Source organism: Balaenoptera acutorostrata, chromosome 15 (assembly GCF_949987535.1).
Source record: "Balaenoptera acutorostrata chromosome 15, mBalAcu1.1, whole genome shotgun sequence".
NCBI lineage: Eukaryota > Metazoa > Chordata > Mammalia > Artiodactyla > Balaenopteridae > Balaenoptera > Balaenoptera acutorostrata.
The window spans coordinates 62,502,754-62,574,269 of NC_080078.1; the positions used below are offsets into that span (position 1 = coordinate 62,502,754).

The 71,516-nt window shown below is 43.4% G+C and overlaps 3 protein-coding genes across 8 annotated transcripts; 2 read left to right on the top strand and 1 right to left on the bottom strand.

The window, feature by feature from the left end:
* Positions 1-4,770: 4,770 nt before the first annotated feature.
* Positions 4,771-22,646, top strand: DEFB123 (defensin beta 123). The gene is made up of 2 exons (XM_028169269.2): positions 4,771-4,891; positions 22,501-22,646. The coding sequence occupies exons 1-2, from the start codon at positions 4,834-4,836 to the stop codon at positions 22,644-22,646; spliced, it is 204 nt and encodes a 67-aa protein (XP_028025070.1). The 5' UTR covers positions 4,771-4,833.
* Positions 22,647-40,252: 17,606 nt separating this feature from the next.
* Positions 40,253-43,144, bottom strand: DEFB124 (defensin beta 124). Its single transcript, XM_028169272.2, has 2 exons — positions 43,087-43,144; positions 40,253-40,407 (listed from the first exon to the last, which is right to left on the bottom strand). The coding sequence occupies exons 1-2, from the start codon at positions 43,142-43,144 to the stop codon at positions 40,253-40,255; spliced, it is 213 nt and encodes a 70-aa protein (XP_028025073.1).
* A 2,610-nt stretch (positions 43,145-45,754) lies between these two features.
* On the top strand, positions 45,755-54,100 carry REM1 (RRAD and GEM like GTPase 1). Of its 6 annotated transcripts, XM_007193328.2 has the most exons (6): positions 45,770-45,863; positions 46,391-46,515; positions 46,932-47,298; positions 48,348-48,436; positions 52,031-52,232; positions 53,505-54,100. In XM_007193328.2, the coding sequence occupies exons 1-6, from the start codon at positions 45,785-45,787 to the stop codon at positions 53,774-53,776; spliced, it is 1,134 nt and encodes a 377-aa protein (XP_007193390.2). In that variant the 5' UTR covers positions 45,770-45,784; the 3' UTR covers positions 53,777-54,100. The 6 variants fall into 6 exon arrangements, with proteins under 6 accessions (XP_007193387.2, XP_007193389.2, XP_007193390.2 ...); XM_007193325.2 differs by lacking the exon at positions 46,391-46,515 and having other exon boundaries at positions 45,755-45,863; positions 46,712-47,298; XM_007193327.2 differs by lacking the exon at positions 46,391-46,515 and having other exon boundaries at positions 45,764-45,863; positions 46,741-47,298.
* Positions 54,101-71,516: the final 17,416 nt, after the last annotated feature.

Genomic DNA, 71,516 nt, shown 5'->3' on the forward strand with positions numbered 1-71,516 from the left:
CACCCTGAAAACTCCAAAAGTTGTCCTGATAGCCTTAAGCTCTTCTCCAATCTCTTTTGACTCATAATGTTTCTAACTTGACATCTCCACTTGAAAGTCTAACATGCATAAGTTGCTTTTAAAATATAATTGAAAGTTTTTTGAAATGCCTGCCATCAAGAGAAGAAATTTCCATCTCCTTGAACCTGGACATATATATAGTTCTGCAAAAGTGATGCTTCCAAGACTCAGTTATAAAAGGCCATAAAACCTACTGCCAGTTTGCTGGAGCACTTACTCTTGGACCCCTGAGGTCCCATGTAGGACTTCAAGGAAGCCCAATCATATGGAATGATCACATAGATGCTTTGGTTGACATTCCCAGGTGAGCCTAGCCTTCAGGTGCCAGACATTAGTGGAAAAGCTTAGAGTCTTTCCAGATGAAGCCCCAGGCATTGTTATTAGATGCTGTTTTCTCTACATTTTGGGATTAATTAAGTGATTATGATATGTGATAGTGTAATGATCATTAACAATTAATGAGAAGTTACTCTTTTTCAAGTATTGTCCTAAGAACTTTATGTATTTAATCGTTTAATCTTTTTAACAATTCAGTGAGCTAGATAACATTAAGATCTCTTTTTATCTGTGAAAACCTTAAGTCCATAGAGGTTAAGTTATTTATACAATATCAGAAAGCTTACAATTTGAAGGTCAGGGACTCAACCTAAGTCTATCGGACTTAAAAGTTCATGATCCTGGACTAGTATACAGTAGGGGCTCGATAAGTTCAAACTAGAGTGACATGAGTGGAACAAAGGAGCCAATCACAAGAAAATCAGGAAGAATATTTCAGCTGAAGGGAATAGCAAGCACAAACAGGTTTAGTGTGTTCAATGGAAAGAATAAAGGCCAGCATGGCTGAAGAGTAGGGAGTGAGTGGGAATTTGTATGAGAAAAAGCCAGAGAGGTACACAGCAACTGGATCAGGTAAGCCAGCGAGAAGAGTTTGAATTTTATCCTAAATTACAAAGGATAGTCATCAGATGAACCAACATTATCTAATTTATATTTTTAAATGATGATTCTGATCAGTGGAGAATGGAATGTCCAAAGGCAAGGTTAGAAGCCCTGCCTGAACATGAGAGTGAAGGAGAGGTGGTTCCCTAAAGGAAAATCAAGGGGCAGTCACTAGAAGAAAGGCAAATCACTGCTGAGCATGCAGATGGCCACTACCCAGTCCCGGAAGTGAAGTTGCTGGATTGCAGGGCATGCATATTTTAAGGATTTTGGTATTGGCAAACACGCTCCTGAAAAAGTTGCACCAGTTTGCATTTTCATGATCAAGATATTACTCTTTCCCTATATCGTAGAAAATTCTGGAATTGTTAATAAAATAGAATTCTTGCCAATTTGGAGAAATGATACATCACTGTCATTTGAATTTGTTTTTCTTCAATTCCTGGTTAGATTGGGAAGTTGGTCCTCCTGACTCACCGCGGACAGGCTATGATGTCAGAGGTGTGCCTAGGGGAACACACGTGGTAGAGCCTTCCCCTCCTCCCTTGTCCTCTGTGACTAAGATGCTCATTGTGGTTACACCTATTTTGGGGTCCTCAGGAGGCTAACAAAGGCTTCAAAACCAGAGCTAAAGTAGTACATTGACTATGCAAGAAGCAGGCCCAGAGGCAGACTGTGGTTTTTGCAAGAGCCACACTCTTACATGCCTTATTTATTTATTTACTTTGGTTTCACCGGGTTTTTGTTTTTGTTTTTGTTTTTTTTGCCATCTACTGATACTTTTTATTCTATTTTACTTTGTTTTTTAAAGGCTGATTTAACCCCCTAAATTGACTTCATGATCCACATTAATGGGTGGTAACCTAGTATGAAAAACACTTTAGGCAGGGTGCCTAAAAAGTACTTTAGGCACTGTTCTCTGAAACAAGTTGTAATAATAAAACCAATGATATGCTTTGGAAAGATAAAAGTAAGCAGCAGCAAAAACAGTTAGCAAAAAGGAGACCAGGTGGGAGAATGCAACAATAATACAAGAGAGTGAATGGAAATGTAGAGAACATTTCAGAAGCTTTTGTTTAAGACAGAATATTATGAACTTACTGACTGGATACGCAGGGAAAGGGAGCGGGCAGAAACAGAGATAATGCTGTGGTTTCCAGCTCAAGTGGCTGAGCAGATGAAGTGCCTTTTAAAGGAATGAGGAAGTCAGGAGAGGAGGCAAGTACAGTTGACCCTTAAACAATGGGGGTGGGGATGGGAGTTAGGGGCCCAACCGCTCCACAGAGTTGAGAATGGGGGGATAACTTTACAGTCGGCACCCACAGTTCCACAACCGCAGATTCAAACAACCACGGATCGTGTAGTACTTGTACTATGTATTTATTTGAAAAACAGGCATGTAAGAGGACCTCTGCAATTCAAACCTGTATTTGGGAGTTGGGGTCAAGGGAAAAGACCTCTGACCTAACACTTTCAGAGACTTGGAGACTGATGAAGGCAACCCAGACTACCCTCAGGTGCAAACCCAATTACCTTGCCCTGTTTGGGTGTTTAAAACATAGATTCCTGCATTCTCTTACTTTTTATGTCATTTCAGGATCTAGAGAAGTATACATGATGATTCCCTACTGCCGATCTGCCCCAAATACCTGATTGAAGAGACTGAGGCCCAGAAAAAAAAGTGATTCTCCCAAGATGACACAGAAAGTTAGTCACAAAGTCAGGACTGTATATTTTCAGCTCTACCTCCCCCACCCTCCACACCAAAATCCTATATATATCCAGGCTTTTTTTTTAAATGTTTATTTTATTTATTTATTTACTTTGGCTTCACCGGGTCTTCGTTGAGGCATGTGGCATCTTTTAGTTGTGGTATGCGGGCTCATAGTTGCAGCACACCAACTCTTAGTTGCGGCATGTGGGATCTAGTTCCCCGAGCAGGGATCAAACCTGGGGCCCCTGCACTGGGATCACAGAGTCTTACCCACTGGACCACCAGGAAAGTCCCCTCTCCAGACATTTTAGACGGTAGAGTCTCTTCTCTCAGGGAGGAAAGAATCCAACAGATACATTTCTGCCCCATTCCCTAGCCACCAGAATAGAAAATTGCATTTTGCAATTTTTTTACAGCTTTGTTGAGTAGACAGAAAACTGCATATATTGAATGTATACAATTCAATGAGTTTGAACATATGCATTTGGTGATGTTTTTGTAGCACAGCCTGACGGGTACTCAGACAGCCCAAGCTAGGATGAAATTACATTTTACAATTCCTTTCCCTGTATGGAATTGAGTTAAGCTTTGCCACAAACTCTTTTCTTTTTCTTTTTTTTTTTTTTTTTGCAAGAGATTGGGGAGGTGAACAGGAAGCAGCATCCTTGTGCTCTGAAGGTTGTCATTGGTTAGATAGAGGTGGTGAGGGGTGTCTGCAGGTTTCAGTCTATCCTTGCTGTTCTCTGCTGCGTGTCTGCTCTCCTTCCCAACTGTCAGCCCTGTTGACCAAGGGACCAGGGCCCAGACCCTCCACTAAACACTTCTCTATGAACTCAAACAGGCAGTAGTTTTGAAGAGCAAACAATCTTTCACGGACTTCTACACCAGCTCCTTCAGTGACCCCACTACCACCCAGAAAGATCTTTACTTCCCCAGCTCCTCCCACAATTGAATAGAATCTCATCCTTATAATAAATTCCTTATTCCATAATGCTGATAGCAGTTCTGCTGCTTCCCTGATTGAGCCTTAATTAACATATGTTTGAAAAAATGAGCCTCCTTAACGGAAGTGAACAACAGTCATGGATTTCTAGGCCTTAGGCACTGAGTCCCTTCCTAGCTACTGTCTCCTCTTCACCGTAAAGCTTTTAGAAAGAGTTGTTTACACTTCTCTCTTTCACTTACCTTTCAGTCTTCAACCTCCTCAACCTGTTTTCTGCCCTTGCAGAAATGGTTTTCAATGTTATTTTGTAAGCCTTATACATGCTTTTATACCCTTGACCTCTGTATCAAATAGGGTCCAATCAGGAAACGGAAGCCACATAGGATATTTAATATAGGGAATTGGTTACACTGTTGTCAGAAGGCAGAAACAGCAAAAAGAGGACCCTAAGGAAACAGATATTAGTAACCACAGAATGCAGCTGCCACCCTCAGGCTGCAGGAATTGAGGGAAGAGAACGGATTTTCAAAACCTAAGAGTTCAGAGGAGGGACCCCCCAATAGCTGGTTCTTGGACCTCCGAGGAAGGGGCACAGCCTGGCGCCCAGAGGGCCTGACCCCATGGGTAGCCCTCAGATGACAGCGGGCTGCGGCTGCTAGTACTTCTGAGACAGCACAGCCACGCTGGTCAGGGGAGCTTCATCTCTTACTACTATTCTCCTGCCGGTTTTAGCCCCAGTTACATCATATTTCTCATATTCAACACCAACAGAAGCCTTTGTACGGACTTTCCTGTGCCTGGAACAGCATTTAGGCTCATCTGCCTGGCGTTTTGGTATTTATTCCTCAAAGCGCGCTTCAGTGCCATCTTCTCGGCGAAGTTTTTCCGGACCTTCCGGACTCCGTGTACTTGGCGCCCCCTTGTGGTCCCTTGGTTGGAGGTCGGACCTTGTTGCTTGACCTAAATGAAGAAAAGAAAGCGTGCCAGCTCAGGGCGTGCGGCTGCACTCTGTGGGGCTCAGGGGGCGCGGGGGCTGTACCCACGGGCGGCTGAGGGCACGTGCGGGTGACACCTGTTCCGGTTGGACCAAGGGAACGGGAGCCAGAGAGGCCAGAGCTCTCCCCCGTTAGCTTTGCCATTGCATCGGACTTGCAGCTTCACTTGGCCACTTCCAGCCATGAAGCTCCTTTTGCTGACTCTGGCCGCACTGCTGCTCTTGTTCCAGCTCACTCCAGGTAACCTGGACCTCTTCAGGGGAGGGGGAGGGTGTGGGGAGTGTGGAGAGTGAGACCTGGTCACGGAATCCCACGGGCGGGGGGGATGAAATAGCATTTACCACCCAGAGTGCCGTGAGCTGTGATAGAGGGGATCTAGGGTCCTGGGGTGCACATGGGAGGGACCAGCCCAGGCTGAGAGCCAAGAGAGTCCTCCCGGAGGGATACTCTTGAGTCCTGTAAAGTGGTTAGAAATTAGAAGGGGAAGGAGAAGAGGTGGAAGTAGGAAGGGTGTCCTGGGCAGAAATCCTCTAATGCAAAGGTCCGGATGTGGGAGAGAGCACCGTGCCTTCAGGAAGCTGGCACAGAATGGAGGGGTGGGTTAAGGGTGTGGCAAGGGGTAAGGCTGAGGAAGCACTCAAGGTCCGGGTCTTGATGAGCCTTGAATGCCAGGTGGGGGAGCCATGGGAAGGCGGAAGCAGAGGAGGGCCATGGTCAGACTTGCCCATTCCACCAACTCTAGCATACCTATCTGGCCCCTCTTGCTCACCTGGCAGAAATTTCTACCCAGCCAAGGCTTTCAGCTCACCTGTCCACAGGGTTGGAAGGTGTGTATTTCCTCACCTCAGCCCTTGTATCTGCCTGTGGCAAATGCCTGAAACACCACTCAGCTGGGGATAGAGAGGAAAGCCTTAGAACCCAGGTTAGAAACTGCTCAACCATTTTCTAACTCTGTGACCTCCAGCAAGCAGCTTAGCGGCTCAGAATTGCAATTTCCTCATTTCTCCATCTGCTGCAACAAAGGCGTGTGTATAGTAATATGAGTTTGAGGGAACAACATTGAACACACTAAAATTTTGGTATGCAAAAAAAAAGTGTAACTTCTTCATTTTATATAACTCATCTAAGTTTTCCCAGGAGCTTCCATCCAGCTGATGGGACAGTTTGGGGGGAGGGGTGGTGGAGGGCACTTAGGGACTGTGCCTAAACTCAGCAGTTAAATAAATATTCATCAGTCCTGGTTTAAAACAGCTTCAAGTTAATTCAGTCTCTTTTGAATAAATATTCAGTCTTTGAGCATTTCTCCTTCTGCTCCCCGTCTCCTTCCCAGGATAGCACCTGGGTTTAGGAGAAGGTAACTTGATATGTCATGATTTAATTTATTGGTTCATTTAGTAAACATGATTGAATGGATTTCATGTTCTAGGCACTCTGATAGGTGCAGGAGGTAGCACAGTGAACATATCAGAACAAAACAGGTAAGCAAAGTCTTCAGCCTCTCGGAGTTTACATTCTACTGAGAGAAACAGAAAAAAAATTTTTTTTAATTAATTAATTTATTTATTTATTTATTTTTGGCTGTGTTGGGTCTTCGTTTCTGTGCGAGGGCTTTCTCTAGTTGCGGCAAGCGGGGGCCACTCTTCATCGCAGTGCGCGGGCCTCTCACTGTCGCGGCCTCTCTTGTTGCGGAGCACAGGCTCCAGACGCGCAGGCTCAGTCGTTGTGGCTCACGGGCCTAGTTGCTCCGCGGCATGTGGGATCTTCCCAGACCAGGGCTCGAACCCGTGTCCCCTGCATTAGCAGGCAGATTCTCAACCACTGCGCCACCAGGGAAGCCCAGAAAAAAAATTTTAAATAACTGAAACATACAAAATGTCAGGTGGTGAGTATAATGAGCAGAATAGGTGGGAAAGGGGAGAGCAAGTACCAGGGGGATGTGGATTTGCTGTTTTAAGGGGTGCTCATGGAATGGGTCACTGTGACCTGAGGGAGAATAAGGGGTGATCCATGTGGATTTGTGGAGAAGAACATTCAAGCTGGAGGGAACATGAAGTGCAAAGATCCTGGGGCAGGAGCATGAGGAGGTAGGGCTCAGTGCTGGACCTTCACTGACTTCTAGCACTATGTCCCTCATGGTGTGTGATCCCGTGACTGATGAAACCTCTTGGTCCTGTCGAGAGCCCCACTGACTCAGCCCTTCATCTCAGCCAAATCTTCCATCTTATCCCTAGGTTTAGGCTGTTCACACACAGCCCCTCCCACTGCCTTCTGCATAGGGATCTACTCCTGACAGGTCTCTCAGGCTCGCAGCTCATCACTGGTTTTCCTATCTTCACTAGAGACACAAGGGAACTTGGGGACCTTCTGGGTCTATTTTATGCCACAGGAGAGGAGAGGGAGAAGCTAAGACGCTTCCCTCAGCCATTTCTTTTTTTTTTTTTTTTTTTTTTTTGGCTGTGTTGGGTCTTCGTTTCTGTGCAAGGGCTTTCTCTAGTTGCAGTAAGTGGGGAAGTAGAGATAAGTAATGTGAGAAGGGCAGGGACAAGAGAATCTCTTGCTACAAACACCCAGATTGGTCTGGAGAAACTGCCAGAGAAGAGGGCATTTACTTTTTGCCCTCAGACTGTAGCCCAGGAAAATTGCTAACAGCATCGGCACAGCACATTATGGTGCCACCTGGAGGGGGATTTAGAAATGGCTGAGGGGGGCTTCCCTGGTGGCGCAGTGGTTGAGAATCTGCCTGCCAATGCAGGGGACACGGGTTCGAGCCCTGGCCTGGGAAGATCCCACATGCTGCGGAGCAACTAAGCCCGTGAGCCACAACTACTGAGCCTGCGCGTCTGGAGCCTGTGCTCCGCAACAAGAGAGGCCGCGATAGTGAGAGGCCCACGCACCACGATGAAGAGTGGCCCCCGTTTGCCACAACTAGAGAAAGCCCTCGCACAGAAACGAAGACCCAACACAGCCAAAAATAAATAAATAAATTTTAAAAAAAAACTCTACCTATGCCCCATCACAACTGTCTCTTTCACCAAATTAGTACTATCCTGACTTTTATAGCGATCAACTATTTGTGCACCTTTATAGTTTCATTGCTAGGGCTGCATCCCTAGAAACCCTATTTTTGCCATGCCCGCTTTTAAAATCTAACATTTCTTAAGATTTTTAGTTTTTTAATTTACTGGTTATATCTTCATCCCTTTCTTGTCTCTATAATTTATCTGTTGGGTCATTTGACCCATAGTTTCCCACAGTACAGATTTTGCTAATTGCATATTCAAAGTGAATTCAACGTGTTCCTCGGACCTCTGTATTTCCTGCAAATTGGTGACTGGATCCAGAGGTTTGATCAGGCTCAAGTTCTACGCTTTTTGGCAAAACGTTGGGGGATGGTATTTACCTTTTTCATCAGAAGGTAAATAATATGTTTGTTATCTCTCTTTTAGTGACAAATTAATGCTCAAAGCCAAGATGCATTAATTCTTTGCCTATTGCAAAATGGTGATATTCTATTATGTGATTTTTACTAGTTAGCTGGAATACTAATATAATAAAGACACTCCTCACCATCTACTATTTGGTTACTCAGCAGTACAGTTCATATAAGAAAGACAGAATAAATGCTTGGTGATTTTTCTTTACATATGAATCTGCAAGATAATGATTTCTTTTCCTGTCATCCACCAAATGTAACAAAATAGTTTTTAATATCATCATAAACTCATAGATTTAAATATATTTGATGACTTTTCATTCATTGCAGTCTTTTTTTTCAACTTATTTATTTTATTTTATTTATTTTATTTTTGGCTGCTTTGGGTCTTCGTTGCTGCACGCGGGATTTTTCTAGTTGCGGCGAGCAGGGGCCACTCTGTTGTGGTTCGTGGGCTTCTCATTGCGGTGGCTTCTCTTGTTGCGGAGCACGGGCTCTAAGCACGTGGGCTTCAGTAGTTGTGGCATGCAGCCTCAGTAGTTGTGGTGCACGGGCTTATTTGTCTTCCCAGACCAGGGATCGAACCGTGTCCCCTGCATTGGCAGGCAGATTCTTAACCACTGCGCCACCAGGGAAGTCCCCACTGCAGTCTTTATTCTTACTGAAACTCAGCCAGTGGAAGCCTAAGTCTTATTTTACATATCCCTGTTAGTCTTTGATAGTTTCCTTGGGATAAAGTCCATCTTATAAACACCACGAGGGACACACCTGCAGTCTGACAAAGTTAAACATATTAACTTACTGAAACAAAGGAAAATACACACCAAAGGAACTGTGGAACATCTCACCAAATGAAGGAACAAATAGGGTTACTATAGGATTAAGGAGAATAGCAGAGTTTTAGATAAAATGTAAATGAAGCAGAGTTTGATAGACTTCAAGGGCCACAGGATGGTGTGTAAAGAGGTTAACATCTGTTCTAGGTCCCATTTCCATGGAAAGTACAAAATTAAGAGAAATGTGGAATTTTATATCCCCAAACTCTTTCTCTGACACTCTGTCCCTGGCTCTGAAATAAAGGTTGCTCTTCTGTATGAAAAGACTCGATTCCTCAGGGAAAAATGTAACGTTCCAGCCTTGCTGATATGATTTCAAATACAAAGTTTCTGATAGGTGTGATTTGAGAAAACAGGGTTTCTTAGCACTTCGTCCTTTTATTAATTTACAAAAGCAGTTTCACTGGTACACAACTGGTTATCTGGTGTGACAAGATATTCTGGGCTCATCTTGTACAACTCCTGCACCAGACCTTGAATTAGCCTTTTCTTCAAAAAGCCCTAATTTTTTAAGTAGGAAAATGGTATTTAAAAACTGTGATCTAGATGCTAGAGACATTAATGCTACTAAATTAGCCCTTCTTTCTACATCTTTTCAGAGCACATGAGAAAATCAACACATTGAATATATATGAAATACTTAATGAATTCATGTTGATAATTCCTATTCAAAGTGAGGACTTCAGGATTTGTACTAAAATATTCCATATTACTTCTGTATGTTCTTTCTTCTGCACGAATATTCTCAGATATACTGTGTACTTCTTCGGCATTTTCAAGTCATCTTTTATTTGAAGAAGGTTTTCTTGAATTACAGTTTGTAGTATTTTTTCTGACATCTTGCTCTGATTTTCTTTCTCAAGGCCTCACCTTGTCTCTGTTGAATCTCCTTTCCCTATCCTCAGTATTTGTCACCTTCTATCGATTTTTTTCACCTTCTATCGATTTTTTTCCTTATCATTTCTTTTTCACCAGTTTTATTGTTATCATTTACATAAGATTAAATGTCCACATTTTTTAAAATTTATTTATTTAATTTATTTATTTTTGGCTGCACGCGCGCTTTTTCTAGTTGCAGCGAGCGGGGGCCACTCTGTTGTGGTGCTTGGGCTTCTCATTGTGGTGGCCTCTCTTGTTGGAGCTTGGGCTCTAGGCACACGGGCTTCAGTAGTTGTGGCTCGCGGGCTCTAGAGCTCAGGCTCGGTAGTTGTGGTACACGGGCTTAGTTGCTCTGCGGCATGTGGGATCTTCCCGGACCAGGGCTTGAACCTGTGTCCCCTGCATTGGCAGGCGGATTCTTAACCACTGTGCTACCAGGGAAGCCCTAAATGTCCACATTTTAATTATACAACATGAGTTTCAACAAATGTATACATCCATGTAACCACTACCACAGTTGTAGTATAATACACTTCCATTACCCTAAAAAGATCTCTCATGCCCCTTTGCAGTCACCTCCCCAGTCCCCCAGACACCAGCTATGACTAATCTACATTGTGTCACTTTAGTTTGGCCTTTTAGAATTAAACAACAGGAAGGCTTTTGTGCCTGGATTCTTTAACTTAGCATAATGCTTTTGCAATTCATCCATGTTGTTCATGTATCGATATCTTGTTACCCTGTGTTTCTGAGTAGTATTCCATTGTATGAATACATACCACAATTTGTTTATCAATTAACTAGCTGTTAGATATTTGAGCAGTTTCCAGTTTTTAGCTATTATAAATAGAGCTACTATGAATGGTCCAGTGAAGTCTTCATTTCTCTAGAGTAAATACCTAAGGGTGGAGTTGCTGGGTTGTATGATAAGGCTATGATAAACTTTATAAAAAACTGCAAACTGTTTTCCAAAGTGGCTATACTATTTTGCATTCCCATTAGCAATAAGAGATTTACAGTTGCTTCACATCATTGTCAACGCATGGTATTTTCTGTCTTTTAATTTGAGCCATTCTAGTGGGTATGTAGTTTTAACTGTTGTTTTACTGATGGCTAAAATACTTAATGACTAATCATATGAAACACATTTTGATGTGCTTATTCGCCATGTATATGTCTTCGTTGGTGTAGTGCCCGCTTTTAATCAGGTTTTTTTGTTGAGTTGTGTGTTCTACATATTCTAGGTAAACATTTTTAAAAAGATGTATGCTTTGTAAGTATTTTCTTCCAGTCTGTAAATTGCCTTTTGATTTACTTAACAGTGTCTTTTGAAAGGTAAGAACTTTTAGTTTTGAAGAAGTCCAATGTGTTCATTTTTTCTTTTGTGGCTCATGTTTTTGTATCTTATCTAAAAAAAAATCTTGCTTGACACAAGGTCAGAAACATTTTCTCCTATGGTTTCTTCCAGGTGTTCTATTGTTTTAGCTCTTACATTTTAGGTCCATGATTCATTTTGTGTACAGTGTGGGGTAAGGGTTGAGGTTCATTTATTTACACATGGATGTGCGGCATCATTTAATGAAAAGAATTTCCTTTTCCACCTTTGAATTACCTTGGCACCTTTGTTGAAAATCAGTTGACCATATAGGTTGGGATTAGTTTATGGACTCTCTCTGCCATTCCACTGATCTACATGTCTATTCTTATGCCAATACCACATTGTCTTGGTTACTATGACTTTGCAGTAAACCTTGAAATCAGGTACTGTGAGTCTTCCAACTTTGTTCTTTTCCAGATTGTTTTATCTGTTTTAGGTCAATTGCATTTTCATATAAATTTTAGAATCAGCTTTTCAATTCTACAAAATAGCCTGCTGGAAATATTCTTGGGACTGCATTGATCAATTTAAGGAGAATTGAGATCTTATCAAAATTAAGTCTTTGAATCCATGAACATGGTATCTCTCTCCATTTCTTTATGTCTTCCTTTCTTTCTCTGAAATATTTTGTGGTTTTTATATTTTACATATTGTAGTAGGCTGAATAATGACTCCCCAGAGATGTCCAAGTCCTAATCCCCAGAACCCATGAACATGTTACCTTATATGGTAAAAGCGATTTTGCAGGTGTCTTGAGATGGGGAGATTATCTTGGGTTTTCTGGGTGGACTCAATGTAATCACAAGAGACCTAATAAGAGGGCAGCAGGAGATCAGATTGTGGAGGAAAAGATAAGAAAATGGAAGCAAGGGGTTGTAGTAATGTAAGGAAGGGGTTACAAGCAAAGAAATACAGGTAGTCATTAGAAGGTGAAAAGGGGAAGAAAATAGCTTCTGCCCTAAGAGTCTCCAGAAGGAACCAGCCCTGCTGGCACCTTGACTTTAGCCCAGTGAAACAATAAATTAGTGTTGTTTTAAGACACTAAGTTTGTGGTAATTTTGTTACAGCAGCAATACGATATGAAACTAATACACATATATTTTGTTAAATTCATCACTGTTATGTATTTTTAAGCTGTTGTAAATGATGTTTTTAAAAGTTCAGTTGTTTGTTGCTAGTATATTGAAATACAGTTTTTTTTATTGAAGTAGAGTTGATTTACAATGTTGTGCCAATCTCTGCTTTACAGCAAAGTGACTCAGTTATACACATACAGACATTCTCTTTTTTATATTCTTTCCCATTATTGTTTATCACAAGATATTGAATATAGTTCCCAGTGCTATATTGTAGGACCTTGTTGTTTATCCATCCTGTATATAATAGTTTGCATCTACTAATCCCACACTCCCAGTCCATCCCTCCCCCACCACCCCCTCCCTTGGCAACCACAAGTCTGTTCTCTATGTCTATGAGTCTGTTTCTGTTTTGTAGATAGGTTCATTTGTGCCATATTTTAGATTCCACATATAAGTGATACCATATGATATTTGTCTTTCTCTTTCTGACTTACTTCACTTAGTATGATAATCTCTAGTTGTATCCATGTTGATGCAAATGGTGTTATTTCATTCTTTTTTATAGCTGAGTAGTATTCCACTATATATACGTACCACATTTTCTTTATCCATTAATCTGTCGATGGACATTTAGGTTGTTTCCATGTTTTGGCTATTGTGAATAGTGCTGCTATGAACATAGGGGTGCATGTATCTTTTTGAATTATAGTTTTGTCCAGGTATATGCCCAATAAAAAAAAATGGGCAGAAGACCTTAACAGACATTTCTCCAAAGAAGACATACAGATGGCCAGTAGGCACATGAAAAGATGCTCAACATCACTAATTATTAGAGAAATGCAAATCAAAACTCTAACGAGGTATCACCTCAAACTGGTCAGAATGACCATCATTAAAAAGTCTAGAAATAATAAATACTAGAGAGGGTGTGGAGAAAAGGGAACACTCCTACACTGTTGGTGGGAATGTAAGTTGGTGCAGCCACTATGGAGAACAGTATGGAGGTTCCTCAGAAAACTAAAAATAGAATTACCATATGATCCAGAAATACAATTGATTTTTATATATTAATCTCATATCCTGCAACCTTGCTAAACTCACTTATTAGGTTTCATAGCTTTTGGGGGGATTTTATACATAGATGATCATGTCGTCTTTAAACAGTAACAGTTTTACTTCTCCCTTTAAAATCTGTTTGTCTTTCATCAATAAGTATGATAGTATCTGCAGGATTTTCACAGATGTCCGTAATCAGGTTGAGGAAATTTTCTTCTATTCCTAGTCAGTTTAGAGTTTTTCTTTTATCATTAATGAATGATGAATTCTGTCAAATGCTTTTTCTGCATCTATTGAAATGGTCATATGATTGGGTGGGGTGCTGTGGTGAATTATATTGATTGATTTTTCAAATGTTGAATTGACCTTTACATTCTTGGAATGATTCACACTTGTTATGATGTATTATCCTTTTTATACATTTCTGGATTCAGTTTATATTTTGTTAAGGATTCTCACGTCTAGTTTATGTGGGATGTTAGTCTGTAAGGATTTTTACATCTAAGTTTATAAGGGATATTAGTCTGTAGTTTTATTTTCTTGGAATGTCTTTGGTTTGGGTGTCAAGGTAATGCTGGAAGACTTTGAAAAGAATTGATATTATTTCTTTCTTAAATACTTGGTAGAATTCCCCAGTGAAGCCATCTGAGCCTAGAGTTTTCTTTGTGGAAGGTACTTATATACATATTCAATTTCTTTCAAAAATTAAGAGGTTTTAAAGTTATCTATTTCTTCATATACGAGCTTCAGTAGTTTGTGTTTTTCAAGTAATTTGTCTATTTTATGTAAGTTGTTCAATTTATAGTCATAAAATTTTTTAAATTATGTCTTTATTATCATTGTAATATCTATAGAATCTATAGTGAGGTCCTCCTTTCTTTCTTTTTTTTTTCTTGGGGTGGGGGGTGGAGTGCTGTGCTGCAGGGCTTGTGGGATCTTATTTCCCTGACCAGGATCAAACCCGGGCCCTCAGCAGAGGAAGTGCAGAGTCCTAACCACTGGACCGCCAGGGAATTCCTCTGTTTTTCATTCTTGATAATAAAAATTTATGTCTTCTCCTTTGTTTTCTTCCTGGTCAGCCTGCCTGGCTAGAAATTTAGCAATTTTTTAAAATATTTTCAAAGAACCAGCTTTTGGTTTTATCTATTATTTTTCTATTTCTTATTTTATTTACTGTTGCTCCGATCGTAATGATTTTTTTCTTCCACTTACTTTAGCTTTAATTTGCTCTTATTTTTCTCACTTCTTAAGATATAAGCATTGATCATTGATTTAAGACCATTCTATCTAAAATACGCTTCTTAAAGTATAAATCTCCCTCTAATTACTACTTTATCTTGGTTCCACAAATATTTTTATGTATTGTACTTTTAATTTTAGTCAATTCAAACTTCTCGAATTTCTCTTCTGATTTCTCTTTCAACCATTAGCTATTTACCAGTACATTGTTCAATTTCCTAGTATTTAGGGATTTTCCAGGTGCATATCTATTATTGATTTTTAGTTTAACTCTATTGTGGACAGACATACACCTTTGTAAGACTTCAATCCTTCCATTTTTATTGAGATCCTGTATTACCCAGAATATGGTATATCTTGGTGAATATTCTGTGAGCACTTGGAGTGTTCTGTAAATATCTATTAAGTCAAGTTAGTTGATATATTCTATATCTTCTATTAACTTGTTCTATCAATTGTTGAGAGAGGAATGTTGAAATCTGAAATTATAATTGTGAATTTGTCTATTTCTCCTTTCAGTTCTTTTAGCTTTTTGTTTCATGTACTTTCAAGCTCTGTTTTTTGGTGTATTTGATTTAGGATTAATATGTCTTTTTGATAAATTGAGACTGTCATCATGAAATGACCTGTTTATACTTAGTAATTTAGTTGGTTCTGAAATCTACTTTTTAAATATTAGCATAGCTAATATGTTAATAATACTCCAGCTTTCCTTTGATTAGTGATTTCATGGTATTTTTTTTATCCTTTTACTTTTTTTTTTAATTAATTAATTTATTTATTTATTTTTGGGTGTGTTGGGTCTTCGTTTCTGTGCGAGGGCTTTCTCTAGTTGTGGCAAGCGGGGGCCACTCTTCATCGTGGTGCGCGGGCCTCTCACTGTCGCGGCCTCTTGTTGCGGAGCACAGGCTCCAGATGCGCAGGCTCAGTAGTTGTGGCTCATGGGCCCATTTGCTCCGCGGCATGTGAGATCTTCCCAGACCAGGGCTCAAACCCGTGTCCCCTGCATTGGCAGGCAGATTCTCAACCACTGCGCCACCAGGGAAGCCCTATCCTTTTACTTTTAACATAGCTATGTCTCTACATTTAGAATGAATTTCTTATAGACAACATGTGATTAGGTCTTGCTTTTTCATCCAATCTGACAATTTCTGCCTTTTAATTGAGATGTTCAGACCATTTATGCTTAATATCATTATCAATATGGTTGCATTTAACCTACCGTCTTTCTATTTGTTTTCTATCTGCCTATCCTTTTTGTTCACTTTATCTTCTTTGCGTCCCCTCTTTCAGATTACTTGAGTCTTTTTATGATTCCAGTTTGTATCTAGTAGTGCCTTAATAGCTATACCTCTTTTTTTTAAACGGTTGCTCTAAGTTTTACATCTTCATGTTTGGATGGTTGCCAAATTGGTGTTTCTGTAGGAGGAGAGTAGTAATGTTACTGACATTACTCCTCAAATCTTCTTAGTTTTTAAAAATCTGAAGAAGTCTATTTCTCCATTTGGGGAGGATTTTTGCTGTGTAAAGAATTCTGGATTGTCTTTTTTCCTTTTGTTGTTTTAAAGATACCTTTCTACTGTCTTCTCGTGTATGGTTTCTGATAAGAAGTCCTCTATTATTTTTACCGTTTTTCCCATGTACTTAATGTGTCTTTTCCTCTAGCTAGTTTTAAGATTTTTAACGTGATTTTCAAAAAATTGATTATGTTATGGCTTTGCATAGCTTTCTTTAGATTTTATTCTGCTTGGGGTTCACTGAGGTTCTGGATTCTATGGGATTATAATTTTCATCAAATTTGAAACTTTTCAACCAGTATTTCTTTAAAAACTCTTCCTGCCTCAGAATGAGAGAAAATATTTGCAAACAAATCAACGGACAAAGGATTAATCTCCAAAATATATAAACAGCTCATGCAACTCACTATTAAAAAAACAAACAACCCAATCCAAAAATGGGCAGAAGACCTAAATAGACATTTCTCCAAAGAAGACATACAGATGGCCAAGAAGCACATGAAAAGCTGCTCAACATCACTAATTATTAGAGAAATGCAAATCAAAACTACAATGAGGTACCACCTCACACCAGTTAGAATGGGCATCATCAGAAAATCTACAAACAACAAATGCTGGGAGGGTGTGGAGAAAAGGGAACCCTCTTGCACTGTTGGTGGGAATGTAAATTGATACAGCCACTATGGAGAACAGTATGGAGGTTCCTTAAAAAACTAAAAGTAGAATTACCATATGATCCAACAATCCCACTACTGGGCATATACCCAGAGAAAACCATAATTCAAAAAGACACATGCACCCCAATGTTCATTACAGCCCTATTTACAATAGCCAGGACATGGAAGCAACCTAAATGCCAATCGACAGACAAATGCATAAAGAAGATGCGGTACATATATACAATGGAATATTACTCAGCCATAAAAAGGAATGAAATTGGGTCATTTGTAGAGACGTGGATGGATCTAGACTGTCATACAGAGTGAAGTCAGAAACAAAAAAACAAATATCGTATATTAACTCATATATGTGGAACCTAGAAAAATGGTACAGATGAACCGGTTTGCAGGGCAGAAATTGAGACACAGATGTAGAGAACAAACGTATGGACACCAAGCAGGGAAAGCGGCGGGGGGCTAGGGGTGGTGGTGTGATGAATTGGGCGATTGGGATTGACATGTATACACTGATGTGTATAATATTGATGACTAATAAGAACCTGCTGTATAAAAAACTAAAATAAAATTTAAAAATTAAAAAAAAAGTTTCTGTCCCTCCCCCTTCCTCTCCTTTTGGTAATCTGATTGTATGTAAGTTATACTGCTTGTTATTGTCCCATGGGTCACTGATGTTCTGTTTTGGGGGGTTTTTTCCCAATATTTTTTCTCTCTACTTCCTTTTGGATAGTTTCTGTTGCTATGTCTTCAAGTTCATTTATCTTTACTTCTGCAGTGTCTATTGTTAACATCACTAAGTATGTTTTTCATTTAATATTTAATGTTTCATCTCAAATTTTCTTAATCATTTAGGGGTTTATTTCAGTTTTCTTTGTCTGATTTTTACTACTTATAGCTTTCATTTGAACAAATTTACCATTGGATAAACTAGAAAATTTTTCTTCTTTTTTTTCCAATATTTTTTATTGAAGTATAGTTGATTTGCAATGCTTCAGGTGTACAGCAAAGTGATTCAGTTTTATATATATGACTATATATGTAACTTTTCAGATTATTTCCATTATAGGTTATTACAAGATATTGAATATAAGTCCCTGTGCTATACAGTAGGTTCTTGTTGTTTATCTAGTTTACATAGAGTAGTATATATCTGTCAAATATTTTCATGTGAATTTTTTACATCTTTATTTCTCTCCTCATAATGTTCATGTTTTCCTCAATCTTCTTGAGCTTATGGAGTGTATTTATAATAGTCGTTTCATCATTCTTGTCTGCTAGTTCCATAATCTTTGTCATTTCTGGGTCTGTTGATTGATTTTATCCTGGTTGTGGTTCATACTTTCCTGCTTTTTTTTTTTTTTTTTTAATGCCTGGAAAATTATTTGGATTCTTTGCACTGTGGATTTTATACTTTTGGTTACTGGATTTTTTTTTTCCTTTAAAGAGTATTGGTTTTTGTTCTGGTATGCAGTAAGTTAGTTGGAATCAGATGAATCCTTTCAAGACTGACATTTAATCTTTTTAGGATGGGTATGGGACATCCTTTAATCTAGGGCTAATTTAGCCCCACCATGCTGCAGATTTTACAAGGTCTTTCCACTCAGGCGGTGGGGACACAAGATATTCCCAGCCCTGTGTGATCACTGGGAATTGTTTTGCCTACTTCTTTTTGGTGGTTCTTTCCTAGGCCTTTGGTAGTTTCCTCTTACACTTGCACAGATAATACCTAAAGACTAGAGGAGTGCTCTGCAGAGCTCTGTAGTATGCCCCCTCTGTGTGTGTGTTTCTCTCTGTGTGTCTGTGTATAGCCCCCTCTTCTTTGATTCTGGGACCCACAGATTCTAGCTGACTTGACCTCCTTGAACTCCTTGAACCTCAATTTCGACATCCTCCATTCAGTAAGATCACCAGGCTTTGTTTGGATTCCTCTTCCTGCACTACAGCCCAGAAACTGCTTCTAGTCCGTAAACTGGTACAACTAGAGGGCTCATCTTGTTTGTTTCCCTTCTCTCCAGGATCATGTTTGAAAATCATTGTTTCATATACATTTGGTCCAATTATCTTGTTGTTTAAAGCAGGAAAATCAATATGGCTCCTGTCACTCCATCTCAGCCTGAAGAAGAAATCCCATTTCTTTTTTTTAATTTTTACATTTTTTCTTTTTTTTCTCTTCTATTTCTCTTAAAATATTATCCGTTGAGATTATTTGCTTTTGTATCCCTTTCAGGTTAGACTTTTTTCTGAAAAGAATTTTCTTTAATTCCTAATTATATCTGTCACTGCACTTCTGAAATTTTTAATGCTAGTGGATTTTATGTTATCTTATTTACTACATACAACTCTCTAAAATAGGTGCTATTATGTCTTTTGTTTTCAAAAGAGAAAAATGAAGCTCTGTGAAGGGAAGTAACTTGCTCAAGATCTCCCAGTTTACATGTGGTGGAGCCAGCTTTCAAATCCAGACTTTGGAGGTTTCAATAGGTGGGACAGTTCCTGGCGCAATCCTCACTATCAAATTAAAACTTCCATACCAATATTGTCTTAGAATAGCTTTTAAGTTTTAAAGAAACTTAAAGACTGTGATGGGTCAAATTTTTTACCAAGCTTCATTTCAGGCAGTTGAGAAATACCCCATAGCCATCTTAGTGTCTCCATAATCCATCTGACTGAAGTTAAACCCCAGATTTCTCTCAGTTTATTTTTTCAGGATCTGGTGCTTGTGATGGCAGTTTGCTCAAGGTTCCAGAGAAGTTGTAAAAGATAATTTTTTAAGTAAACTAATGATTCTCATACAGATATAAAAATGAACACATGTTAAAGATTTCATTTAACTCATAATGAGAGAACAAGGCAGATTTTGTAACTGGTTTAAAGCATAAAGGCATACACACACTACTATATATGATAGATAACCAACAAGGACCTACTGTATAGCCCAGGGAACTCTACTCAGTATTCTATGATAACCTATATGAGAAAAGAATCTGCAAAAGAATGAATATATGTGTAGGTATAACTGAATCACTTTACTGTACACACAACATTGTAACTCAACTATACTCTAATAAAATATTTTTTAGAAAAATTTTAAAAAGCACAAAGGTATTAATGGAGTAAGGGAATCTTGAAATGAATTTACAAGACAGAAACTGGTTCTTTTTCCCCCCATGGGGCAGGGGAAGGGAAGGAGTGAATTGAACCCCTGTGGAACAGAATTTACTTGAACATATAGGAAATAATTATTTTTGCATTACTATCATTAATCAAGAGCTCAGAGAGATGTAAAACTCCCACATAATCAGAATCAGATAACTCTGAAGTCTGTGATCTGTCTAGACCAGGGACTTCTGACACTATTGGCAACTATTGACGTTTTGGCACTGTTGGCATTTTGGGCTAGACAGTTCTTTATTGTGGCTGTCCTGTGCGTTGTAAGATATTTAGCAGAATCTTTGGCCTCACTAATTGCCAGTAGCACCCCACACCAGTTGTGACAACTAAAAACGTCTCCAGACATTTCATTGACAAACATCCCTTGGGGAGCAAAATTTCCCTATTTGAGCCAAGTTTTCCTCTAAAACACGAATTTTCCCCAGTCTTCCCCATACTGGTCAAAAAATAATCTCAAAGAAAACTTATTCCTAATCACAAAATAAACTTGGTCTAAACCTACAACAGAAAGAAGGAAATAATAAATAAAAAATTAATGAAATAAAGAATAGTCACAGTACCAAACTGCCTAAAGAAAGTAGTTTCACTGACACAAATAGAGGTTACAGACTTTATTCAGCTGATGGACATCAGGGAGCAGCTGAAGACCCAAGTCAGGGCAGGCTTGGAGTTTTTATAGAACAAAGAGAAGAGAGGGGTGCATGTTCTTGTTTGAGTCAAGTAGCAGATTTCATCTTTAACTGCTGCAAAACTTGTGTTTGGAATAATTAGAAACTGTTCCAGATTTTTGTGCCTCTTGGTTGAGGCCATTGGTGCAATCCCATCCCCAAAGCTGTCAGAGCAGTTCTTTTGAGAGCTGTTTTTGCAAGTCTTGAGTTTGTCAGTTAGTCAGGATTCTGGGGCAGGAAAGGTATCAAAAACAATATGAATGGTTGTTGCCAGGGGCTAGGAGGAGGGGAGAATGGGGAGTAATTGCTTAATGGGAATAGAGTTTCAGTTTTACAAGATGAAAAGAGTTATGGGAATGGGTGGTGGTGATGGTTGCACAACAATATGAACGTATTTAATACCATGGAACTGTACACTTTAAGATAGTTAACATAAATTTTATGTCATGTGTATTTTACCGCAATTTAAAAAAACATAAGTACAGCCACCTTCTTGATGATAGGCCTTGGCAAAGACAAAACAAAACAAAAATAAGGATATGAAGAAATTGATGGAATTTAAGCCAAATATATAGATATGTATAGTGTGTGTGTGTGTATATCTATATATATACACAATGAAATATTACTAAGCCATAAAAAAGAATGAAATAATTCCATTTGCAGCAACATGGATGGACCTGGAGATTATCATACTAAGTGAAGCCATATAGGGAAAGACAAATATCATATAATATCACTTATACGTGGAATCTAAAATATGATACAAATGAACTTATTTACAAAACAGAAACAGACTCACAGACTTCCAAAACAAACTTATGGTTACCAAAGGGGAAAAGGGAGTTGAGGAGAGATAAATTAGGAGGTTGGGAATAACATATATACTCTACTCTATATAAAATAGGTAACCAACAAGGACCTACTGTATAGCACAGGGAACTATACTCAATATTTTGTAATAACCTATAAGGGAAAAGAATCTGAAAAGAATATATATTATAGCACTGTGCTGTACACCTGAAACTAACACAATATTGTAAATCAACTATACTTCAATTTTTTTAATTTAAAAAAACAATACAGGGCTTCCCTGGTGGCGCAGTGGTTGAGAATCTGCCTGCTAATGCAGGGGACACGGGTTCGAGCCCTGGTCTGGGAAGATCCCACATGCCGCGGAGCAGCTGGGCCCGTGAGCCACAATTGCTGAGCCTGCGCGTCTGGAGCCTGTGCCCCGCGACGGGAGGGGCCGCGATAGAGAAAGGCCCGCGCACCGCGATGAAGAGCGGTCCCCGCACCGCGATGAAGAGTGGCCCCCGCTTGCCGCAACTGGAGAAAGCCCTCGCACGAACCGAAGACCCAACACAGCCAAAAATAATAAATAAATAAATAAATAAATAAATAAGAAAATCCTTTAAAAAAAAAACAATACAGATGAATGCTGAAAATATTATGCTAAGTAAAAAGAAGCCAGGCACAAAATGCTGCACATTATATGATTCCATTGGCATAAAATATCTAATTAGGCAAGTCTGTAGCGAGGAGGGCATATTGGTGGTTGCTCAGGGATAAGGAGAGGAGAAATGAAAATGCTTAATGGGTGCAGGGTTTCTGTTTGGGATGATTAAAAAGTTCTGGAACTAGACGGTGATGATGGTTGCACAACATTGTGAGTGTAATTAATGCCCCTGGACTGTACACTTTAAAATACTTAAACTGATAAACTTTATGTTATTTGTATTTTACCACAATTTTTCGAAAGGGAGAAGAAGGGAAAAAAAGAGAGGACCAGGGTCAAAGTCAAAGGAAACTGAGCACCCTCTATCACATCTGTTTTAATCCTTTTACAGACAATTCAAATCCAGAATCTACCTCTTCTTAGGACTGACACTGTCTCTGTTCTTCTTTCTTTTCAGGTAGCACCCTAAGATGCTGGAATCTTCATGGCAAATGCCGCCAGAAATGTTTCAAGAAGGAAAGGGTCTATGTTTACTGCACAAATAATAAAATGTGCTGTGTGAAGCCCAAGTACCAGCCAAAAAGCCTTCCATGGAAAGTTTAAGTTCTTTGAAACCTAAAGTCATCAGAAGGCAGGTGAAGCTATGCTGAGTCTGACCACAGTGGATTCTCAAACTCTGTCAATAAACACTTCTGGCTGACCCCTGTGTTTGCCTGTTAGTCTATCCAGAGGTTCTCAGGAAGTCCTCTTACAGATGGTCCATTAAGTCAAAACTATTTTCATTATAATAATAAGACATTATTTGCCCTTTTATCTCACTTTCTCACAAGTGTGAAATTTTCTGGAATCTACACGACACACAATAATATCATTCTGGCAGCTAATGAAAGGTGTGCTTATGGATCCTTACGTTTTTAGAATTTTTTAAGATAGACCCTTAAGGTATAAATGTGTTCATTTTCAGAGATTAACTCAGGTTGTTCTCAGTAATTCTATGGTACTCTTATTAGCTATCTTTGCTATATTATTAATCTCTGGAACCTCGTTATCATCTAATAAATCACTGCTTTGAAATTCCAAAATTTTCCTTTTACCTATGTGGAAACACAACAAAAAATAAAAACATTTTGTTGTCTACAGGATCTGGGAGTCCCAGGGCTGGGGTCCTAGGGTTAGTGCCCACTGACTGGTGAGTAGAGCAGGATCCCAGGGTCTCTGGCTGCAGGGCTCTTGGGGTCCCAGGGTTAGTGCTAGTGCACTGGTGTGCAGGGTTGGCTCCAGGGCCCTCTGGTGGACAGAGCCATGTCCCAAGGCAGCTGTGGGCTCAGGGAGTCTTAGGGCAGTTAGGCCTGCTGGGGTGGGGCTCTGTCCCTGCCCAGCTAGTTGCGTGACCTGAGGTGTCCCAGTACTAGTGCCAAAAGGCTAGTGGGTGGAACCAGGTCTCCCAGAACTAATGAGCTAGAAAGAGGATTCCAAACTGACACTTGCCAGCACCAGTGTCCACATGCTAGGATTAACTCACAAAAATGGCTGCCACCAGTGTCTGTGTCCCAGGGTGAGGTCCAGGAGGCTCTCTAAGATCAGCAGGTGGGTCTGACCCAGGCTCCTTTCAAATTACTGCTTCTGCCACAGCTTCCAGAGTGTGTGAGATTTTGTGTGTACACTTTAAGACTGGAGTGTCTATTTCCCACAGTGCTCTGGCTGTCCCGAAAGTAAGCCCCACTGGCCTTCAAAGCCAAACATTCTGGGGGCTCATGTTCCTGATGCAGAACTGCTGGGCTGGGGAACCTGATGTGAGACTCAGATCCCTTGCTCCTTGGGGAGAACCTTGCAATTGTAATTACCCTCCTATTTGTGGATCGCCCAGCCCGGGGGATATGGGTCTTGACTCTACCATGACTCCACACCTCCTACCCGTCTCATTGTGGTTCCTTCTTTATATCTTTAGTTGTAGAAGCAACAGACAACCTTTAAATAACTATTATAAATATGTCAAGGAAATTAGAGGAAAAGATTGACTGAAAGGATAATTTAAACCAATACACAGAAAAATAGTGTATCAGTTTTCTATCAGTGCATTACAAAGCACTCTAAAACTCAGTGGATTAAAAAAACAACTATTCATTATTTCTCAGAATTATGTGTGTTAATTAAGTGGTTCTTCTGAGATTCTCATCTGGGGTCACTGATGTAACTACATCTCTCTCCATATGGCCTCCCCATTTCAAGGAAGTTAACCTTGGCTTCTAACATGATGGCTAGGTCTAAGAGGGTAAGCCCCAATATGCATCATTTATCAAACTTCTGTTATTATGTTTTCTTAAGTCCTATTGGCCAAAGTAAGTCATGTAACCCAGGGTCAATACGGAAAAAAACTGTACAGGGACATGAATACTGCAGGCATGATTCACTGGGGATCATTGGTGTATCAGTCTATCACAAATGGAATCTCTAAGAATAAACTGGGCATTCTAAACTGAAAAATACAAAATCTAAAATTAAGGATATATTGGTTATGCTTAACAGCAGACTGAGCATAGTAGAAGAAAGAATCAGTAAGTCAAAGACAGATCAATAGGAAATACAGTCAAAGCACAGAGAGAAAAAAGAAATGCAGACTAGAACAGAGCATGAGAAACTTATGGGACAATATCAAATGGTCTAACATATATGTAGTTAGAGTCTCAGAACAAAAAGAAAGAGAGAATGGGGAAGAAATATTTTTTTAAGATAATGGCTGAAAATTTTCCAAAATTGTTGAAAGACATTAATCCACAGACTCAAGAAACTTAGGGAACTCCAAGCAGGACAGACACAAAGAAAATCAAAATACCATAGCATAATCAAACTGTTAACAACCAAAAGAAAAAGTACTTCCTGATAACTGTGAATGTTTCAAACAAAACATGTTCAGGAATTTAATGGAGAAAATTAGAAGCCCTTATTGAAAGACACTATAAAAAGCCTAAATTAATAGAGACATAATATTTCACAACTTAGATAGCTCAGTATCTTAAAGATGTCAATTCTACACTAATTGTTTCCTAGAGTCATTGAAATTCCAGTCAAAAAACTAACAAAATTTTTTCCAGAATCTGTTCAAAATTGTGCACATATAAAAAAATATTTTGTTAGGGACATAGATGTAGATGACAAATATATCAATAAAGCACAAATATAGGATAATGGTTAACTCTAAGAATATAGGAATTGCAAAAGGTAATGCTAATATTCTATTTTTTTATCTGGATGGTAGTTATAGAGATGTTTGTTGCTTATTGCTTTTTATACTTTTATATATTTTTAAAATATTATTTTGCTTTCTCAATATATAATAAAATCAAGCATTTTAAAAGGAGAGAAAACTTAAGAACAGAAAAAATGCAAAAACTAAATCAGCTAAAAATCCTAGAAAATAAAATATTTGAAAATTACATATCCTATAAAATATTTTTTCAGAATATGTAAAGAACTCTCAAAACTCAATAAAAAGAAACAAAACAACCTAATAACAAAATGAGCAAAAGATTTGAACTGACACTTCACCAAAAAAGTTACACATGTAACAAATAAGCACAAGAAAATGGATAGATATTAGAGAAATGCACATTAAAATCACAATAAAATACTGCTACACACATTTCAGAGTGTCTAAAATTAAAACGATTGACCATAATGATTGCTGATGAGGAACAAGGGTTGGCAGCTGAAGCTATTGTACACTGCTGGTGGGAATGTAAAATGGTAATACAACCCCTTTGGAAATAATTGGGCAGTTTCTTAAAAAGTTTAATGCACCACAGGATCCAAGCACTCCACACCTAGGTATTTACCTAGAAGAAATGAAAACATGTCTACTCGAGGACTTATAAGTAAATGTTCACAGCAGCTTTATTTGTGGTAGCCAAAAACTGGAAAAAATCCAAACGTCCATTGACAAGTGAATGGATAAACAAATTGTGGTGTACTGGAATACTACTGGTATAGTGGAATACTACTCAGCAATAAAAGCAATTAACTATTGAAACTCTGAAAAACATGAATGATTATGGATGATTCTCCAAATAATTATGCCAAGTGAAAGAAAACAGACAAAAATGAATATATATTGTATTATTCCTTTTGTAAAAAACTCTAGAAACTGTTAATATGTAGTAAGAGTATATCAGTACTAGAACAGGGCAAGAGGAAGAGAGACAGGGAGTGGTATTAAGAAGGGATTACAAAGATACAAAGATGCACAAGGAAACTTTTGGGGATGATGGATATGTCCATTATCTTGATTTTGGTGATAGTTTCATATGGGTGCACATGTATGATAAAACATCAAATTGCACACTTTAAATTAGTACAGTTTATTATATGTCAATTATACCTCAATAAAGTAAATAAAGAAATAAACAAACAATGCTTTTTAGGAGAAAAAAAGGCTAAAGGAAAATAGATATTTTTTAAAAGAGATAGAGCAACTGAATCGTATGTGATGAAACCAAAGAGGTGGACAAGGGCTAGATCTTGGAGGACTTCCCAAGTTAAAAATTATTTTGCAAATATAGATACAAATGGCAGACCACCCATTTCTGGCAACAGATCATCCCCAAATCTTCGATGTTCCTTCAGCCCTATCTTCCCCGATAGCTATTGCTCACTTGGTAATTGGGCGCCATCTAACTGGAAGACTCCTGGAATCACTGCTGATATCCTGGAAGGTTCACCCAGTCCTCCCCTTCCACTCCCCCCCCTCCCCTGTTGCCCTCACTCAGGATCCTCACCATCAATATTTAAACTGAAGCCACACCGCCTCATGATGGCTTGATATGCCAGCTATCACAAAGACAAATTTGGACCTCACACACAGGACGAGAACTCCAGCCTGCTAGCTGCACAGACATTCCTCACTCATTTCAATGATGAGACCCATATTTTACCTGCTGACGTTTGTGGAACCCCACTTGTCACATTATAGCAGTTTACTGCACATCCAGTCTTCAACCATTTCTCACCACTTCCATTGTTACTACCCTGGTCCAAACCACCATCATTTCTGACCCGGATTGTTACATTGGCCTATAACTGATTTCCCTCCTTCTGCCTTTATCCACTTTCAGTCTATTCTCAATAGAGTAACCAGAGTGATTCTGGCTCTCCTCTCCTCAAAACCCTCCTGTGATTTCTCATCTCACACAGAGTACAGCCAGAGCCCTTACAATAGCCTACAAGGCACCCCCGCAGTCTGGACTCCATTATTTCTCTGACCTCATCTTCGATTATTCTTCCACTGGTTCACTCCACTCAGGCCGTCCTGGCCTCTTTGCTATTCCTCAGACGCACCAGGCATCGTCCAAATGTAACCATAAGTGGGGTCCGGCTGCTCGCCGCTCAAAAGCCAATAAAGCTAATAAAGAGCAAGCTTGGCGGAAAGGAAAGTTTATTTTATTTTGGATGCTGGCAACTGGGGGGTTTCAGTATTTTCAAGATAGCTCGCAGGATATGCCTCAGAATATTATCTATAGCCCTTGAGGAGGAACTAAAGGTCCTTGACTATGCTTAATGATGAAACTATTATTATTTAGTTTTGTTGGACTGTTTTCCTTTGTTTCTGCATTTTCTCACTTCTCTGATTAAGCTTATCCTTTGGCTAAAGTTTTTCCACAGACAAAAGACAGGCTGAGGACATGGCGGGCAAGGACCATAGGGCCCTGCTCCATTTCACCAACTCACAGCCTTTGCAGTTGCTGTTCCCTCTCACTGGCACTCTCATCCCCAATCCCCTGAATGACTCTTTCTAACATCTTTTGGGCCTCTGTTCAAATATCACCTTCTCACTGCAGCCTTTTCCTAAATACCTTATTTTAAATTTTTCTTCAAAAACTGCTCTCCCTTGCTTCTTTTGGGCTTGAATTTCTCCACAGTATGTGTCAGTGTCTACCATATTTTTTTCTTTATTGTGTTTATTGCCCCCCTTGAGAATGTGATAAAGGTACACTGAATATACGTATGGCTATCTGCCAAAGACCTGAGCATTAAAATAAATATTTTATTTTACCTAAAGATAGGGTACAGTCAGGAAAACAAAAAAACAGAGTAGGTATTTCCAAAAAAGGGATTTAATACAGGAAATTGGTCACACATTTGTTGGAACACTTGAAGCCAAAAATGAAGTTGAAGTTATCCAGGTGTTAGTAACAACAGGAAGGGGCCACAACTCCTAAGGCCGGAAGACCCTTCCCTCTGCCCTCCAGGTCTTCCAGTTCCATTTCCCACCTTTCTCCACCCAGCTCTCTGACCCCTTGGAAGGACTGCATCAATAGGATCTCCTGCCTCTGGCCTCCCGTTTGGTTTAAGGAGTGGGGTGATCTCAGCAAGGTTTTTGGAGGAGAGAGTGAAGTCCAGGTATTTACCACTTCTGTCTCTGCAGAGTTGCCATCTGAATTAGTTAACTGTCATCCTTGCAGTGTGACTCTTTTCTACTCCTATGCTGCATTGAATTGATGAGGATTGGGCTATGTTGCAAATCAATCGTTTTTTGTTTAGATAGATAGATAGATGATAGACAGATAGATAGATAGATAGATCTAGATATCTAGATATAGATAGATATATAGAAATGTTTCACAGTCATTTTCTGAGCTCCATCTGCCTTCTGCACAGGGCAAATGGGAAAAATAAAATGTGAATTTGATAAGAATCCATACCCTTGCATCTTCAAGTGTTTGATGGTGGCTCTAATCTCTGCAATTCCCCAGGGAAACAATATTGTTGTTGGTTCTCTACTATAGTATGTAGGGAAAGTTTCAGTGGCTTCCACTTGTCCATTTCTACAATAGTAGCCCTCACTCCATAGGTCAGGGAGCCAATGTGAAATTCTGCCCAACTACAAAATATGTCTATTCTAATTATACATTCAGAAATGGAGTGGACTCACTGAAGGGTTCAGGGGGATTCAATGGTTCAATTGTGAGATATTCTTGGTCCAAAAATGTATGTATCATCTGACCTCCATACATCCTCCAGTTTTGACACATGGCATTTTGGGTCCCTAGTTATTAGTGTCAACTCAGAAACAGCATTGCCTTTCCCGAGTATAAAATCACCCTGGTAAATGGCCACAGGTGCTTTAGCCTGAAGGAACATTTCCAGTATATACTTGTAGCATTTTTACAGAGTCCTTCCTTCCTCTAAGGGACCAGTCTCCACTTCAGTCAAGGGCCTCTTGGTCTGTGAATTTAAGGGAGAAGCCATGATTCTCTATTGAGGCAAATCAGTAAGGGATTTTTCCCGTAAGAGCAGAAATTTGTCTGTTTTGTCCACTGCTGAATCCTCAGTAGCTAGAATAATGCCTGGCACATAGTAGGTATTCGATAAATATTGGTTGAATTAATGGAAAACAGAAAAAATAGAGTGCTAATGCTAGTGATATGAAAGATTGGAATCATAAGCTTAATACAACTGGGACAATGGAAATCATTAGGCATGCCAAAATCAGGGGATCCTTAGCCTCAACCAGATGTTCATTGGACTGTGGGTTCAAATTAGGAAAAAGTGAAGCAAAATTAATGAACATTTACATAATGCTGGAAATATATCATTGAAAATTGCATCTAAAATGTTGGGAAACTAAGGATTTTTTAAACCATGTCTTAGATCTACTGAACCATAATCTCCATAAAACATATATTCATTTGTTCATTTAGTCATATAACAAATATTTATTGATCACCTACTATTTGCCAGGCACCATGTTGGTAAATAAGACAAACATGGTCTTTGGCATCATGGAGTCTACAACCTGTGGGAGAAAAAGACATGAGACAAGAAATAAATTCAAATTACATATGGTGGTAAAGGCTATGAAGAGTATAGTGATTGAGAATAAGGGAGGGAGGTCGTGAGGGAGGTGTATCTCCATGAGTAACGAGTGTAACCCTCTCTGAGGAGGTGGCATTTCACCTGTGATCTATAGGATGAGAAATCGTGCTTGCAAAGAGTTGGAAGGGGATTTGCAGAAGAGTACTTCAGGTAGAGCAACATGTGCTCAGGCCATTGAGGGAAGGGTGGCTTGTTCCAGAAACTGAAAGAATGGCTGTGTGGCTAAAGGTGTACAAGGGAAGAGAGATACAAGATGAGATCTGAGAGGCAAGCAGTGTGGTAGATCACACAATACTTTGATATTTGGATTTAAAAGACAAGTTCAGGAACAAATTTATGTTTTAAAGTAGAGAACTGTCTGCCTTCCCTCCAATCACTTGTATTTACTCACAGTTTCTGCTTCCTCATATTATGCTTTACCCCATCCCTCCTCCCACTACCCACCCTACTCTTCAGTCTTGACTTTTCCCAAGGCATCTTTTCAGCTTCAACTCCATTTATAAACTGCTTTATTCTCTGTATTTCCCAATTAAAATTCTTGTAACAGAGAATCTGATTGATCCAGTTAATCATTTTGTACCAACCCATCTCATAGGTCACTGGCCAGCCTATGGAATTAGCTTGGCTTGCACATCTCATGTCCAATCAACTGTGTCTGGGGCAAGGGGAAGGGGACCTTGTGTTATACATATGACTGTCACTTCACCCAAGGCTGTGAGCAGAGAAGAGTATAAATGGATGGCACATGCACAGTGTCCCATATCTTCACATCTCCCTGTATCCTTGCAGTGACTTCTATAGGGAGGAATACGTATGTCTGCTCCTCTCCCCATGAAACAGTGAGTCCCTATGCTTAGAGAGAAATGAACATCAATGAAACATGGGATTCTTGATGGAATTCTGAGGAAGGGGATGGCCCCTCTCTTAATCCCCCTCATGAAATCCCACTAAGTAAGAGCTTGACATTCACTCCTATTCAACCCAGTGCTCCTTTTTATAATAAATATTTTCTGCCCTAAAAAATAAAATTCATAAATATTGTAACCTATCTACTCACAGAATTTCAAGAAAAATAAACTATAATATAAAAGGAGAGAAAAGAACCTATTTTATAATAATATGTATTTCATTGTGTACACACACTTAAAAATGTAATGAAGTAGTCAGATCTTGTGCATAGCGTGAGCGCAACAGCTACAAATGCAGGCCCCAATGGGTGTGTTACATGTGCAAATTCAAATACAACCTAAAGTGCTTGCTATCTGTGTCCTGACTTTCCAAAACGGTGAACAGCTTTCCAAAACGGTAAAGTTCTAACCAAAACAAAATATAATTATTCCTTGATTTACACCATAATTTCATTCCAGGAAAATTCAATGTGCAAAAAATACTTGCAAAACAGCCTTAGATTCTGGGCTCAGAGAATTACAAATGGGCTCTCACCTACATAAATATCGAACAGGACATTTGAATTTGGGGGAGGAAATGGATCAATGCTTCATTTTCCAGGACAGTCACACATGTTGCATGCCATTTGTTTTTGTTTTTGTTTTTGTTTTTTTTAACATCTTTATTGGAGTATAATTGCTTTACAATGCTGTTAGTTTCTGCTTTATAACAAAGTGAATCAGTTATACATATACATATTTCCCATATCTCTTCCCTCTTGCGTCTCCCTCCCTCCCACCCTCCCTATCCCACCCTCCCTATCCCACCCCTCTAGGTGGTCACAAAGCACAGAGCTGATCTCCCTGTGCTATGCGGCTGCTTCCCACTAGCTATCTATTTTACGTTTGGTAGTGTATATATGTCCATGCCACTCTCCCACTTTGTCACAGCTTACCCTTCCCCCTCCGTTTGGCTTCCCGGGTCCCCAATCTACAAATTCCAGTGGGGGGTCCATTAATTTGGATGATCAAAAAAAGCCCCCGGCAAATTCCCAAAGTAACCCCTAGAGGGCAGTATCTCCCCTTTGAGAATCTAGCCATTAACAGAGTCCTCTCTCCCAGGATCGTCTATTCTTTTGAGACAAATGGAGCTGCATCATAAACAAGATAACTTACCCAAATTCAACTACACGTGCTCAGAGAGAGAGAAAGAGACAAGGGGGGTTTTGTTTTTTCATTCAACTTACTGATATTTTCTTACTTTTTAAATCAAATTAATTTTGCCTTCTTTTTTTTTCTTTTGTCTACCTGACCCTTCAAGCAGGATTCTTTTTTAATTGAAGTATAATTGATTACAATATTATGTTAGTTTCACGTGTACGGCATAGTGATTCAGTATTTTTGCAGATTAAATTCTGTTATAGGTTGTTACAAGATAATGGGTATAATTCCATGTGCTATACAGTAAATCCTTGTTGCTTATCTATTTTAAATATGGTAGTTTGTATCTGTTAATCCCATACCCCTAATTTGTTCCTCCCCCCTTCCCTCTCCCCTTGGGTAATCACAAGTTTGTTTTCTATGTCTGTGAGTCTGTTTCTGTTTAGTATGTACATCCATTTGTATTAATTTTTAGATTCCACATGTAAGTGATATCATATAATATTTGTTTTTCTCTGTCTGACTTATTTCGCTAAGCATGATATTCTCTAGGTCCACCCATGTTGCTGCAAATGGCAGTATTTCGTTATTTTTCATGGCTGAGTAATAATCCATTGATATATATCATATCTTCCTAATCCAATCATTTGTTGACGGGCACTTGGGAGACTTTCAAATATTCACATAAATGGAATCATTCAGTATGTACACCTTTGTATCTGGCTTCTTTTGTTTAACATAATGTTTTTTGAGATTAATTCATGTTGTATGTTTCAGTGTATTGTTATTGTTGTTTACTGTTATCGTACCATATGGATGTAACTCAATTTATCTATTCATGTGTTGTTTCCAGTTATGAGATATTATAAATAAAAACAATCCACTTGGGTTATTTCCAGTTATGGGATATTATAAATATAACCACTACAAACATTAGGGAAGTCTTTGTATATACATATTTCTATTCTTGTCAGTAACTCTGCAACTATTTTTCCAAAGTGGTTGTCCATGTTACATTCCCATCAGCGATATATTAGCATTCCAGTTGCTCCATATCCTCACCGACACTCTCTATGGTCAGCCTTTTTTATATTAATCATTCTGGTGGTATGTAATGGCATCCCATTGTGAATTTAATTTTCATTTCCCTGATGCCTAATGATTTTGAGTATCTTTTCATGGGCTTATTGGCCATTTGTATATCTTCTTTTGTACAATGTCTGTTTAAATATTGGCCACTCCATTATTAGATTGCCTTTTTCTTACAGATTTGTAGGCATTCTTTATATATTCTGGAAATGAGTCCTTTGTCAGATAAATGTTTTGCAAATATGAACAATAGCAGTCCAAATAAACCAGGAGAATCCCTCCTTGAGCCAGTGGCTGCATGAGTGGGAGAAGGGAATTGTCTCAATCTCTACACAAAGAAGGTACCTGTCAATGAAGACATCGCACTTCATTGTGTGATTCCACTGCACAGAGATATTTATCTTTCATAAAAATGGCCCCTAAACATAAACTATTACTTCCTTTGGTGTTATCACCAGAGAAACACGATGTGCTCCATTGATGGAGGAAAGCTCTTTAGGTCAGTCTCCAGAAAGGCAACTTCCTGAACCATTTTCAAGAGTTATTTGGGCCATATGTGATTGTCACCTGGCTCTCAGACTTAAATGTAGCCCTGGCACAATAAAAAATTCCACTCAACACTCTGCCATCAAGAACCCAGGTGGGGAAGGGGGTGGGGAGTCACAAAAACCCACCCTGAACCTCCTACGGTATCCATCATTGTAACTTTGTTCTTTTCCTTTCTTGTAAGCCCAAAGGGATCCAGCAGATCAGCAGGATGAGAAACTCCTCTAACCTCTATTCTAATTGAAGAAACTCTGAAGCATGTGAAAATACATATATATATGAATATTACATATTTTATATATGAGCACTATATATACACAAACATATGTTGTAACTTTTAAAAATATACATATAACATTTTTAAAGTTATATAAAAATGTATATATCCATTCTGACAAAATACGTAACAAAAGCTAACAGGGATTATGAAAAAGTGGTGAATATTTTGAAGCTCATCTATGTTTTATTTTCCCATAATGTGTTCTAAGCATATTACTCCAGTTATAAAAATTGGAAATTAAAAAAAATTTTCAGGAGGCATTTTAGCGCTAAAAATCTTGTTTTGGAAGACTAAGCACATATGGAAAATGTTCATGATACACTGGCAACTAAAAATAAAAAACCAAGACACAAAAAAATGTACAGTTTGATTCCATTTTATTTGTAAATCACATTTTATGTATTTTTTTATTTGTAGGTATTTATGTATAGCAAAAATACTGACGACTTTTGCCTTCTTATTTGTGCTTCTCTGTTTTCTAAGTTTTCTCCATTGAACATGTATTACTTTTACAATTAGAAGAAAAATGTTATTTTAAAAGTACAAAAAGGATGAGCATGGAAGACAAAATCAAGTCCAGAGGACCAGGGTGGAGTGCCAGCTCCACCACTTACTGGGTGTACAACCTGGGCAACTTGCTTAACTAAGAGCTTCAGTTGCCTTATAGAAAAAGAGGGGATAATAATATCCTACGACTGTGAGAATTAAGTGAGATGATGTATGTAAAGCTGTTGGTACTTACTAAAGGCTAACTGATCTATTATTATCATTAGCTCAGCCATTCAGTGATTCTCTGGGGAATGTCTATGCTCTACGTAGTACTTCTAAGCACCTATACAGAGCAAAAATCCCTGTCTAGCATCCCTCATCCACTTGGCTCACCTTGCACATCTCCAGTGCCATGGAGCGCCCTTCCTCCCAAAGCTTCCCCTTCACTCTGGCCTATCATACCAATGGGTGGCTCTTGTTCTACTTCAGAACTAGTCTTTTTTCTTTTTTTTTTTTAACATCTTTATTGGAGTATAATTGCTTTACAATGGTGTGTTAGTTTCTGCTTTATAACAAAGTGAATCAGCTATACATACATACATATATATATATATATATATATATATATATATCTCCCCATATATCTTCCCTCTTGCATCTCCCTCCCTCCCACCCTCCCTATCCCACCCCTCTAGGTGGTCACAAAGCACCGAGCTGATCTCCCTGTGCTATGCGGCTGCTTCCCACTAGCTATCTATTTTCCATTTGGTAGTGTATATATGTCCATGCCACTCTCTCACTTTGTCCCAGCTTACCCTTCGCCCTCCCCGTGTCCTCAAGTCCATTCTCTTGTAGGTCTGCATCTTTATTCACGTCTTGCCCCTAGGTCCTTCATGACCGTTTTTTTTTTTTTTAAGATTCCATATATATGTGTTAACATACGGTATTTGTTTTTCCCTTTCTGATTTACTTCACTTTGTATGACAAACTCTAGGTCCATCCACCTCACTACAAATAACTCAATCTCATTTCATTTTATGGCTGAGTAATATTCCATTGTATGTATGTGCCACATCTTCTTTATCCATTCATCTGTCGATGGACAGTTCGGTTGCTTCCATGTTCTGGCTGTTGTAAATACAGCTGCAACGAACATTGTGGTACATGACTCTTTTTGAATTGTGGCTTTCTTAGGGTATATGCCCAGTAGTGGGATTGCTGGGTCGTATGGTAGTTCTATTTTTCGTTTTTTAAGGACCCTCCATACTGTTCTCCATAGTGGCTGTATCAATTTACATTCCCACCAACAGTGCCAGAGGGTTGGTTCCCTTTTCACCGCACCCTCCCAGCATTTATTGTTTGTAGATTTTTTGATGATGGCCATTCTGACTGGTGTGAGATGATATCTCATTGTAGTTTTGATTTGCATTTCTGTAATGATTAATGATGTTGAGCATTCTTTCATGTGTTTGTTGGCAATCTGTATCTCTTCTTTGGAGAAATGTCTATTTAGGTCTTCTGGCCATTTTTGGATTGGGTTGTTTGTTTTTTTTGATATTGAGCTGCATGAGCTGCTTGTAAATTTTGGAGATTAATCCTTTGTCAGTTGCTTCATTTGCAAATATTTTCTCCCATTCTGAGGGTTGTCTTTTCGTCTTGTTTATGTTTTCCTTTGCTATGCAAAAGCTTTTAAGTTTCATTAGGTCCCATTTATTTATTTTTGTTTTTATTTCCATTTCCCTAGGAGGTGGGTCAAAAAGGTTCTTGCTGTGATTTATGTCATAGAATGTTCTGCGTATGTTTTCCTCTAAGAGTTTTATAGCGTCTGGCCTTACATTTAGGTCTTTAATCCATTTTGAGTTTATTTTTGTGTATGGTGTTAGGAAGTGTTCTAATTTCATTCTTTTACATGTGGTTGTCCAGTTTTCCCAGCACCACTTATTGAAGAGGCTGTCTTTTCTCCATTGTACATTCTTGCCTCCTTTATCAAAGATAAGGTGACCATATGTGCGTGGGTTTATCTCTGGGCTTTCTATCCTGTTCCATTGATCTATATTTCTGTTTTTGTGCCAGTACCATACTGTCTTGATTACTGTAGCTTTGTAGTATAGTCTGAAGTCTGGGAGCCTGATTCCTCCAGCTCCGTTTTTCGTTCTCAAGATTGCTTTGGCTATTCAGGGTCTTTTGTGTCAGAACTGGTCTTGACTTGAGGTCCAAAGCTTTAAGTCCAAGTCCTAGCTCTGTGCCTTGGGAGCTCTGTGGCCTTAGACAAGTCACTTTCCCTCTCTGGGCTTGGGAGCCTCATCTGTAAATTATCTTGAGGAATCTTCCACCCTAGAATTGCTTTGTTTCCCTTGGCTTCTTAGGTGCATTCTTAGGATTTAGAAGCTTGGCCATAGGCTTAGATGAGGGTCTGTTAGGATACTGCATGGGAAATAGCCCTGCAAATGTGTAAGCTTCAGAAAACTATCTCATCTGTTTTGTCTTGTTTCAACCTTCAGAAGGACAATGGCTGCCTCTGACGTGACTGAGAGAAACTCGGCATCACTGCTGTAGAATTCCCACCAAAAATGCCAAAGCTGGAGCCAATCATGAGGAAACATCAGACAAACTCAAACTGAGGGACATTTCACAAAGCAACTGGCCTGGATGCCTCAAAACCGTCAATGTCATGAAAGACTAAAGAACTATTCCAGATTAAAAAAGATCAAAGAAACATGACAACTGAATGGAATATGTGATCCAGGGATTTTCTGCAGCTAATCTAAAGATTAGACGATAGAAATTTGTCAATGTTAATGTCCTGATTTTTATAATTGTACTGTGGTTATATAAGAAAATGACTTTGGGGGCTTCCCTGGTGGCACAGTGGTTGAGAATCTGCCTGCCAATGCAGGGGACACGGGTTCGAGCCCTGGTCTGGGAAGATCCCACATGCCGCGGAGCAACTAGGCCCGTGAGCCACAGTTACTGAGCCTGCGCGTCTGAAGCCTGTGCTCCGCAACAAGAGAGGCCGCGATAATGAGAGGCCCGTGCACCGCGATGAAGAGTGGCCCCACTTGCCGCAACTAGAGAAAGTCCTCGCACAGAAACGAAGACCCAACACAGCCATAAATAAATTAATTAAAAAAAAAAAAAAAAAAGAAAATGACTTTGGTTTTTAGGAAAAATCCGCTGAACTATTTGGGTATAAAAGGGTATCATATCTGCCATATATATATATGAAACTATATTCCTGTATAATTACATATGTATGTGTGTATATGTATATAGATGTATTCATATATATATGAAACTATATTCATATATAATTATATATGTATGTGTGTATAGGTATATATATATGGGGGAGGAAATGAAAAGGTCATAGTGGTAAAATATTCATATTTGGAAAAACTGGGTGAAAGATCTACAGGAATTCTTTGCACTATTGCAGATTTTTGGTAGGTCTGAAATTCCATGGAGAAGGTCAGTGGCATGCCTCTTGCTCTATAGAAGTGATAGCGATTGCAGCAGCTTTCACTTGCTGAGCACTTATAAAGTGCCAGATGCTCCCATCTGACCCCACAGCTACCCCACAAAGAGCTGTCATTATGCCCATTTTGAAGAGCAGGATCCTGGCATCAGACAGGGGAAGTGACTTGCCCCAATCACATGGCCTGTGGCCTGTACATGTCAGAGTATGAACTTGAGTCTGTCTGACTCCTCACTCCTAGAAATCATTACCATCTCCACTGCATGAAGGTCACAAATTCCCTCACACTACATCTGGGAGTGTACAAAGAAAACACAGCTTCTTTATTCTTTGTAAAACAACTGAGGGGGAAGGGGTCTGAGTAGAGAACTAAATTTAGTTCAGTCCAGCTTAATTCAACAATTTAAATAGTCTCTTGAGGTTTCTTGAGTTCTGAGGGACTTAATCTATTTGGTAAAATTGCTCAGGGTTTCGGATTCCTCCTCTCCTCTCCCTGCTCCTCCCAATTATGGTGGCCGGGGTAAGAATGAGGAGGTTGGATGGTCCAGTGCTGGCTGGCATCTGCTGGAGTCTGGGTAGTTTGAGTCTGTCACTGAGAACATCCACTGCTTCCAGCTAAGGTCAAGTCGTTGGTGAACTGGCCTGGCATCCCTCAGACTCACTGAGGCCTAGTGGGACAGGAGACTGACACGTCACTTCATGTCAGCTCTCTGTCATTCTGTGGCCTTGTCTGGGGTTCTTATCCTCTTTCTAGGCTCTAGACATCAAGCCCACCTCGCCCCCACCACACTGGGTCCTAAAACAGGCCCACTGGCAATCAGTTCAATGTCTAGGCCACCCAGAAACTAAGGAAGGTACAGAGGCAGGACTGATATTCCGGTGGTATGCTTTGTTATTAAATAATGCAGTGCTTCCCTCCTGGTTGGTAAAAGGTGCTGCCCCAAGCCCTTGGGTGTCTCCTCCTCCACTCCAGCTGCTTCTGTCTAACCTAGGGATCCCCAGATCCCTCTCATATCAGAAACTAAAGAGTTAACACCTGGCACAGCAGACGGCCTCCAAGACTGTGCTCCAGCCTCAGGCTCAGCACCCCTTCTGAGGTTAAGTACTTTGAAATTCACCACTCCTCTCTTAGCCTGGCCATGCAAGGTCCATTCTCCTATTCCAAGGCTACCCTGACCTTCTCCAAAAACTCTCAAAGGACAGTGGACAAGAGCCCTTCTGCCCTTGGCCTTCCCCTCAATTTATGCAACGTGCCTGCCCCTTTCCGGGCTCAGTCCCAGAAAGAAGGTGGGCCAACACCAAGGGTCTTCTCCGACTCCCTTTCTCCCAAGCTCAAGTTTACTATAGAGGCTAAAACAGCTGGATAATTTCTTTCCCAGCCTCCCTTACATCAGGAGTAGCCCTGTGACACAGTTCTGGCCCATGAGAAGTAAGCAGAAGTCTGCTGAGGGGGATTCCAGGGAAAGTTTTTGCTTTCCTGGTGCAAGTGAGAAACTAGCCCATGCCAACCCTCCCCCACTTCCTGCTTTAAACAAGGACGTTATGCCTGAAGTTTTGGTAGCCATTTGCTACCCAAGAGGATCCCAGATGTTTGCCCTGACATGGTTGCTACCTACCTCCAGATTTCTTTTGATGTAAGAAACATAAGCCTCTACAAGTTGAGTTTCCTATTTTTTTCAGCCAAACACAATCCTGATACAGGGTAATTAGAATGCAAGTCTGTCTACCTACTTCCCGGACTCTGCTCATGTTTTCTCCCTGCCTTGCTGTTCCCAGTTCCTTGGTCCTGGGAGAGGCAGACTTTTCCTCTGTCACCCCTCCCTGCATATGTGAAAACTTCGCTTTCATAAAATCCTCATGGTCCTTTCTACCTGGACAGCCTCTTGAAATACTAACGTAGAGGATAAATGAACATAGAAAAATCCTTTCACTCTTCAACAGGCCTTGCCTTTCAAGCCAAATGTACCATCTCATTCTGAATACCAGAGGCTTATTATTAACTCTATTATTACTAATTATTACCATTATTATCTCTTGTTATCATTACTGTTAACTCTTATTAACTCTATCTTTCTTTTTGCATTCCTTCTATAAACTCCGAATCTCCTGATATTATCATTATCCCCATTTTACGGATGAGGAGACTGGGAAGGCTTATGGAAGTTGAGTAATTTTTCCAGAGTTAGATGGAGTGAAAGTGATACAGGCTGGACCGGAACCATTTACAATGGTCATTAATGCCCACTGTCCTCGGATACCTCACTTCCCTCCATCAACCATCCCTCCATCCCTCCCACATTCTGGACCTGCCCCACCCCTCACCCCAGCCCCAGGGGTGGCAAGGCAGTGACAAGAGGAGACAGCTGGCAGCTTGTGTTTTATTGGAGAGCAAGGATGTCAGCCCCAGAACCAGCTAAACATTTTCAGGCTTGGAGGCCAGAGGCTTAAGTCCATAGGGGAGACAGCACAGGGAGGCATCCGGGCACAGGTGCATGTAGGTTTCGTACTTCGTGCAGTAAGGCCGGCAGGCCCCGTGGCCCTTCCAGCACCGTTTGAATTCACTTCTCCCTATGCAGGGGAAGACCCCGGGTCACAGAGCCACCCAGGGGTTGCAGGTTATATCACTGGTCACAGATTTAACAAGAGATCAAGGTCACAGATTAGACCACTGACCACAAGTTAGACCACAAGCTACCACTTAGCTCTCTAGTCATTTGTTAGATAGACTCTGGTCGTAGAGCAGCCCTCAGGTCATAAGTTAGGCCACAAAACAAGAGCTATGACCACAGGTCAAGGGTTAGACTAGAGGTAACAGGCTAGACCACTAGCCATAGATAATACAATCAGTTATAATTTAGACCACAGATCTCAGTTGAGGTTAACCCACACATCATAATTTAAACCACTGGTTACAAATCAGAGATGAATTTCTCATCCAGGTTAACCCACACCCCAAGTACACTCTAAGCACTTTTCATAAAAACAGTATTCGATTATAGTTTGTCTTATTATAATCCCAGTATATGGGTGAAGGAAACCAAGGCACGGAAAGATTAACAAATTTGCCCAAGGTCACACAGCCGTTAAGGAGCAGAGCCAGCCTTCAAATCCAGGCCATCTGGCTCCAGAGTCCAGACTTGTAACCATTATTCAAACTGCATTGTACACATAGGGACCTGTTTAATGTTAGGATTTAGTGAAGAAATTTCCAACCATGGGCCATGAAAAAGGTGAGGCTTTGGGTCAATATCCCCTCCAAGGGTCTTTGGTCACAGCATGGGGTGGGGCAGCTCCTTCATTTATTCATTCAGCAAACATGGGGCACTGGGAGTATCACAGTGAACAAGGTGGCCATGGTCCATGCCCTCAAGGAGCTTCCACCTGACAGGGAAGGGGGTTAAAACCCAAGCAAATAAATACAATAAGTAGAGTTGCGGTAAGTGCCCTGAAGTAAGTGATCAGGGTGCTGTGATGCAATTAGGGCAGGTGTGGGAAGTGAGGAGAGAGGAGGACCACTTAGGCCTGTCACAGTGATATTTCTAGATATATGACCCAGCAACTCGGAAGAACTGGGACTGAGTAGGAGGTGGAGGGAAAAAGCTTCCCTGCCTCACCCTGGATTAAAAGAGATCCCAAGGAATCCTCACATAATACCTTGGGCCTACCCATAAGTGTTATTCAGCCCATCCTCATTCTGCCAAGGTAGAGAATCTTACAATGATACAGAGCTGGCATCAAAATCTCTACGAGGCAAAGAATCCACGCTCCAAAGGGGGCACACAGTGCAATGGTTAACGGTGCGGTGTGAACCCAGCTCAGACCCCCTGCGTCCAAATCCCAGCTCTGCCATTTCCCAGCTGAGTAACCTTGGCCTCAGATTCATTTTCTGTACAACTCTCTTTCAGAGGGCAGTTATAGGGGATTTAATCACTTTAGCACAGTGCCAGGCACATAGTACATACTCAATAAATGGAAAGCAAGGTTATCAGAATGACAGCTTAGAGAGTTGGAGCACCCAGGGCTCATTCTAGGCCAACCCCTCTCATGCTTCAGATAAAGAAGGGAAGGGATTTGCCCAACTTCTTCTAACCAGTAAGTGGTGGGTCTGGAACCAGAACCCAAGACCTTGACTCCCAGGTGAGGGCAGTTCCTATAACAACTACTCTTAACACACCATCGCATTTCAACCTTCCAACAACCCTGAGATACAGAAGTTATTATTTTCTCCTCCATGATCCGTTGTCCCCTCCTCATATCTTGGACTTCACCTCCATCCACTTTTCTCCTCGTGCTCCCCCCTCCGGCCTCCCTGGCCTCCTCACTGCTCCTCAAGCACATCTATCACCTCCTGCTCCCTGGTCCTTGCTGCTTCCTCTGCCTGCAATGATCTCCTTCGTATTCTCACTGTAATCAGATCTCTGCTCAAACTCACCTCACGTAAAATAAGACATCTGAAATTTACTTCAAAATAATTCACCGAGGAAGAGGGAGCAGGTGAATAGCAAAACAGCATTGGTTCAAGTTAATAATTGTTGAAGTTAGGTGATGGATACATGGGGGTTTTTATACTATTTTTTGATTTATGTTTGAAATTTTCTAAAATAAGAAGGGTTCTTTTAAAAATTCATCATTATGTTATTCTCCATTTTTGCATGTTTACATTTTTCCATAATAAAAAGTTTTTTTAACTTGCTTTGTTCATTGTATTATTCTCTCTACTTTCATGTACACTTGAAATGTTCCAAAATAAAAAAAAATTTTTTTTTAAAGTATCAGAGGTCTTTTTCAACCATCCCCATCAGCTCTTGCATCACTCTCCACATGCACCTGACACACTAACCTCTTGTCTTGCTTTTATTCTTCGTAGTACCAATACTTATCTCTAACATATTATATGTTTATTTGGTTATTTTCTGTCTCTACTAACTAAAATATCAGCTCCATGAAAGCAAGAACCTTGTTTGCTTTCACTGCTTGATTCCCAGAAATTGTAATAGTGCTTGGAACACAGTAAATATCTTTATAATGAATATTTGTTGAGTAAATCCCATTTTAAAAATGAGGAACCAGAGGTATAGGCTGATTCAGCAACTCACTCTAAGCTGCCCAGCAAGTCAGTGGTGAGGCCAGAACTTAAACGCTGGTCTAGGCCTCCTCTGTCCCCCAGAAGCTGAGAACCTATCCTTCATTTCTACACATACAAATATACACATGCACAAACACACACACATACACAGGTGATGTTACCTGGTGGCACATGAACCAGGACCAGGAGAGCCACAAAAAGCAGAAGCAGCTGTGTCATGGCCACAGGGCTCTAGATGGGGGCAGGGGGCCACTGGGGAAAACACAAGAGAAGAGGAACCAAGCACACCGAGTCTTGCTGCCTGTGGCCCAGCCTTTATTGGACTGCAGATCAAGGCAGGAGTGTGGGCAGCAGGAGACCTAAGTGGGAGTCTGAGGCCCTGTGGTCCCAAGGATATAGTGGATCTCAGCCAGCTACGTGGGGAACTGATCAGCCATACCATCTGGAGGTTGCTGAGCTCTGAAGCTGGGGACAGAATGTCCTGAAGCAATGCTTGGGGTCAGAAACTGTACCTCTTCCCCACCTGAGAGGGTGGGGAAAGCCTTGGTTTCAGAGAGACCTGGTTCAATGCCAGCATCTCCCTCTAATCACTATGATACCTTGGACAAGTCACTTAGCCTCTGTGAGCTCCAGGTTGTCATCTAGGAAATGACGACAAGCCCCCCTTGCAAGACTAAATACATGGAGGTTCCCTTCCCATGCCGAAAACACGGGACCAGAACTCACTGACGCATTCAAACAAGCATGTACAGTTGACCCTTGAACAACACAGGGGTTAGGGGCGCCAACCCTCAAAGGCAGTCAACAATCCACTTATAACTTATAGTTGGCCCTCTGTATCTGCAGTTCTTCATATCCGAGGTTCTGCATCTGCAGATTCAACCAACCTCAGATCATGTAGTACTGCAGTATTTACTACTGAAAAAAATACTTAAGTGGGCTTGCGTAGTTCAAACCTGTGTTGTTCAAGGGCCAACTGTATTTAGGCCTACTCAGAAAGTGAGAAGAGTAATAATGCAAACCTCACAGAAAGTAATGGATACCTAGCTCATTTAGAGGATTAAAGGAAATAATACAGTGGTTTTCAAAGTGTGGTACCCAGACTAGCAAGCAGCAGCAATACCTAGGGCTTGTTAGAAATGCAAATTCTCAAGGTCAATCCAAACCCACTGAATCAAAAGTTCTGGGGGTGGATCCCAGCAAGCTATGGTTTAACAAGCCCTCCAGGTGATTCTAATGCACCACTAAAGTTTGAGGACCACTGAGATAATATGGGTACAGAGCTTAGAACGGTGTCTGGTACACAGGCATCTGAGTTGCATCTTGAAAGATGAGTAGCAGGGAGGGTATTCAGGCAGAAGGAACATAATGTGCCTGAAAGAGTAAGGTATTGGCTAGAGCAAGGAGTTTGTTGGAAGAGATTGGAAATGACCTTGTAGAGGACCGGAGCCAGAGCACAGTGGGTCTTGAATGCCAAGTTCAGGCTTTTGTATTGTAGACAACTGTAAGTTTTGTAGCAAGGATGTAACCTGTTCAGATTTCAGCTTTGAACAGAGAAACGGAAACCCAAAGAAGGGAGGTGACTTGCCTAAGGCCATACAGCAATTGAGTTGTCTCACTCCCAGACAGTGCTGCACCACTCACAGCCCATCTTGTAGGTGGCAAAGGAAAGCTTAGAGGGCCAAGCCACAGAAGGAAGCCAGGCGTGAGGGGGTTTAGCATCTGCCCAAAGCCCTGCAGGGGCTGAGCTAGTCTACCAGGCTGCTGTGGGAGTTGCTCTGAGCTGGACACCTGGACCCCCTCAGCCATGACAATGAGCCCCACCCACAGGTACAGGCTGGTCACCGTGGGGCCCGCATACATGCCTGCCCCAGTCCATCATGACCTAAAAGGAAGCACCCTGCTCAGAGACCCATGGATGGCCAAAATTACAAGTTCCCTACAGCCAACTTCTCTTCTGTACCAAGTTCACAGTGTCTCTTTTCTCCTCCTACAGCCCTGGGAAGACTTGGGCGGGGGGGGGGGGGGGGGGGGGGGCGGGCAGTGGCAGGGGAAGCACAGACCGTGATAGAAAGGGACAATAGGCAGAGACCTGAGTGCCAGGCCCAGGTAAGCCGCAAGTTTACTCATCCTCTTAGTGTGGTATCAGGATTAAATGAGCTAATAATCCAGGCAAAGTGCTCAAACCATGCCAGGCACAGCACAAGAGTCCAGTAAATATTCATCAAGTAGGGGACAGCCATTCTTCCAGGCACAGGACAGCCCTAGCTGCATAAGGGGCGCTTACCCTAGAATCTGGTGAATGAATGAATGACCGCTGCGAAAACAAGACATTCAGAACCCTTCAGTGCAGACTACCTGGGCTCCCTCCGCCCCTCAAGCCACTTCCCAAAATTAATTCTCAATCCGAAGCAGAGTTTCTCAAAGTGGGGTCTATGAACTCTGCGTCAGGCTCACTTAGACACTTGTTTAAAATGCAGATTCCCGACCCTCTCTGCCAGGACTGCTGAATCTGCCTCTCTTGCAGGGTGGGACCTGGAATCTGAAGAGTTAACAAGTTCCCCAAGTGGTTTTTGTGAAGGCTAAAGTTGGTGTGCCCCATTGCTGGAGTGGACAGATGCAGATGCAAAGGGGATCCAGGCTCAGGAATTCAGAACCCGTATCCTTACCCTCTCTCGCCCCCCACCCCTGGCTAAGGACTTGAAGCGGCGGGTCAGCTGAGCTCTGCGAAAAGTCATTCATAGGCCAGGGCCTTGGGGCGGAGACCCCGGGGCTGCCCTAATGGGGCGGGGCTGGACGGGGCGGGGTCGCGGCTCCTCCCCCGGTCCGGGCGGCGGGGCGGGACCGGCCTGAGGGGCTATGCTGCGAGGCAGTGGTACAGCCTGGAGCACCCGGCAGCTGCGGCGGCCGGGGACCCTGGACCCCTCCCCACACCGAGGTAAAGGCCCGCGCAGCCCGCCACCAACTTAGTCAAGTTGGTGCGGAGTTCGCCAGGCGCCCATATGGGGCGGGGAGGGGTGGGGGGGTTCTGCGGCACAGGCAGGGAAGAGGGGGCCTCGAACCCGCGTCCCGGAGTGAGGGCCCCCGGATCTCAGGCCCGGAGGGCTGTTGCCTGGGACAGGGAACCCTCCCGGGATCTGGGGACTCACACCCAGGACACCCGGGCCGGGGAAGCTCGGACTCCGGGAATGGCATGACCTCCTGGGCCCTGTAGGTCTCCTCTCCACCCCCCTCTCCACCAGGACCCCTTCCTGTCACCAAACCTGGGGTCCGGCTGCCTCGAAGCCCCCGCGCCCCCACAGCAGCTGGAGGCCGTAGTGCCAGACGCTTCTGAATTTTTCACGGAGGGGGCGGGCCGGACACGCTGTTCCCATGGCACCGGGGCTCTCAGGTTTCAGCCGGAGGGAACCCCCAGACCCCCTAGCCTTTAGCAGGACCAAGCTGCCCCTCCTGCCTCTTCCTCAGCTCTCGTGGGATCGGGCAGCGGAAGTGAATCCCCCCGGGGCTCTCAACCCTCCTCCGTACCTCCCAACCCCGAACCAAACCGTGGGGAAGAGACCTGTGGGGAAGAAGAGGAGGGGGCAATTCAGGTGTCTTTCGTGAACGTGGGTCTCATGTTCTGAATGGGTGGGGCAGCTCTGTGTGCATGCTTGTCGGGACATCCTATCTGGCTGCTGCCCCTCTGCCTATCTGTGTATCATGGGGGAGTGGGTTATCCTCAGGGCATAGGAAATGGCCTCTGGGTGTGCATGCATGTGTGTGTTCACACGCACTCACCCCTCCCAGCCTGACCCAGGTTCTCTCTGGGCCTGAAGCCAGAAAGCCCCCACAGGGAGGATCTGAGGCGCCTCCTCCTCCCATTTGAACTCGAGGGAAGGAAGGACGGCTAGAAGGCCTAGAAGGCCGCCCGCCTCTGGAGGAAGCCGTCGCGTCAGCTCATCAGGACTCTACAGAAGAAGGGGCTCAAAGCACCTGGCTCACCACCCACTCCCCCTTCTTGCCGAAGGAAAGAAGGAAACCCCCCTTCCCAAGGATGACACTAAATACTCAGCAAGAGGCAACGACCCCCCTGCGTCGCCGAGCCAGTACTCCACTGCCCCTGTCCACCCGGGGCCACCAGCCTGGCCTCCTGGGCACAGCACCTTCTACACAGTCCCAGCATCCCCGACTGGGCCAATCAGCCTCCCTCAACACCCCCACCCGGCAACCTTCATCTGCCCCCAATGGTTGGTCCTCTGAATCCAGCGACTCTGAAGGCTCCTGGGAGGCCCTCTACCGTGTGGTACTGCTTGGAGATCCTGGTGTAGGGAAGACCAGCCTGGCCAACCTCTTTGCAGGAAAGCAAGAGCGGGACCTCCATGAACAGCTGGGAGGTAGGGAACCTGTGGGCTGGGAAGGGATGCGGTCGATGGAGTGAAATCCCTGTTATCTGGGGCATAACGCTGCCAAGAACAGTTGTACAACTCATGCACTGCTCAACTCTGAGGGGCATCTTTCACATAGATTATGAAGTGAATGATAACCCCCTGGAGTTGTGCAGCGCACAGCCTGCACAAAGATCTACAGGAGGGAAATTCCTTGAATAGTGAATGAGAATTTTGCTAATTTCTCAAGGATGAGAGGTGTGTGATTCATTTTCATGTCATAAGGGAAGCAATTCTGAGTTCCACAAGTCCCAAGTATAAAGAAATGGTGAGCTTCCTCCCAACCCTCAGACCCTGCCCCACAGATAACCATCCATGCCCACCATGACCTGCAGCCAAACTAAGATCCTACCCAAAATGGAGACTCCCAGACTCTTAAGTTGGGCCCTGGTTCCTTTATTCCCAAGAGGTGCAGTGAGCTAAGAGGGCCTGGGGTCCCAGAATGATGGGGATCAGGGACCGGACAGAGGAAATGAAGATGAGTCCCTGCAGGACTGGCAGAGAGGACCCAGGGTGAGTGGGGGGAGAGGGGAGGTTAAAGGCAGAGAGGAGGTGGGGACACTCTGACCACGCCCTTTCTCCAGCCCTGACTGCTCAGAGTGTGAACCCATATGTACACATGTACACCGGTATGTATGACAGATAGGGAGACAGAGTTCCAGAGAGGGTAACGGGACCTGCCTGAAGCATACACTAAGCCAGGGACAGAGCAGGACTGGGAGAATTCCCAGCCCAACTTTAACCCCACCGCCCCACACTCATTCAATCAACCAAACCAACGAAAGCTTTCTCAGCACCTACTGTGTGCCAGGTACTGTGCTGGCAGCTGGTGAGACATGAGCTCCTCATGGTGTTTCTTGGCCTATCAGGAGAGACAGACATCTAACAAATATGGTGAGCACTTCAAGGAGAAGTGGAGGGGGCGGAAAGAGGGGTTAGGGAGGCCTGCATCCTCCCCAGGCCTGCATCTCCTCCCTGAAATCCGTGTCTTTCCTCAGTTGCAGAAGATGTATACGAGAGGACCCTCACGGTGGATGGAGAGGATACCACGCTGCTGGTCATAGACACCTGGGAGGCTGGGAAACTGGTATGGCACAACAAGCAGGATTTAGGGGGAGGGGTGCTGAGGCTAGTACCAGATTCCTGTCCCCTCCTAGGACACTACAGAGCAGGGACAGGGCAGGGCCCATCCTCGGCACCTCCCCAAACCCACAGCTCCTAAGCAGCCTTTCCAACCAAAGCCAGGAGAACCTCATGACCCTGACCCCCTTTTCTCACTCCATTCATCCTCTCCTTACAACCATCCCAGGATGTGCTTCTCCCCCTGCAAATCTTCCCCTTACGAGCACCCTTATCCCATTCCACCCACCCACATTGTACAGAAAAAGGAACACCAGATTTAGCCTGAGGTTGAACCCCCTCTTCCTTTGTCTTAGCAGTTGGCTTTGTGCAATTGACTTACCCACTCTGAGCTTCAGTTTTCTCACCTAATAAATGGGTGGATCGTTCCTGCCTTCCTTACCAGCTGGTTTTTTTAAACTTCTTATGCAGCTTCACAGAGATAAGCACAGTTCGGAGCATGAAAAAATGCTGAACGTGAGTGAAGAATTGTAAATAATGATAATTCTTATCGATCATGACTTCATAGCTAGTAAAAAGAAGACACCAAAGATGTCCTTCCCTAGGCCATTCCAAAGCAGGAAGAGAGCACTGGGCAGGGACATGTCCCCACTATGCTCTTCTTATCTTCCTTGAGTTTTCTTACCTTTGTTTATCTCGTTGAGTCTTTTTTCTTGCTACACAGGTAACACATGCTCATTGTAGAACTTTGAAGAAATACAACTAAGCAAAGAGAAGGATCTAAAAATCACCTGGGATCCCATCTCTCTAAGGGGTAGGCCCCTCCCCTAACACTCAGGGAGGCCCTGCCCACAGGGTGGGGCTTAGGAGGGCAATGTTGGGTGATTGATTGACAAGAATGGCTGACAGCTCCAGAGATAGGCCCAAATTTAGGGATGAAGGGGCTATGAGACCAATTCCTTTTAACTAGCATAAAAGGAAACCCAGGTCCAAATGAGCATCATAATAATGATGATGGTTCTCCTAACAGCAGCTGACATTTATGGAGCACCTTCTTCCTAAGTGTCAACCCCTGTGCTAAATACTAGACATATATTTTGACATTCAGTCAAGACAAAAACTATACAGTGAGTGTATTTCTGATTCCTATTCTACCAATGACGAAATCAAAGCTCAGAGAGGTTATGTGTCCAAAGTTCTCAGATAGCAAGTGGGATTCAAACCCAGATTTATAATAGCCCAAAGCTTATACTCTTATGCACTAGGACCATCCCCACTGGGAGCATCACCTTCTGAATCTCCATCTGAGGTTCCACTCCTTCACTCACTTGTTTATTAAGAAACATTGGCTGGCTGGTCCCCGCCTCAGCCAGGGTGAAGGGAGGGCGCCACGACCAAACCCAGATATGCAAGGCCTGCCCGGGGGTCCAACGTCAGGTCCCTGCAGCCCCATCACCCACAGCCAGCCTCAGGGCCAGCCTGAGGGCGGCAGCCTTGAGGGTCCCACATCCTAGGGCCCGCGGAAGGCCTTGGGGATCCAGTGGCCAGCTCACACCCAAGCTTTATTTTTAAAAAATGAAAGGAAGGAAGAAAAAAAGAAACACTGGCTGGATATTTATCATGGACCAGGACACTGAAGACCCATCAGTGACTAAGGCAGACATGCCTCCTGGCCTCATGGAGCTCACAGACTGGTGAAGGAGGGTCTACTTTTTGGATGCAGTTGAGAATCCTATGGGACAGAGTCCAGTGAATTAAGAAGAGTGATCAGACTGGGAGTCCCATTTGGGAGACAGACTAGAAGGCAGGAATTGGAATTCTGTGCCCAGCTGGCTGTGTGGCCTTGAGAAAGTGTTCTCTTCTCTGGCCCTTGATTTCCCTACAGTTTCCCTGGCCAGTGTCTGTGAAGGCAGTTCCCAAAGAGGGTCCATGCAGAGAGGGTCCATGCTGATGTCAGAGAGGCAAAATCTGACAGAACTGGGAGGGCCTTTGTTTCATCCAGTAGTACCCCAGCCTCGCTGACCATCAGGGTCACCTGAAGAGTATTAGAAATCAGATTCTCAAGTCTCACCCCAGACCTAATGAAATAGAACCTACAAAAGTGGGGTTCTGGAATCTACATTTTTAATCACACCCCCAAGGGGTTCTTACCCACCAATCCATGTACCAACCAGCTTTTGTGATGCTAACACATAGCAAATCTTCCATGAATATTTGTGCAATGAATGAATGAATGGTCAAGACCCACCCTCTCATTCTACAAATGAGAAAACAGACTCCGAGGGAGGAAGGAACCTGTCCATAGTCAAAGCTAAGAACCCAGAATAAGAACCCACATCTGTCTGACTCAGTTCAGGGTTATTTGGCCCCGGGGAAGGATCAGTACAGCTGTTCAGAACTTACCCCTTTTGACAATGATGTTGACATGGATCCGATGCTTTCCTACTTATCTACCTTATTTGGTTGTCAGAAAACTTTTCTGGCTTCTTTTCCCCTCACAAACAATACTTCCACCACACTCGGCATTTCCCACTCCTGCCCACTCTCTTCCCTCCTACTCAGCCTGCTCATCCTTTCTAACCCCACTCACCAGTCCACTGTGAAGCCCTCCCACACTCTGCTCAGTTGAGTTCTTCTGGTCTACCCCTGCCCCAAGCCCCATGGGTCCTCCAGCCACTTGCATATGCCTCTCTTTTTTTTGGCCGAGCTGCACAGCATGTGGGATCTTAGTTCCCTGACCAGGGATCGAACCCGCACCCCCTGCATTGGAAGCACGAGTCTTAACCACTGGACTGCCAGGGACATCCCTGCATATGCCTCTCTTAATGGTACTTATCACACTGCATTATATCTCTCCATTTTCATAGCATCCCTTCCTAGTCATGAGCTTTTGGAGGGCAGGAACTGTGTCTCCTTAAACACTTAGAAACACTTAGAAAGCTGTTACCTAGGTGGTTCAGTCTCAGAGTGCTGTCCCTGACAAAAGAGCATCATCCAAAACAGAATATCAAAATTACTCCAGTTCTTTCCTTTCCTTGTCAAACATCTTGAAAGGACTCCCTTTCTTAAAATGCCCCTTGCCTCTCCCACCCCCTTCCCTTACACGCCACAGTTGCTCCTTCAACTCTCTCTTCAAGACTATCCAGAAAAAAACCTCCCCTGGAAGACAGCCTCCTGTCCCCACTTCTCTCCCTTCCTTTTTTTTCTTAACTCTGGACTGCAAAAAGCCAAAAGGACTGTCTAGCAAGACCAAACCCTCCTCAAACCAGACAAAAGAGCTGAAAAGGCAAAGCCAGAACTCTCCTTAGCAGAACCCAATAAATCTTTTGTCTCCAGTGCCCGGCTTACAGAAGGAACCAATGAATGAGAGAATGGAGTGAGGTAGTGTCATTAGCCCAATTTTTCAAGCAGAGAAACTGCGGCTCAGAGAGGATCCGTGGTTTCCCAAGGTGACACAGGGAATTATGGCAGAATTTGTCCCCCAACCTGTCCAAAGTATCAACCTCAGTCCCATCCCACCCGTTAGACCATCCCAGCCCCTCCTTTCTCAACCAGGGCCTAGGTACCATCTGAGGATGGGCCTGGGTTCCCTCCCCTACAGGATGAAAGCTGGAGCCAGGAGTCGTGCCTGCAGGTGGGCAGCGCCTACGTTATCGTGTACTCCATCGCAGACAGGGGCAGCTTCGAGAGTGCCTCTGAGCTCCGCATTCAGCTGCGGCGCACATATCAGGCGGACCACGTGCCCATCATCCTGGTGGGCAACAAGGCGGACCTGGCACGCTGCCGGGAAGTCTCCGTGGAAGGTGAGCCCTCCACTCCACCCTCCTCCTCCATCTTTCTCTTAGCCCTGTTGTCACTGCGTCTCCTCCAGTGCTCCTCATCTCAGTGACTCGTGCCCCACCACCCCCACCCCGGCCACCTCCATCCTGCATCTACTTGCCTAAGCCTGAAAGCTAGAAACCATTCTTGGCTTGCCTCCTCTCTCATTCCCTCAGACCAGTCCCCAGACCTTGTCGGGTCCACCTCCCTTAACCCCACATTCCCTTCCCGCCCCCATGCCCAGAGCCTCTGCCCCATCCTGGCATCTCCACTTTAGCCTGGGCCAACCCCCGTACTTCTCTATCCCCACTCAATCGGTTCTCCTCACCAGCTGGCAGAGTTTTCCCGAACCAGAGCTGACCTTGTCACTTCTTTGCCTAAAAATTCCCCATGTGCCCCAATGCCCTTAGTCTGAGACACTTTATTCACCAGGCATGATAGGCCCAGTGCCTGTAAGCTTTTCAAGGGCTTACATCTGAGACCTGAAAAAGACAATTATTGACTCCAAAATACAGTGAGAAAATTATAAATTCAAATTTCACAGAGCTTTGTGTACAAAACATAATATTGTGTCAGCCAGCAACTGCAAACCAAAATGTTTAAAGTTATACTTAAATTGTATTTAAAGTGGGATGGGGAATATTTTAATACAATTGATGTATCAGGTGGGAGCCATAAAGATCTAAAAATGGCCCTACTCACAGGGCGAAATCTAAAAAATATGTAAAGTGAGACCCAGAGTGGGGAGGCCAGTTCTACAGGGTCACCAGCCACTGAGGACTAGAACCCAGGCCCCTGCAACCAGCCCAGTGGCATCCTGGAGACGGAAGACCATAAGCTTTATGAGCAGACGTCCCAAAATTCTGCAACATGATCCCCAGGAGATTTTGTTGAATCGCAGGTTCCCAGGCCTCACCTACCGAATTAGAATATCTGCGGGTGGGCTCAGCAACCTGCATTTTAACAAGCTCCCCCAGACAATTCTGATGCACAGATTAGACCCCTTCCCTGGCAGTCAAGACCCTTCCGTGGGACCTCCCGGTCTTCCCAGCCTCATTCTGCTATCAGCATCAATCACTAACCTGTGAACTAACTCCTCAAAGCCAGATTTCTCTCTGAGTCCCCTGGCACGCAGCACGAGGTATGGGGAAAGGAAAAATCATGCTTCCGGTTGAGATTGAATACACCTCCTGCTACCTTTATCTCCTTTTTCCGGTTGTGGCTCCGCCCCGGCTCACCTGACCCCGCCCCCTCAGAGGGCCGCGCCTGCGCTGTGGTGTTCGACTGCAAATTCATCGAGACGTCAGCCACGCTGCAGCACAACGTGGCGGAGCTCTTCGAGGGCGTAGTGCGCCAACTGCGCTTGCGCCGCAGGAACTGCGCAGCCCGGGAGCCGCCGGCCCCCAGACGACGGGCAAGCCTAGGCCAGCGCGCTCGACGCTTCCTGGCACGCTTAACTGCCCGCACCGCCCGCCGCCGGGCACTCAAGGCCCGCTCCAAGTCCTGCCACAACCTGGCCGTGCTCTGAGGCCACCCGCCCACTCTCTGGGTGGGGGGCACTGGGGTGCATTCTAGCCTCCACCAGGGCCGCGGAGGGGCAGAGTCTCTGTGGCTTGCAGTCTGCATCGTGGGCCTTGGCCGCCCGTTGCCCCAACGTACAGAGCGTCTCCCCAGCCACAACTTCACGGACCTCTCTGCCCTGGGCAAGTGATGGACAGACCATGGGGCCAAAGCCTAAACTGGGGTTTTCATGCGGTGCGTGTCTTTTTGTAAAAAGTCTTCCTTGTCCTTGGGCTCTGGCCAACCCTCAGAAATTCCCCCACAATAAACCAGACCAGAAGGATGTCCTGTCTGAGTGCCCAGATCTCTTCCTTTGGGCTCTTCCAGGCGTCTCCACCTCCCGCTTTCCCATCTACACGGGCTGCAGACTGGGTTGGCCTGCTGACCTGGGTGTCAGGGTTAGTCAATAAAATCACTGGACCAGTTATGCATTCAGGCCCTTCTCTGAACCACTGGGCACAGCCCCTGCCCCACGACTTTGAGGGAGACACAGTGGAGCACAAACAACCACAGTTCGGTGTGATGACCTCCTATTCTCTCATTAACTCGTTTTTTTAGATTATAAATTCACAAAATAGTCTCTGAAAAAAAAAATCTTCACCCTCATCCTAGCAATATAATAGCTGGTGTTTGCTGGGAGCTGATTGGGTACTAAGCTGTCACAACTATTAATCTTCACGACCCATGTTTAACTAGTTAGAAAACAGAGGCATAGAACAGTGAAGGCTTATGCTCCAGATCACACAGCAGCTATAAATGAAGTTGCCAGGATTCCAGCCCAGGCTTGTGAGACTAGAGTCTGTGGCCAGCTTATCCACAATTCTCTTGGAGAATGTGACAAAAAACTATAGACTCCCAGGGAAATGGACTTTCAAACACAATTTTGCACACAATTTAAAGGGGGCGGGTGGACTCCATGAAACTCAATCCATTAATCCCCAGGATGGACCCCCGATTTAGTCCGACTCATTCCGTTTTCTAGCTGTGGAAATTGAAGCCCAGAGAGGGGAAGTGAGCACCCCAGAGTCGCCCAGCCAGTAAGGGTAAGGACCAGACCTCAGGGCCCAGCCTCCTGCTATGTCTGTGTGGGAAGTAGGAGGTAGTGAGGCATCATGGCTGGGGATGGGCCTTGGGGGTGAGGTCAGGAGTTTCCAGCATAAGGGGAAGTGGTGTCACTACTTTGAGAAGGGAACATGATGCAAACAGTTTGGACCATTGTGTCCCTGATGCCTGACACCCCTGCCCCCAACCCGCTGCCTGCCCAGATGCCTCAGCCCCCCACGTCGGCCATGTGCCTGCTGCCAGGAACACCAAAGCACAAGCAGGCGAGCCATCCTCCAGCTGTGACCCCCCAATCTTGCCAGCACGGCACTGATGGCACTTACTTTCCTATCCCAACTCCAGCCCGGGGAAGGGAAAAGGAGGAGGGTCTTCCCCCACCCTAAGCTGTCTCTGGAGGCCTGTGGTCATGGGGGAGGGGCTATAGTTGTGGAAAGTTGGCAGAGGCAGCCGGCAGCAGCCGGGAGAGTGGAAAAAATGATATCAAACCCAGAAAAATGCAGGCCGGATGGAGGGCCCAAGCCGGCCCTGGGAGGTGAGAGGGAGGGAGGGAGGAGGCCCCACAGGCTGAGAAAGGAAGAGGGCCAGGGAGAGAGCGCAGGAGCTGGTTTGGAAAAACCTGGGGACAATCAGCATGATTCCTTCCTTTCTTCATCCGCAAATATTAACTGAGGGCCTACTAAGTGCAGGGCACAGTGCCAGGTTCTAGGGAGATAGTGGTGAAGAAGGAGTAGGGTGTTGCTCCCTGGAGCTCACAGTCTGGTGGGGAAAACAGACTAGAAAACACGTATATGATTAAAATAATTACAAACTGATAAGGCGCTAAAAATCAGGGTGGTCATGAAAATAATCCTCTTAATTCACAGATGGGGAAATTGAGGGCCAGAAAGGGAGTACCCAAAGCTACTCAGATTGTGGAAGAAATCATTGAGACCAGGACTGGGGGAAGGCAGGGGAGGGAAGAAAGAAAGAAATAGTGCAGACTAGATGCAGGGGTGAGTATGCAGCCAACACAGCAAGACAGCACAGTGGTGGAGGGCATAGGCCCTAAACCAGGGGGTCAGTGTTCAACCCCTGCTCCCCTCCATCTCTTTTTTTTTTTTTTTTTTTTTTTTTTAGAAGTGGGGGAATAGGAGTCTATGTTCATGCTTTGGATTCTTTATTTATTTATTTATTTATTTTTGGCTGTGTTGGGTCTTCGGTTCGTGCGAGGGCTTTCTCTAGTTACGGCAAGTGGGGGCCACTCTTCATCGCGGTGCAGGGACCGCTCTTCATCGCGGTGCGCGGGCCTTTCACTATCGCGGCCCCTCCCGTTGCGGGGCACAGGCTCCAGACGCGCAGGCTCAGTAGTTGTGGCTCACGGGCCCAGCTGGTCCGTGGCATGTGGGATCTTCCCAGACCAGGGCTCGAACCCGCGTCCCCTGCATTAGCAGGCAGATTCTCAACCACTGCGCCACCAGGGAAGCCCCCCTCCATCTCTTTGTGCCTTAGTTTCCCCATCTATAAAATGGGATTCATGACAATTCCCTCCGTCAGGATTGATGTGAGGATTAAATGACTTAAGATGTGTCAAGTACTTATAACAGTTCCTGTGTCTAGGAAGATTCAGGAAATGCTGGTTCCTGCTATCATATCTTAAAACATTAGGGAAACCAGAGTTTGTTTAGGGTAAGATATTTTGAGACCGTGAAGACTCGCTTGGGAGCCTTTGCCCTATTAAGACACTGGAGGACTTTAGGAAACTCTCTTCCCTTCTTGGGCCTCAGTTATCCCATCTGGAACATAAAGGGATTGAATCTGAACTTGTAGCATATACTCATGCACTCACACGTTTGCTCTCTGCCTCCCCCACAGGAATGAGAGGTCCACAAGGGCAAGACCCTTGGTGCTGCTCTCTCCTCAACACCTGCATTAGTACCCGGCTCATAGTAGGGGATCACTAAGTATTTGTGGAATGGATTAATTAACCAATCTGTAAAAGGGCCCTTCCAAACCTGATCTCTCTGATTCTAGGAGTCTGTAAATAAGGCATGGCTGGGAAAGCATGTAAGAAAACCACAATATTCCTCCCAGGGACATGGCCTATTATAGTTTAGAAAGTTCTTTCTCAGACATAAAAACAAACCAAAAAAAAAACAAAAAAAAAGCAAAAAGCTAACTTTGTTTTAGCTCCTTCTATGTGGTAGGCCCCATGCTCCATGCTTGGTACACGTTTTCTCATTTCATCATCACCATCTACTTAATAGGTACCATTTAACAGATAACAGGTGAGCACATTGAGGCTAAGAGAACCCAAGAAATTTGTCCAAGGCCACACAGCAAGAAAGGGTAGTCAGGATTCACACCCAGATCAGCTGTCAAGAGGCAGGTAGGAACTGCCATCTTCATTGTACAGTTGGGGAAACTGAGGCCCAGAGAAAGGAGAATCTCCCAAGGTCATGTAATAACAACAGCAAACAGTTCCACCACTCTTACCATGTATCAGGTGCTGTGTTGAGTGCTTTTCGCATATTAAATCCTCAAAACTGCTCATATTATCACCATGCCAGTTTTCAGATGGCAAAACTATAGCAGATACCCTGCCAAGGTTGCACAGTTAGCAAATAGCCAGGATTCGAACCAGGGAAGTCTAGTCCTGTGGTGTGAAAGGCTCAACTCTATCGCACTGTCCGACGGTACAGCAAGTCCGGCGCAGGCTGGTGTCTGCCCAGCACCCTGCTGCCTGGGCTGGGGGCAGGGTGGAGAACAAAAGCACATTGAGAGTATCCTCAGCCGCCAGCTGGGACTTTCCACCTTGAAGGGAGGGTACTGTTATGGAAAAAGTGATAAAGCTCTGGAAAGAGGAATGTCTCCCCAGGGGCCCCAAGTCTCCTCAGAGTCTCCCCCCTCCTTTTGCTTTGGGGGAAGGCCACAAACTGTGCCGTCCTGATCCAGATGAGATGAAGGCCACCTGGATCCCAACACACCCCAGCCTGGCTACTCAAATACTGAGGATCACTGGCCCTGACGGAAAGTTCCAATTTCTCAGCCAAGGGCACGAAGCTTCCACTCGGGGACCCCCAAGGAATCAGGTTCAGGCTGGAACTCCCTTGTCCTTGGATGGTGAGAAATTCACATCTCCCAGGCACAGCTCATTCCTTCCTTTATTCAGCAAACTTTGACAAGGATGTGTGCTCTGAAGGAAGGTAAGGAGGGTAGAGAGAGTCACAGCGGGCTGCTTTGTAAAACAAAATGTTTTTAAAGATTAAGAATCTCTAAGCTCTGCCATGACCATGTGACCTTAGGCAAATCAAAATATACAGAGTGAAGGGGTTAGGGTAGAATTCTTTATGCAACTGTCTCAAGAATATTTGAATATTCTAGTTCAACAGCTTGAAAAAATATACAAGTTCAGTTTCAATTTCGGCACCGTTTCCTTCTGTTCAGTTCAGGGTTTAGTTAAAAATAATACTAATGATGGGATGGGAGCTCTGGGTTCAACAGTGTGTGTTGTTTTCCCAGTTCCATCTGATTCAAGTTCAAGGCTAAGATGGATCACTGTTCCAGTTTCTGTGCCGCATAACAAACCACCCAAAGCTTAGTGGCATAAAAGCAATCATTTTATTATACTCATAGATTTTGTGAGTCAGGAATTTGGGCAGGGCGAAGTGGGTACTGCTCTTCTCTGGGACCTCGGCTGGGAAATTCACAAACACTGGAGTGACTGGAATCATCTCACAGGTCTGGAGCTGAAATCATTCACACGTCTGGAGGTTGATTCTGGCAGTAAAGTGGAGTCTCACCTACAACGCGGACTCTCTAGGTGTCCTGATGCTTTTGTTTCCTATTGCTGCCATAACAAATTACCACAAACTTAACGGCTTAAAACAGCAAATTTATTATCTTATAGTTCTGTCAAATAGAAGTCCAATTTGGGTCCCACTGGGCTAAAACCAAGGTGTCTGCAGGGCTGCATTCCTTTCTAGAGGCTCTAGAGAAGCTTTTGTTTCCTTGCCTTTCTCAGCTGCTAGAAGCCAGCCGCTTTCCTTGGCTCATGACTGCTCGCTCCATCTTCAAAGCCAACAATGTCGAGCCAAGTCCATCTCATGCTGCCATCTCTCTGGTTCTCTCTCTTCTGCCTCACTCTTCCACCTTTGTGATTACATTGAGCCCATCCAGGCAATCCAGCATAACCTTCCTGTTTTACAGTCAGCAGATTAGCAGCCTGAAATTCCATCTGTGACCTTAATTCCCCTTTGCCATGTAACATAACATATTCACAGGTTCCAGGACTTCCCTGGTGGCCCAGTGGGTAAGACTCCATGCTCCCAATGCAGGGGACCCAGGTTCGATCCCTGGTCGGGGAACTAGATCCCGCATGCATGCCGCAACTAAGAGTTTGAATGCCACAACTAAGTAGTCCGCGTGCCGCAACTAAGACCTGGCACAGCCAAAATAAATAAGTAAATAAATATTTTTTAAAAAAACATATTCACAGGTTCCAGAGACTAGGATGTGGACATTTGGGGGAGCCAACCCATGGCAGGATAAGGTGGAGGCTGAAGGAAGGCTGTGGCTGGGTCTTTACTCTCCCCCAACACACAAACTCAGTCCTGTTCTAATGAGTACAGAGAGAAGGCCCTAAGGTAAAGGGGTTCCTTCCTACTGGGATGTCAGGGGCACTGGGACACTGTCCCCAGAGTCTGACCTTGCCTCCCTTCCTCAAACCCATGCCTCTCTCCAGGAGCACCAGTTTCTTCAAGCCTGCTCTGGGCAAATCTCCATCCACCTTTCAGAAAACCCTACTCCTTACCGACAGATATAGGTCTTGCCTCAGAATTATCCCCCACCCCTAGCAGTAATCTTCAGAAGTCTGAGTTATTGGGGCTGGATTAAGACTCCAGGTGCCCCAGCAGGGCAGTCAAGGGTGTTCTTAGCTCTTCTTAGCTCTTCTAGTCTTACAGAAGAGTCCAGAGTAAGTGTGACCACTCCAAACTCAGTCCTCTTCACGGTCTGCCCACCCGTGTGAATAAGTTTGCATGCCTTTGCACACAGTCCGTTGTCTGTGAATCTTACATACATGCGTGCACGTATGCACATGTGCACTTTGAATACAAAACCTAAGCCAGGGGTCACAAATGCAAATGCTCACAGAATCAGGTAATATAAATCAATGACGTAGACTGGGTGACAAACATTAGGGAGCATCAAGGTCTGTGGCAAACTGGAAGTCCTTTCCTACCTAAAAGGAGTGACAGAACTAAGCTGCCTATTACTCCTGTTAGGATATGAAGCCAGTGTTGCCAGATATTTCATTTTTTTCTAAGAAAAGCAACAAGCCAGATATTTATGTGAAGTATCCCAATTCCTAAATAACTATTGCTAATTCCAATTTTTTTAAGCCCTGGCCAGGAGAAGCAAAACATGTCCCCCAGCCAGGTTCTGACCAGAGGCTGACAGTTTGTAACCTCTGGTCTAAACCCAAATAGTGAGAGAGAAATGTATTCTCAGCCATTCCCCAGTCTGCAGGGTCACCCCTCATACCACGTAGTTAGTACTTAATTATAAAGAACGATTTGTTCTTTTTGTTCAGCTCCTCCCAATCCCCTTTCCCAGAGTGCCTCTTCAGGCCTATTGGGATTCCAAAGGTGCCCAATGCCAAGTGGTACATTTTTTAAATTGAACTCTGAATTACATAAATAATACATTTTAATTATAAGGATAAATCAGAAAAACAGAAAATATATGGTAAAAGTAAAAATGCATTTATCTGTTAAGCTGCTCTCAACTACACATGATAGAAAACCTTATAAGGATATTTTCTAACAGAATGTCCAGAAGTAGGCAATTCTAAGGTTGATTCATCAGCCTTAAAATGTCAGGACACTGGGTCTGCATCTCCATAATTCTCTAGGCATTTTCTTCATGGTTTCAACATGGCAACAACAACTCCAAGCATCACATCCTCACACCAGTATTACAAGCAAGAATGGGAGGGGAAAGGTCAGAAAGAGGGTTTCTTTTTATCGAGGAGGGAATTATTCTCCCAGCAGTTTCCTTTCATATCTCACTGGCCAGACTGAGTCTCATGGCCACCTCTAGCTGCAAGGGAGGCTGAGAAAGCAACTATCAGGCAAAAAGGAATGAGATCACCACACTTGGCTTGGGCCAATAATGATTCATCCCTTTGCTGCTCTTTTGTGAGCAACAGAGAAGGGGGTAAGGGTTGTTGGATAGCAATTTTAGTATTTTCCACAGAACTCCTTTCATTTCCCCCCCATCCCACTCCTCTCCCCAGAAGTACCCACCATGAGCAGTTTGGAGTGTATCCTTCCCGATCTTTCAGCACACTTAGATATATATTGTAGCAGACATTTGGCCATCTTTGTTTTCTTCCATACTGTCAGAGTCACAATTTTGCTCTGTTGTTCTCATTTTCATGGGATCAAGAATAAATCCTGGGAATTCCCTGGCGGTCCAGTGGTTAAGATTCTATGGTCTCGGGCTTCCCTGGTGGTGCAGTGGTTGAGAATCCGCCTGCCAATGCAGGGGACACGGGTTCGAGCCCTGGTTCCGGAAGATCCCACATGCCGCGGAGCGGCTGGGCCCGTGAGCCACAGTTGCTGAGCCTGCGCGTCTGGAGCCTGTGCTCTGCAACAAAGAGAGGCCGCGATAGTGAGAGGCCCGTGCACCGCGATGAAGAGTGGCCCCCACTTGCCGTAACTAGAGAAAGTCCTCGTGCAGAAACGAAAATCCAACACAGCAAAAATAAATAAATAAAGTAAAAGCCCCACCCCCCCCCAAAAAAAAAAAAAAAAGATTCTATGGTCTCACTGCCAAGGGCCCAGGTTCAATCCCTGATATGGGAACTAACATCCCACAAGCCCCACAGTGCAGCCAAATAAATAAATAAATAAATAAAATAAAGATGGACTTACAAACCAGCTATGACCAATGAAATGTGAGGGAAGGTTGGCTGAAGGGTTCTAGAAAAAAGTTTCTTTGCTTTTGAAAAAGAGATGAAAAACAAGCAAACAAACAAACAAAAAGAGCTGCAGCAGAAAGGGAGTCCCTTATCTTCTGGTAATTGAAATATATGAACGAGTTGCCTGGAACTGTAGCCACCATCTGGCAATTATGACGGGATCTAGTCAGAGGATGGCAAAGCTGAAAGATGGGAAGTCCCTGAGTCCTTGGTGATGGAGTCGAGCCACCGAATTAGCCAACCCTGAAGCTGCCCCACCTCTGGACTTGTTATGTAAGATAATACGTCTTCAGTGTTGAAGCAAATTACCTTGGGGTTTCTGTACCAAAGTCAAAATCATCCATCTGGTACACATATATAGGTTTGTTTGCTTTTTTTCACATAAATGGGGTCATAGTTATATGTGTTCAGTTGCACAGGGATGAAAGCTACAAGGGACTGAAAAGCTGCAAGGGATGAAATCCAAACTAGCAGTGATGGAAACAAAATAGAAGTATTTGTCTCCCTCACACAAAAGAAGTCCAGAAGCGGGCAGTCCAAGGCTGGCATGGCATTCCACAATGCAGGGACCCTGGCTCCTTCTATCTCGTGGTTCCACCATCTTCAATCCACTATGCTGCCCAAGCTGCAGTAGTCACATCCACATTTCAGCCAGCAGGAAGTAGTTAGGAGCTCAAAAAAAAGCAAAGCCTCTCCGAAGATGTACATATCACCTCTGCTTACATCTCATTGGCCAGAGCTTAGTCACATCACCACACTTAATTGCAAAGGAGTCTAGAATACTTTATTCTGAATAACCATGTGCCAGCTCAAAGTCAGGGATTCTATGTTTGAAGGAAAAGTAGAAGAACAGCAAGGGGCAGCAAGCAATTGCTGCCTCGATAGTGTACATATTATGTATAATTTGCTTTTTTCACGTAATTTCGCCTGGCTTTCTATCCATGCCAGTACATATAAATCTACCTTATTATTTGTTCTTCTTTTTCTAGCTTCTTAAGATAGAAACTGAGATCAATTATTTGAGACCTTTCTTCTTTTATAATATAAGCGTGTAAAGCTGTATTAGAAAAAAAAACTATATAATTTATATCAAGCTATAAATTTTCCTCCAAGCACTGCTCGAGATGCATCCCACAAATTTTGGTATGTTGTGTTTTCATTATCATTCAGTTTAAAATATTTTCCAATTTCCCCTGTGATTTCTTCTTCCCATAGGTTATTCAGAAATACATTGTTTAATTTCCAAATATTTGAGGGGTTCCTATATGTGCTTTTTGTTATTGGTTTCTAATTTAATCCAATTGCAAATTTGAGAGCCGTTTTGTATATAGGGTCTATCATAATCCATGTTCCATGTACATTTGAAAATAATCTGCATTCTGCCATTGTTTGGTGTAGTCTTCTAAAAATGTCAGTTAGGCCTAAGTGATTGAAAATGCTGTTAGAGGAAAACATAGGCAGAACACTCTATGACATAAATCACAGCAAGATCCTTTTTGACCCAGCTCCTAGAGAAATGGAAATAAAAACAAAAATAAATAAATGGGACCTAATGAAACTTAAAAGCTTTTGCACAGCAAAGGAAAACATAAACAAGATGAAAAGACAACCCTCAGAATGGCAGAAAATATTTGCAAATGAAGCAACTGACAAAGGATTAATCGCCAAAATTTACAAGCAGCTCATGCAGCTCAATATCAAAAAAACAAACAACCCAATCCAAAAATGGCCAGAAGACCTAAATAGACATTTCTCCAAAGAAGATATACAGATTGCCAACAGACACATGAAAGGATGCTCAACATCATTAATCATTAGAGAAATGCAAATCAAAACTACAATGAGGTATCACCTCACACCGGTCAGAATAGCCATCATCAAAAAATCTACAAACAATAAATACTGGAGAGGGTGTGGAGAAAAGGGAACCCTCTTGCACTGTTGGTGGGAGTGAAAATTGATACTCCCACTATGGAGAACAGTATGGAGGGTCCTTAAAAAACTAAAAATAGAACTACCATACGACCCAGCAATCCCACTACTGGGCATATACCCTGAGAAAACCATAATTCAAAAAGAGTCATGTACCACAATGTTCACTGCGGCTCTATTCACAATAGCCAGGACATGGAAGCAACCTAAGTGTCCATTGACAGATGAATGGATAAAGAAGATGTGGCACATATATACAATGGAATATTACTCAGCCACAAAAAGAAATGCAATTGAATTATTTGTAGTGAGGTGGATGGACCTAGAGTCTGTCATACAGAGTGAAGTAAGTCAGAAAGAGAAAAAGAAATACCATATGCTAACACATATATATGGAATCTAAAAAAAAAAGGTTCTGAAGAACCTAGGGGCAGGGGAGGGATAAAGATGCAGACATAGAGAATAGACTTGAGGACACGGGGAGGGGGAAGGGTAAGCTGGGACGAAGTGAGAGAGCGGCATGGACATATATACACTACCAAATGTAAAATAGGTAGCTAGTGGGAAGCAGCCGCATAGCACAGGGAGATCAGCTCGGTGCTCTGTGACCACCTAGAGGGGTGGGATAGGGAGGGTGGGAGGGAGACACAAGAGGGAGGAGATATGGGGATATATGTATATGTATAGCTGATTCACTTTGTTATAAAGCAGAAACTAACACACCACTGTAAAGCAATTATACTCCAATAAAGATGTTAAAAAAAAAATCAATGAGATGTTGAAATAATGCTATAGCCTAAAAGAAAAGTTCTTATAAAAATTCATTTTGTTGCAAAAAAAGAAAAAAGAAAAAGAAAATGCTGTTCAAGTCTTCCATGTACTTAGTGACTTTATGTCTACTTGTTTTATCAATTTGTGAGAAAGGAGTGTTGAAATCTTCAATTATAATTGTGATATGGCTTTTTCTCCTTTCAGTCTGTACATTTTTTCTTTAACTTGTTCTTTTCACTGCTGCAAAATATTTCACAATATGGATTACATATTTTACCAATCGAAGGTGAGTGAATTTAGGTTAGTGTAACTGTTTTACAAACAGTGCGTCAGTGAATATTCTTTTTTTAAAATATTTATTTATTTATTTATTTATCTGGCTGTGCCTGGTCTTCATTGTGGCATGCGGGATCTTTTAGTTGCAGCATGCAAACTCTTAGTTGCGGCATGTGGGATCTAGTTCCCTGATCAGGGATCGACCCCGGCCCCTGGGAGCATGGAGTCTTAACCACTGGACGACCAGGAAGTCCCTTTGGGGTTTTTTTGTTTTTGTTTTTTGTTTGCTTGTTTGTTTTAGGCAGTGAATATTCTTGCACTTAGAGGAGAAATTACTGAATTTACATTCACTGAGTCAAAGGGCATGCACATCTTACATTTTGACAGACTGTCAACTTGCCCTCCAAAAGAGCTCTTTTTGTTTATATTCATATCAACAGTGCCCAATTCCCCACGTTAGATGTTACCAGTTGTTATATTATAATTTATAGGAAACATATATATTTGGTCATTCAGACAACAAAAATACATTCCTCATGTGTATTTGGTCTTCATCCGCAGTTCTTGCCTCATAGCTCCCAAAACCCTTGATATAAATGACAAGAGCAATGGGAGCATACTTTGTTATAATATTTGGTCTCTTGTCCTCAGTTCCAGAAAACTAGCTTCAGAGTTATAAAGGTGAAATGGGTGGCTTGTTATTCATAACAAGCCCCTTTCTGCCACAACTGTGTTGATGTTCATAAAGGTGACTTTTGGAAAGCACCTAAGGATTGGGGCTGGTTGCCAGGGGAACCAACCCTGAATAGAGGGGTGGAACTTTCAGTCCCACCCTGTGATTTCCAAGGAGGGGAGAGGGGCTGGAGTTTGAATCAATCACCAATGGCCAATGAGCTAATCAAACATGCCCAGGTGAAAGCCCAAAAGAAGGGAGTTCAGAGAGCTTCCAAGTTGGGGAACCAGACCACTTCCACGTGTCCCCGTGCCAGGCCCCAAGATCCACAGGGACAGAAGTCCTTTGTTCAGGACCTCACCCTATGCACCGCTTCATCTGGCTGTTGATTTGTGTCCTTTTAATACCCTTTGTAATAAATCAGTCATCTAGTGAGTAAAGGGTTTTCCTGAGTTCTGTGAGCCATTTTACCAAATTAATCAAACCCAAGGAAGGGGTCATGGGAACCTCTGATTTATAGCCAGTCAGCCAGAAGTACAGCTAACAACCCGGCATCTGTAGTGGAGGGCTGTCTTGTGGGACTGAGCCCTGTACCTGGGAGATCTGATGCTATCTCCAGGTAGATGGTGTCAGGATTGACACCAGCAGGGTGTCCAAGAATTGCTTGTTGGTATGGGGAAGCACACACACACACACACACACACACACACACACATTGGAATGGGGTCTAGGAACCCAAAAGACCAGTCTTTTCTCATTTGACATTCTCTCAGGGACAGGATGAGGGAAGATTGGGGGGAAAAAGATGTCTCATTGTTTACTTTGCATTTCTCTGATTCTTCTGAAGTTAAGCAATATTTCTCTCAATGACTGTGCCTATTCGCTGCCCAAAATCCCAGTGAAACTGAAATTACAGCTTCCAAGGGCCAGATTAAATTTTTAGCCTAGGTTACTCCACTCTTCATTATCTGCCTGGAGTAGAGGGGTGTTCTTTCTTCCAGATACCAGAGCTGTTTCATTCATCTTCACAACAGTAAGAGACAACACCATCTTACAGATGAGGAAAACTGAGGCTCCAAGAGGCTAAGTATTTTGTCCAAAGCCACCCAGTTAGTAACCTGCAGAGCTAAGGATTAAAACAACAATGTCTGACTCCCAAGCCTGCTTCCCAGCGTAGCTAGCTCATTTCACGGATTAGGAAACTGAAGCCCAGGGAGACAAAATAACATATAAAATTAAATGGTGAGCGAGCAGCAGCCAGTTGACCAAATATTTCCCCTCCTTCCAGGTCTGGGTGACCAGCTGCAGAAGAGACAAGAGAGTGGAGGCAGGGACAGCCACCCAGCAGAGGAGTCAAGAGCATGGAAAATGTCTCTTTCAGCCAATTTTCCTGAGGAACCCTGGCTGAGGCTCAGGGCTGGGAATGGAAAGTGTGCAGGGAGGAGGCGGCAGCCGCGTCCATCCCCATCCGGAGAGGTTGTTTGCAAAGTCCTGCTGGGAGATGCAAGGCGGGGAATGCAGGGGGAGGGGGGAGCAGACCCGGGAGGCCAAATATCTGGCATCTGCCCAGGGCCTCGTCTCCTGGGAGAGGAGGAGCAGGCGTCCCCCGAGCTCCCCACTTCCTCCTTGGGCTCTCCCGCTCTGCTAGCTCCTGCTGTGCCCTGCCCGCTTGTCTGGGCATCAGCCATCCTAGAACTGAGACACTGGCAAACCCGACTCTCTGGGGACCGTGCACAGCTGACTCAGGGAGGTGCAGTGGCCAGGAAGAAGGAGTGGTCTTACTCTTGGAGATCTTGGCCAGGGCTGGGCTTGAAAGCCATTGGCTTCATCCGTGCAGCCCCTCTGCCTGGAAAATCTCCCTTTGCTATTCACAGTGCCTGCAATTCCACCATTATAGATTCGACCGAGGCTGGTGTTCAGCCAGGATGCAAAATATGGCTGTACCAGTTGTCAAAATATTTAGATACATTCCTGCTAGCTGTTAAGAACCCCTGTCCCGAATGTCCCCCAAGTATCCCCCAAGTAATGGCCACTCCAGAGCTTCCTCTGGGACCACGCAGACCTCCCCATTTACAACCACTGAAGGGGTAACACCTGCCATAGCAGGGCCGTCCAGGACTGTGTGGGTATGTTGGTGAGTGACAATCATAACAGTTGTTAACACTTTTCATATCATTCCTAGAAACAACCCTTTCGCTTACAACTTTGTCCCTTGTTTAAAGGCAAATTGATACAAATTTAGAAGTGAAAGGGCCTTGTGCAAACTCTTCATTTTCCAGATGAGGAAACTAAGGCCCAGAGAGAAGCAGAGACTTGCCCAAGGTCACACAGCCTGTCAGCATAAGCGAGGACAATAGAACACAGGTCCCAGACTACTGAAAACTCCCTGGGTGTCAAGTCGTCTGGCCCCACAAACACTAAACTTTAGCAGGTGATGGAAGAAGGTGAGAGGGAGGAACCTGTCCTAAGACAGAACTGATAACCAATCACTTGACTCTTGTACCTGGTAATTATAGTCTTGGCAACAGTCTCCTTGGTCACTATCGCCACAGAGATAGTTGTCATGGCAACCACCAGCCAGGGCCCCAACTTCCTGACACCAAGAGCCTTACGATAAACCCAGAAGCAAGTTTGTTCCATAGCACTGACCCAGATCAGTGCTCCGAGTAGGAAAGAAACTTGCCCAACATCACACAGCAAGTTGGTGATGAAGCCAGGTTTCCTGAGTCCCCAGCCCAAGGCTCACAGCTGCCCCGTCCTTTCTGTGGCTGACACCCCCACCCCTGCCCCTGTTTTTTTGCCTGCCTTAGTGCTTCCCATATTCCTTCCACCCTCGGTCAGGATCTCCTTCCCACGGCATCTCACACTTGGCTGCCTGTCAGCCACTCATCCTCCCGGGAACAGACTGACATGAGCTTAGTATAGGACCCATCACAGTGGTTTTCATCATTAGCTGGGGCTCCCTGAAGACTGAAAAGCCTTCAACACCCTCTGTCCCCGCCCCCAAAGGAAATGATCTCCAATGGTGGAATTTCAGGCACTGTTAGCTCAGAATTGAGGAGCTCTTTTTGGGCAGTCAGGCCCTGTGTGTTGCCAGACAGAGCTGCCTCATTGTGGAGAGAGCTCTGGGCTAGGAGGCCAATGGCCTGGATTCTAGCCCTCCCCGCTCTGAGTCTGACCCCTGTTTTGTTTTTATCAAGTCCATCCTAAGGCTGCTGGAGGCCAGATGCAATTTGGCGTCGTAGTATCACCACACAAGGGGTAGTGTGGTTTAAAGAACTTGCCTACCTTCCTGTTATCTTCTTCTAGAATAATGGAATCTCAGGTTTGGAAGGATGGTCCCCACATAGGGAGGAGCTTGAGCAAAAGCAGGGAGGCCGAAAAGAATCTAGGAACCTATGAGTAGTTTGCGTGTTGAAGTGTAGGGTGTAAGGCTGGGAATGAAGAGAGAAGGCTACAAGGAGAGGCCAGAGGTGATTGAAAAGGATCAGTCACACCAGTCCCAGGTGTGAGGACATTGCCCCATGGGCCTCAGGGACTCACTGAATGCTCTGAGACAGTCCCCTGCCTGGGTCTGACCCACATAATTCTAATACTGTGGGATACAACTATGTAGGATGAGGGACAGCCTGGAGGCAAAGAGAGCAACGTGTATACCAGGGAACCATTCATCCGTTCATTCAATGAGTATCTGTTAGACACAACCTGAGCTGTGTGACCTTGTGCAAATTATTTGGCCTCTCTGCACTTCAGATTCCTCTTGTGTGAAGATGCCTGCCCACAGAAGTGGTGGTGTGAGGCTCAAATGAGTCAGTTGATACATACATGTAAATGTTAAGCACAGTGCATAGGAATAAGTACTCCATAAATGTGTGTTATAATTATGATGATTATTGAGCATCTACTATGTGCCTGGAACCCTCTAGACAGTAGATGTACAGTGTGAACACTGGTAAACACTGTACATTATTCTGCCCTCAAGGGGCTCATAGTCTAATGGAGGAGACAAACCGAAAACAGAAAACTTCATAAAAACAGACAAAATAGGGCTTCCCTGGTGGCGCAGTGGTTGAGAATCTGCCTGCCAATGCAGGGGACACGGGTTCGAGCCCTGGTCTGGGAAGATCCCACATGCCGCGGAGCGACTAGGCCCGTGAGCCACAACTACTGAGCCTGCGCGTCTGGAGCCTGTGCTCCGCAACAAGAGAGGCCGCGATAGTGAGAGGCCTGCTCACCGCAGTGAAGAGTGGCCCCCACTTGCTGCAACTAGAGAAAGCCCGAGTGCAGCAACAAAGACCCAACACAGCCATAAATAAATAAATAAATAAATAAAAATTTAAAAATATATATATATATTAAAAAAAAAAAAAAACAGACAAAATAAAAATAATTACAAGGACTTCCCTGGTGGCGCAGTGGTTGGGAGTCTGCCTGCCAATGCAGGGGACACGGGTTCGAGCCCTGGTCTGGGAAGAGCCCACATGCCGTGGAGCAACGAAGCCCATGTGTCACAGCTACTGAGCCACAACTACTACTGAAACCCTTGTGCCTAGAGCCCGCGCTCTGCAACAAGAGAAGCCACCACAATGGGAGGCCCGCGCACCGCATTGAGGAGTAGCCCCGCCCGCCACAACTAGAGAAAGCCCGCGTGCAGCAACAAAGATCCAATGCAGCCATAAATAAATAAATAAAAATCATTATTAAAAAATAATAATAATAATAATTACAAATTGTTGCAATCAGATGTAAATCTTAACCGCCAAACTCAGGTGGGCAAGGAATATTCATTTCTCAAAAAACCAAGTTAAGTTCTACTATTCCCCTATCCTTCTGGACTGGAGGGAAATTCAGTCTTCATCCTTACTGGAGGCTACTCTTGCCAGGGGACAAGGAGGGAAGCCAGGGGGCTCTCAGTAGCGCTGGACCATGTGAGGCTTCTAACCACAGTGCCCAAGCCCTCAAGGGCACCTGAGTCCAGCAGCCCCTGCTTCTAAGCCAAGGAGGGACCTGGGAGTCTTGCTGGAGGCTGGGATCACCAGGACTGGGTCCAGCCTCCCCATACCCTGTCCATTCATCCCCACAGTCTGGCCAAGAAGGGGGAGGATCCCCTGATCCCAGACTCCACTGACCTTCCTTCAGTTCACAGCCTCCAAGAGCTCCTTCCTCTCCCCTGTCCTTGACCTCACAAGAAATGAGCACTCTCTCTACACCAAAGGTTTGCAAACTCTGAGTCTCCAGGAGACAAACTGGTAACCAAAAAAAAAAAAAGTGTGAGACTTGGTGACCGGAGAGCACAGGTCCCACTTAAAGGGGGCCACAGCTCAGCTCACCAAACAGCCATAAGGCAGTGTTGCCCAGTGGTTAGGAGCCCACATTCTAGAGCTATGCTGCCTGGGTTCAAATTCTGCTGCTGCTGTTTCCTGTCTGTGAGTTCTTAGGCCAGTCACTTAACCACTCTGTGCCCATTTCCTTAACCATGATAAGGAATAATACTCATACCTCCTGTACAACAACTTCCTGTGAGAAAGCACTTTGAACAGTGCCCGACATTAGTAGGTACTCAGTAAATATCAGTGGTCATCTCATGAATATGCAGGGCTGAGACTGCCAGATCTTCTAAATATTCAAGAAAAGCCAAATATCCAAATTTTTATTTTGAAATTGCTGTTTTTTAACTTTGGTAACTGAGTGAAGACAGTTGTTAAACCTTGGTGAAGGACATACAGAACACATCTATGAACAGGATAGAGCCTAGGAAACGCAGTTTGAAATACCTGCTCTATGATGTTTAAACACATAGAAAATGAAGCCAGAAAGGAAAGAGTCAGAGGCAGTTTCTGCTGTGAACCCCATGACCAAACCTCTCCTAGCCAAGAGATACAGAAAGGGGAGGAGAAAATAGAGGGGGAAAAAAAATTAACATATCAAATTATCCTGGTAGATAGCACATTGCACACTGAAGTGCTATGTGTTATGAGGATTTTTTTTTTTTAAGTAGCTGAGAAAGAATAGGAAAGGTTGTGGGGAAGGTAA

Excerpts from the sequence above, each read along its gene's own strand:
- DEFB123 (XM_028169269.2), top strand. The coding sequence starts at position 4,834 with ATGAAGCTCCTTTTGCTGACTCTGGCCGCACTGCTGCTCTTGTTCCAG. Across the intron at positions 4,892-22,500 it reads CTTGTTCCAGCTCACTCCAG|GTAGCACCCTAAGATGCTGG; the intron begins GTAACCTGGACC and ends CTTTCTTTTCAG.
- DEFB124 (XM_028169272.2), bottom strand. The coding sequence starts at position 43,144 with ATGACACAGCTGCTTCTGCTTTTTGTGGCTCTCCTGGTCCTGGTTCAT. Across the intron at positions 40,408-43,086 it reads CCTGGTTCATGTGCCACCAG|GGAGAAGTGAATTCAAACGG; the intron begins GTAACATCACCT and ends TCCCCTGCATAG.
- REM1 (XM_007193328.2), top strand. The coding sequence starts at position 45,785 with ATGCTGCGAGGCAGTGGTACAGCCTGGAGCACCCGGCAGCTGCGGCGG. Across the intron at positions 45,864-46,390 it reads GGACCCCTCCCCACACCGAG|CTCTCGTGGGATCGGGCAGC; the intron begins GTAAAGGCCCGC and ends CCTCTTCCTCAG. Across the intron at positions 48,437-52,030 it reads CCTGGGAGGCTGGGAAACTG|GATGAAAGCTGGAGCCAGGA; the intron begins GTATGGCACAAC and ends CCTCCCCTACAG.